At 42.5% G+C, this 72089-nt stretch overlaps 1 long non-coding RNA gene across 1 annotated transcript; it reads right to left on the bottom strand.

Annotated features, from left to right (window-relative positions):
* Window positions 1–39745: 39745 nt before the first annotated feature.
* LOC116978773 lies at window positions 39746–57153 on the bottom strand. The gene is made up of 3 exons (XR_004413545.1): window positions 57144–57153; window positions 43872–43874; window positions 39746–39783 (listed from the first exon to the last, which is right to left on the bottom strand). It is a non-coding gene; the product is annotated as an uncharacterized LOC116978773 (long non-coding RNA).
* Between the last annotated feature and the right edge of the window lie 14936 nt (window positions 57154–72089).

The raw sequence follows: 72089 nt of genomic DNA on the forward strand, positions 1-72089 counted from the left end.
ATGAGGTGTTCTATACTAGGACATCCAAGAGGTCTTCATTGTTCAGGAAATGTGGGGTTTCCACCTTCTGTCATAGATAATGACCTTACATGTGTCTCTTCTGTGTCTTGTAGTTCTGCTCTTGCTCCCCTCCCCCAGGTATTTTCCTCTACAACCGCAGGCGATGCAGCACGTGTCCTTATATCACTTCCCTCAACATCAACCAGGAACAACTGATAGTCTTTTCAACTTAGAGAGAGGATCACATGTACCTCCTCTAATCGCATCTACTGCACCTGCTGTTTCCAATGTGGGCTCCTGTACATTGGCGAGAGCAAATGTAGATTCGGTGACCATTTTGATGAATACTCAGTCCGTCTAGGCCTATGCTATCACTCGGTTGCCAACCATTTCAACTCCGTTTTCGTTACTGACTTTCTGTCCTGGGCCTCCTGCATTGCCAGAATGAGATCACTCACAAATTGGAGTAACAGCACCTCGTATTTCATTTTTGTAGCTTACGACTCAGCGATATGGACATTGAATGATCTAATTTTAAGTAATTTCTACTTACACTCCCCCCTCCCCCCTCCCCCCTTCCACCCTTGCCCCCTTCCTCCAACTAGTCAGTGTACCAGTTCCACAGCTCTCCATGTTGTTTCCCTCTTGAGATCACACCATCTCAAGTCAACAATGGACCTCCCAGGCACTACCCTGCTTGAGGTCATTTTGGGCCGGCCTTGATTGGTCCTGGTCTTTTCTTGCCTTCAGCTCTTCACTGTCATCCTTCTCCACCTCCTACTTACAGTCTGAAGAAGGGTCCCGACCTAAAATGTCACACATCCTTTTTCTCCAGAGATGCTGCCCGACCCGCTGGGTTACTCCAGCACTTTATGTCTATACACAAAGATAATAATCTTTGATTGTTACACAAACCTATGCAAGTTTATGCAGGATCAAGGAAGCCAGTTTGTAAAGTGTGTGGGAGAAACAGATTTATATTCACTGGTTAGAGGATTGACACAGTAGAAATAGGATTTTTTCCATTGGGCTCGGCATCACTTAAGACAGGGCTTGGACCTGTGCCCAAACAAATTGAATGACTGGGGCACTAGAAAGTGTTTTAACTTGTGTCTGCTAGACTAGTAGCCTGAGGTGCCAGTTTATCCATCTGCCATCTTGCCTTGTTCATCCTCAGTTGTGTCTTTTTCCCTTCCTGTTTTTGATCAGGTATTGCTCAAAAGCCTTTCATACGGCCACCTTTAGTCAGCAATTTTTTTTCCAATAATTTTTATTTTAGATTTCCAGCATCTTTAGTTTTGATTGATTTTTGCTCAATGCTTTTTTTAAATTGATTTATTGATGTTGACTCAGAAAATAGATTTTTTTTTCTCTGGAGATAAGGAATAACAAGGAGCAGAAAACATTAATTGTTGCAATCTATAAACTCTTTTGAGCTAGCCCCACAATTTAAAAGGCAAAAAGGAAGATGCAGCAAAACGTTTTGTTTCAGTTTAATGTTTGAAATTACTTTTAAGAGCTTTCTAATATAATGTTTTATTTTGACTTCAATTTTCAGAGACATTTAGATATGAATAAAATCTATTGTGAATGCTGATAGATAATGGTCCCCCAGATGCATTTGTTGTCAACTTCCAAGGTCTTTGGAAAAGTACCAGATGATTGGAAAAGCACATGTAGAACACCACCATTCAAGAACCATTGGAGACAACAAGTGGAAAACTATCCGATGGTTAGACTAACATCATGTAAATGTTGGAATCAGCTATTGGGAAAGTGGCCAACGGATATTTAGAAATTGAGAATTACAATTAAGAATAGTCCACCTGATCTTTTAAAAAGTAAATCGTATCTGACAAATTTGTTGGAATTTGTCAATGTGGTAATGAGCAAAGTTGATTAAAGTTGTAGTGTATTTGGAATTTTAAAACCCATTCTAAAATGTACCATATAAAATATTACTGTTTTAACCAACAAATATATGACACTTCATGTAATCTACTAGTAAAGATTGGTTAATTTTCAGAAAGCAATTGGAATAAAAGGCTTAATTTTATGTTGGCAAGCTAAATCTTATTGCTGGTACATTTACTGCTTACAATCCCTGTTAATGATTTAAGCAAAAGGACTGCGTATTTGACGGTATATTTGTTGATTGTTCAAAGATAGATGGGTCCGCAAGTTGTTAGGAAAACACAAAGTTTGTAAAGGAGTTTAAGTGTATTAAGTGAATGGATAGAAACTTGGCCAAGGGTTTTTAATAAATATGGAGAAATAGAAGGTTTTATACTGTGGGAAAAAAAGGAAGACAGAGCATCATTTAAATGCTCCGTGCTGTGGTGTGGTGTGAACCGGGTGTCATCATTTGGGAAAAACAGAAAGTTAGCATGCAAGTAATTTGGAAGACAAATGGACATTTGGCCTTTATTACAAGAGGAATGGAAAACAGAAGCATGGAAATCTTACTTCAACTGTGATGGGTATTGGTGGTATTTGAGTACTGCTTTCAATTTTGAATTCCCTGCATGAGAAAACTTTGTAGCATAGGTAGAGTACCGGAGGTTCACTGGGTTGAAATCTGGAGGTTATATTGTGAGGAGATATTGCGCTCAATGGGCATATACTATCTATTCTGAGCTTCTGATCTTGAAATATATTCTAAGGTTTTCTTGGAGGGTGGGGGACAATTTTTATTTCCTTTAGGGCATTCTCCAATCTTATAGACTATAGTGTATGGAGAAAGGGTTTCACATTTAAGACCTTTCAAAAGTTGTGAATCTTTGGAATTCTTTCATCCAGAGTTTTGAATGCTGGGTTATTAAACACATTAAAGACTGTGATGGATGTTTGTTTTGGATGACAGGGGAATCAAGGATAAGAGGATTGAGAAGAGGAATTTACGTCAACATTTATATCATCCATGATAAATGATGGTAAATCAGATTCAAGGACCAATGTAATCTACTCCTGCTATCAGTTCTCATGTTCTTAATTAGCCTTGTGTGATCTGAACTAGCGGCAGACCAGCCAGAAGGGCAACAGGCTCACTGTTGACTGGAAAAACAGGGTCATCAAGTGGTCACCTTCAAGGTTCAAATGTTGTGATAAATATCAATAAATTTGCCTGATTGAAAAGAAAGGACAGTCACAATCACAGAAAGATAATATTGCTTCCTATTAATTGCAGTATTTTGCAAAGGTCAGTGGGGAGGGAGGCTAGAAATCCCGAGAGTGGATGAAAGGCAAGTGAGAGACCGTGGGAGCAAGGCACCTAATAACCTTTTGAAACACATGGTCAAGGGGTTGGAACATCTGCTTGATTTCATCAGCGGGCTGAAATTGCAATTTCTACAATTTCCGTAATCTTACATTATAATGAAAGCCATAGGCATATGCTCATGTTAAAATATAACTGCGTTTCAAACCTACCTAGCATGTGATTAAGTTTTTAAGGATTTCCTAAGAATGTGAGATGAACTCCAGGAATCCAAGTTCTTTCAGTCTTTCCCTAATAGATTGGTGTTTTGGTTGGAGCAGCAATAAAATAATAAAAGGTCCTCAGGCTGCCTCCTCTGCAGGCAGTAAATTACATTTTTCAGATAAATTATATTGTGTGTGAATACGGAGCAGAAATACCCGTGGGAGAAAAAAACTTCCTTTGTTGCATCCAATAGGAACTTATAGCTTGTTAATTGAGATATAGAACTTTCAATCCGTAAAAATACATTCCAAGCTGTTTCCATCCAGATAGGGAAAATAAACTTATTCTTAATAATAATAATTATTATTATTGTCACGCAGCATTATTTCAAAAGGTGAACTGACTATCTCCTTGACAAAATATAATCTACCAGGTAAGCGATTAATTTGAAAGCAGCAGACAATTTTAACTCAAAATTTAAAAAAAATAGAAGGTCAGGCAGGAAGTAAGAAGAAAGTAGGAAGAAAAACAGTGAACATTTCAGTTCTGGTATCTTTCATCAATGAATTTTAATTTACTCACTCCTTGGTCTGAAAAATATATAATGCAGCATCACGTGTCTGTGATGCTATTTAAATGACATTTAAAATATTATTAAATATCAATGAATTTGGTCAGTTTATGAAGGACACAATTTTCCTTCCAAGGTCCATGAATGATGACCTTGGAATTATTCATTGACATGCCTGGAATTTTTTTTCATGATTTCTCACTGTACATGTCTGACCTTCACAATCTCTGGACTAATGACGCAGAAGTAGATATTTACAGCATTTTCTGCACCAGCTCCTTGCCCCTGCATGACTATCCTGTCATTGAATACCAAATAATTTGCTAATTAGCAATCCTCCCCACATGATTCTTATCCAAAGTATCCAAAGCCTTGCCACATCTTGACATCCTTCCAATTGATAGGCACAAATCCCTGGCCTCATCCCCAGACTTAACTGGACTTCTTGGTTTTGCCGACCTAATTTCTCAATCACACCTTGGATTACTACTCATTTTCCAAAACGACGACCCACAAATAAAATATTTGTTAGTTTGCTGTGAATTTGCAAGTCTTTAAAACTGCCAACCAATTATTAAAATCTTATGAAAGACTAGCAGCAAGTAATTAAAAACTAGTTGGCACAATGCCGTAGGGGATGGGTCGTGTAGAACTTTAGAGCACTTACACAGTAAGATTGCTGCTTTTTAGCTTCCTGTCCAAACTGTTGAAACTGTCTAACTAGTTCAAGGTAATTGCTTATCAAGGCAATTAGTGATTAGCCAAATATGCTGCCAATGCATCATGTGAATGAATTAAACAAAAAAATCTGTACTTTTCTTACCATGCCATCTCTACTGATCAATCTCATTGAACACAAAGGCTGTAAAAATAATAATATAAGCAATCAGGTGTTGTTTGGAATCATTCCAAGGCTCCAACCACTGGTCTTATATGGATAAAATAATTTTCTCCCTTTGTCTCAGGAAATCATTGAAATTGATTGTGTTTTGTTAAATACAGAACACAGAAATTATATTCACCAAAAATACAGTGTTATCTTAAACAAAAGGGTTTGAATAGCAAAAACATATCATTGTTATAATCATAAAGAAACATGAAAATTAGCTGCAATATCAGCTTATTTAACATAAAAGGAATGCTATGCAGTGCCTTTTCAATACTCGGTTAAAATAAGGTTAACCTAAATTTATGGTGGCACGGTGGTGCAGGGGTAGAGCTGCGTTAGAGACCTCGGCTCGATCATGACTACTGTTGCTGTCTGTGCAGAGTTTGGTGTTTTCCCTGTGACTCCGTGGATTTTCTCTGGCTGCTCTCGTTTCCTCCCACATTCCAAAGGTATGCAGGGGTTTGTAGGTTAAATGGTTTCTGAAAAATTATTCCTAGTGTGCAGGATGCAGAAGTGGGATAACATAGAACTGTGAATGGGTGATCGATAATTGCCTGGACTTCATGGGCTGAAGTGACCATTTCAACGATGTATCTCGAAACATAAACTAAATTAAACTAAATTGCTTGCTAATGATTGCAACATGAAAGGTTTCAGTGTTTACACATTGAAACTGTTAGGTGTTTAATGACCGATATTTCAGGCCTTGCACATTGCACTGTTGTGCGAGCGAGATTAAAGATATTCCTAAAGTTTGTTGGAGAGAAGAAAATGATTATATCCAGAACAAAATGTGTTATTTCCAGAACAAACGTTGTTATATCAGCACTGGTATGGTGTATTTTCAGCTGGAATTGATCATTTCATTGTACCTTATGCTGATTTATCAGAAAAAAAAAACTGGAATTATTGCAAACTGAATCAAATCCTAGATTGGAGAGGTTACACGTGTTTTATGCGTCAATCAAGTCCTCCTAAGGCCTGCGAGGGTTACTGAATGCTAACCATTCTAACTACCCTTCCCATTCCCATTCCAACTACCCTTCCCATTCCCATTCTGACATTCTGTCCTGGGTCTTCTCCGCTGCCAAAGTGAGGCCACACACAAACTGGAAGAACAGCACTGCATAGTATATTTGCGTAACTTACAACCCAATAATATGAACATTGAAACCTCCACTTTCAGGTAATACACTGCTCTCTTTTCTCTGCCCCCACACCCCGATGTGCACATGCTTCTCCCACCATCTCCCCTGACACTAGTTACCCTACTATTTCCCCCTCATCCATATGCTCATATCCCATTTCTCTGCAATATGTCACTTTGTTCCAACATTTTTCCTCTCACCCCCCCAACCTCTTCTAGCCCTATCCCTTCCTCCAGTTTTACATTTCATTCCTCCTCTTCTCCTCTTTTCTTTATCTGATACTCCTTTCGCTCCCTCTTACCTCTAGCCTTTGCCAATACCCTCTGTCACTTTCTCCACCCATCTGCCCATTACACCCTTCCATGTGTATATTTCGGTATTTCATTATCAGATGAGTTAATTGGCATTGTCTTTATCATTTCTTTTAGTATATTATGCAAATATATCTTTCAATGAGGGAAATAATTTCAAATCTTGAGGTATGGTCCAGGATGGATATAGTTAAACAAAAATATTAGTTCAACGTTCAACATCCAATTTAATCCAATTCATTTAATTCAAGTTACTGACCCAACTCCCTCTTGTGCACATCCTACAAGCTGTTTGAGTGCCTCCTGTTTGCCAGGATTTCTCCATTGGTAGAACCTGTTTTGCCCAGAGGGCAAGCTGGCTTTAGACCTGGTAGAAGCTGTGCAGATCAAGTCCTTGCCCTCACTACCAATATAGAGGCTTGCTTCCAAGGTGCCCTGAAAACAGGTGCTGCTGTAATTGATCTGTCATCAGCTTACGATACCTTGTGGAGACATAGTCTGTTGCTGAAAACTTCCAGAATCTAGAAGTCCCAAACCACCATGTGTGCCCTCTCATCCATCCTCAGCGACTGTAGATTTAGGATCTCGCTTGCGAACTAGACCAGCTCTGTCAGGACCCTGAATGATGGTCTCCCCCAGGGCTCTGTCCTAACTCCCCTACTCTTCAACATTTATGTGAGTGACATGCCAACTACCTCGTCCAGGAAGTTTGCATATGCAGATTTGCCTACCAGGGAGCTGCCATTTAGGATATCAGCAGAGTGCTAAGCCAAGACTTGAAGGGGATGGAGGAGTACTTCACCTTCTGGTGACTTCACCCTAACCCATCTAAGACAACTGTCACTGCCTTTCACCTCAGCAACTGGCTCGCCAATGCAAAGGTTTGAGTGTCTTTTTGTGGTAAGGCGGTGAAGAATGAAGAATTCCCCAAGTATCTCGGGGTCACCCTGGATTGCACCCTCACCTATTGAGAACACCTAAAGAGGGTGGCTGATAAACTGAAAGCAAGGGTCAACATCATCAGGAAACTTTCAGGCAACAGCTGGGGATCAAATGCAACACACCCTCCGTACTGCAAGCTTAGCCCTAGTCTACTCAACAGCCAAGTTTTGCTCAACAGCTTGGGCTAATAGCTGCCACAACAAAAGAGTTGACACTGTCTTTAACTCTGCAATGCAGGTCATCACAGAGACGCTTAAGTCAACACCTTTGCAGTGGCTCCCTGTCCGCTCTCATATCGCCCCTCCCAGCATAAGCAGAAGGGAGAGGATGTTGAAAGATTGGCGAACCATCGAGGCTAACCCTGACCTTCCCATCCATGCTGACTTGAACAATCTGCCCAACATGTGCCTGAAGTCACTCAAACCCTTCTGGTCTTCCATTAAATGCCTGGAAGACTTTGACTCCAAGACTGAGTGGCTCAGAGCCTGGAAAGATGCCAACACCAACAACAGAGAGGTCATCACAGACCCCACAGTGAAACCACAGGGTTTTGACTTCCATCGCAAGCAACGGCTATACCTGGACTGATTCCGCATCCTCCATGCAAGAACAGCCCATCACCTGCATAAGTGGGGATAACCGACAGCCCTGCTTGCGATTGCGGACATCCAGACCATACCATCTCACACATCGTGAATGATTGCTCACTGAGGTTTTTCCCTGGTGGCATCAGAGTCATCCACCCAGTAACTGATGCTGTCCTGGCCTGGATGTCTACCCTTGATCTATAACTTTAGTCTGTGCATGCCATTGAGCTAGATAGGGCTCTTAAAGATAGCGGAGTCAGAGGATATGGGGAGAAAGCAGGAATGGGGTGTTGATTGGGGATGATCAGCCATGATCACATTGAATGGCAGTGTTGGCTCACAGGGCCGAATGGCCTACTCCTGCACCTATTGTCTATTGTCATTGTCTATAAGAAGAATTCAAGTTGATATCTACTGTATAGAAACAACACCCACTTCTGGTTTAATTATAAATTCTGCATAGAGGTTTGATGTCTCTCATAGAGTAAGTTTAAGTGCAACTGGATTCTCAACTTCCTCATCAGCAGACCTTAATCAGCACAAATTGCACTGGACCGCTTGAACAATAAAGTTGTTTATAAGTTGTAAATAAAGTTGTAAATAAGGCTGTTGTTTATAGACTGTAGCTCAGCATTCAATGCCATCATCCACTCAAAAGTGGCCACCAAGCTCACAGAATTGGGTCTCTGCGCATCTCTCTGCAACTGGATACTCAACTTCTTTATCAACAGACCACAGTCTGTTCAAATTGTCAAAAAATCTTCTTTCTCAAGAGCAATCAGTACGGGAGCACCTCAAGGCAGTTTGCTCAGCCCCCTACTCACACTATACTCACGACTGGGTAGCCGGACACAATGCAAACACCATCTTCAAGTTCGCCGACGACACCACCGCTGTTGGACAAATTACAGATGGTGATGAGTCGATCGACTGACCAAATGGTGCCAGCACAACAAACTGGCTCTCAATGTCCCGGACCAAGGAAATGATTGTGGACTTTGGGAAAGGAAGGACGGAGGCCCACTAACCTGTTTATATCGATGGGACGATGTTGGAGAGAGTCAAAAGCTTCAAACTCCTGGGTGTGCATATTTCTTAAGATCTTTCCTGGACCCATCACACCAATGCAATTATAAAGAAAGCCCATCATGCCTCTTCGGTATGTCAGAGAGGATTCTCTTGAACTTCTACAGGTGTACAGTAGCGAGCATATTGCCTGGTTGCATCACGGCCTGGTTTGGAAACTTGAATGTCCAGGAGCGAAAAGACTGCAAAAAGTTATGAATATTGCCCAGTCCATCACGTGTTCCGACCTCCCCACCATCTAAGGGATTTACCGGAGTCACTGCCTAAAATAGGCAGCCAGCATCATCAGAAACCCACACCACCCTGGCCACACACTCATTTCACCCTGCCATCAGGAAGAAGGTACAGGGGCCTATAAACTGTAACGTTCAGGTTCAGTAACAGCTTCTTCCCTACAGACATCAGGCTATTAAACACTAAAAAGTTCTGAACTACATAGACTATTATTGCACTATCATTGTTTGTTTGTTTTTTATGTCTATGTATGTGTGTGTACATGTGTGTGTATATATATTTGTGTAAGTTCTGATTTATTATATTGTTTACAGTGTACTATGTTTACATATTCTGTTGTGCTGCTGCAAGCATGTAAGAATTTCACTGTTCCATCTGGGACATATGACAATAAAACACTTTTGACTTGAATTGGTCAGCCCTGATCACTCTCTCTACACGCATGATTGCGTAACCAGTCACCTTTAAAGTAGCCGACGATATCAGCATTGTTGGAGGAATAACAGGTTTAGATGAGTCAGAGTACAAGTTCAAGTTCAAGTGAGTTTATTGTCATGTGTCCCTGTATAGGACAATGAAATTCTTGCTTTGCTTAAGCACACAGAAAATAGATCAATAATCTGGTTGAATGGTGTCAGATCAACAACCTTGCTCTCAACATTAGCAACCACAAGGCACTGATTCTTAATTTTTTTGAAAAGGAAAGCCGAGGATCCATGAACTTGATTTCCTTGACGGGATGGTGGCGGAGAAAGTCAACAGCTTTAAGTTCCTGGACTTGTTTAAATTTGATGATGTGCCCTGGGCCCAGTACATTGATGCAATCACAAAGAAACCATCAATGACTACTTCTTTCAGAAGTTTGAGAAGTTTAGAATACTATTGAACTTTACTGGTACTGGGCATACTGACAATCAACCTTCAGGCTCTTGACCACACTGCACAACTCGAACCACAACCCTACATCAAGACCAAATTACTCTGTACTTTTGTAAGATTGCACTACGTACTGCTATGATCCGTTTATCCAGTAAAACTGATTAGTGATTTATTATTGTTTATTGGATATTTATTGATGGGTCAGATGTTGTTACTACATCTGTAAAACTGCATTAAGTAAGAATTACATTCCTGCCTGTCCTCTCTACTAAATTTGCTCACATTAACATCGGGTCAGGATCTGTTTTGCCATCTGCCATGCTATTGTTTTAGATCCCACCCTCCTGCCAGACTAGTTTAAACCATTCTGAGTAGCACCAGCAAATCTCCCCATCGGGATATTAGTGCCCCACCAATTCAATTCCCTTCTTCCTGGAAGCGAGCCCAATGATCCATTTTTGTTTCTTTTTTCATTACATTTCACTGGCAATGTATATAGGGAATGTGTGTGCAGAATAATAGATAGGTCAAAGGGTTTTATAAGACATTTATAGTATTTGGGAGATTGCCGTGCTTCACAATGTTAGACATTTTCTATTCTATTTTGCAGACGTCTGTGGATAAATTAGTGCATCTATTTTTCTCAACTAAACTCTGGTGAGAACTTTTGCATTTATGGAGATAAAGAATGCAGATTCTGGGAATGAAATATTTTATTTTTGTAACCGGCTTCGACTCCCATATCTAGATAATTTGACACAGCTATTCATTGACCTCTGCCTAACATTTCCATCCCAGGCAACAAATGAATTATTAAATAACCCTTACTGACATTCATATGTTAATGTGGAACTTAGATGGGAAAAGATATGGAAGAGAGAGGATTTTATTTTATTTCATCGGTGGATTTGTTTGACTTGCAAGATTGAGTTAAGCTGTGTCACTTACTACTTTTGGTCTATTTTTAAATTAAAATAAACTAACTGGGGATTAGGAAGGGGTTCATTCAGACTTTTGTTCAATATCTCTAAGCCTCTAAAAGACTGGGTTTAGAAAAAATATTGGCTGGAAATTGGCCATCACCTCTATGATGACAGATCATCTACCTCTCTTGTCCCATTAACTCTGTCCGATATTTGCAGTTGAACGACAACCATTTTGTTGCTGGGCCCACTGCTAGTAAATTCAGCAACAGAGGCCTAAGGTTCAGAAAATGCCTAACGAGGCCTTTCCTTTGTGAATTCCACCACAGCAGTGCCTCCAATGGAAATCAGGTTGACTTCAGGGATTGAAACCAGGTGCAGGGTTCCTAGGGGAACCTTTGGTAGGTCTTGGCCTATTCATGCAGAGGGAATCTGAGTGAGCATTATCTTTTGGTTATGAATTGGGGGCATTATTGGAATTCAAGTGATGATTAGTTGGGGGCAGTATTGGAAGTCAAGCCTTTGTAGCAGGTGCAGTATGTTTGATAGATTTGGAGTCTGGGAGACAGGATTGATACTTGGAAATTGTGAAATAGGATAGGATTGGTAATACAGATACAGATACAGATACAGATAGCCTTTATTGTCATTCAGACCGAAGTCTGAACGAAATTTCATGCCTGCAGTCATACATACAATACAATAAAAAACAACAATAAACACATATTAACATCCACCACACTGAGTCCACCTAGCACCTCCTCACTGTGATGGAGGCAAAAGTCTTAGGTCTGCAGTCTCTTCCCTCCTCTTCTCCCTCTGCGCTGAGGCGATACCCCTCCGGGCGATGTTAAAAACAGTCCCGCGGCTCGCCCACCAGTCCTGCTGACGCAGATAATTGCAGATAGTTTGGAATGCAGATAATTAGCCCAAAATGAGGGTGGTGGGGTAGATTGGGTGAGCAGATTAATGGATGGAGGAATTGTGTCTGGTTGAGCATTTGATTGTTTGAAGATATTTGGGAGGGGATGTAGGTGAGAGAGGAAAAGCTTGTTGTAGCTATTCTGGAACTGAGTTGAAAGAAAAAATGGGTATATTAAAGGGGACCTATCTGAGTCTGAAACTCAGCAAGGGAAAGACATATGCACAGCCAGCCTTCCTTGAAGTAACACAGACGCATACTTGGCAGGGGCTTGATGCTGTGTGGTCGGCCTTGAAATGATATGATCTAAGGATACACCATTAAAAGCTATGTAATTGGGTATCTGCTTCACGCACTTAAGGGCCTGTCCCACGAGCATGCGACCTGCATGCGGCAAGCACGACCAAACCGGAAGCGTGGGCCGCGCGGAGGTTGAGTGAGTGGCGTGAAGTTCGAGCGAAGTCCGCGGGAAGTTCACGCGTGACGTGCGGCGTCAAGACGCTGTGTACGCCGTCAAGATGCTGCGCACGCCCGTTGAGGTGGTGCGCATGGCGTCAAGGCGGTGTGTACGGCGTTGAGGCGGCTGCGGGCCGGTAGGCCGTTGCCGCGCGGAATCTTTTAACACAGTCAGTTTTTCGGTGCCCCACGCGATGTCGGGACCAGCTCCGCACAATTCCATACGGCTTTGGCGATCGAAGTGGGACCGGCCCCGCGAGGCCATACGGCTCAAGCGACCACGTTAGATCGCGCTTGCCGCATGGAGTCGCATGCTCGTGGAACAGGCCCTTTATGGTTCTCCATGCAGCAACCACTCAGACACATGGAGGACCTACAATGAAAATTGCTGACTACACTCAACTTGCAAGAAGTTCATGATGCTCAATTATATTTTATTTTTCAATAAAATTAATTTGTGCTCATACAATGATGTACAGTATCTCTGCACGATCCAATTCCCAGGCCTTACTTGGGAGAATGGAAAATTCTGCCAAGTAATATTTTCAGTTCCTTTTAACTCATAACTCAATTGACTTCACCTGCTGCCAATGGCTTAAGATTTTTTTTTAAATGGTAAGGCCAAAAAGTACACATTTAATGCTATAATCAGGATAATGATTTGAAAGCACTGATTTTAGAATAGGATCTGTACTAGGAAGAAAGGATACATATTTGTGATGTCTTATGATCTCAAACCATTTTGTATTAGTGTGCATATCTCAAAATCATTATTCAAATATTCCTTATTTTAAACATATAATTACTTATGAGAAATGTTGAGAGGCTGAATGAGTTTCTGATATTTGTATCAAGATCAAGCAAAGATCAAGTGTTTCCATGCAGAGAGAGCGAACCTCCTGGGTCTCGCTTGCATGGCATTAATAAGACTTGAAAATAAGTTGCTCCTAGGATGGGCATGGAGAGAAGATACCCTGAAACAGACTTCCTCATAAAAAGACAGAATCTTACTGCCAGTAACAAGAACATAATATGTTCTTCAACACTTCCTTTTGAATTTCTTGTAAATGTGTTTGCTATACATTAAAGTGGATATTCGGGGAAAATAAAAAGTTGATGTGATGGTTGCAGTTTATTAAAGAGCAGAATAAGGTGAATGAGTGAAAGCAACGTATAGTTCACAGAGCTTGGACAATTTTTTAAATATTTGAATGATTACCATTGTAATTGAAAAGATTAACCAATTCCTGAAATTCACTAATCCTGTTTCTGAGAATGTTTTTGCAGATTTTTGGAAATCAATACAGTAAGTTCCAGTGAGAACCTGATTGACATTTTGCCTCTCCCATGATACCTTTCATTGATTGAAGGTTTTTCTCCTCCAACAATACTAGTTATCATTTCAATATGATTTAATGAAAAAATGCTATTTTAATATGATTTTATCACCCTATTGCATTGAGGAATGAGAACCAAATTAGGCTCTCAGTTAAAAGATAATTAGATTTTGGAGATATTTAGAATAAGGAATGGAAATATTGTATTGACTATATTTTAAAATCAAACATACTGTTATTTATATCGAGCAACAACTTCACAAATCTCTTTTAAAAGACTGGTTAGAGCATGAATATCTCCAGAGGATTCAAAACTAATACCCCTGTGTTACTTAGGTGATTTTTTAGGCGACCACAGGCGACTAGGTTGTCGCCACATGGTCGCCGGGGGGTCGCCTGTATGGTCTCCTCAGTCGCCCAAAGAATCGTAGTGTTTTTCTGGTCACTACTGAATTTTCAAATGTCAAAACTTTTCGGCGACTGTCTGCGACAGTTGGCTTGGCGCCAATGAGCGTAGCCCGACGTAGGTGTTGTCATAGGTTGTCGCCAGGATGACGTAGGTTGTCGCTGATGCTGACCGGTGAATTCCTTTGGCGACTACCTACGTCAACCTACATCAACCGGCGACAGGTACTGGCGACTGAATTGTCTTACCTTATCATAGCTTGTCGCGGGTGGACGTAGGTTGTCGTGGGTGTGGTTGTTGGTGGACGTACTAATGGGTCGCTGGTTGTCAGTAGCTTGCCGTAGCTTGACGTCAACTAGGTGGTAGGTTGTCATAGACTTTGCCCCGAGGGAGGTCCAGTCACCGTCTTTTCGGTGACCTGCTACGACTATGACAGATGCAGGCAGTTGGGACCAGCCCATTAGTGTGATATTTTACATAAGGTGTTTCTAAACGGATCAAGTCAAGTCAAGAGTCAAGTGTGTTACAGGTACATTATGATATGTACCGAAATGGAACAATGAAATTCTTACATTCTTAAATTCTTTTTTTTTTAATTATTTAAAAAAATATATATTTATTAGAAGCAAGTGTACAAAAATATAACCAACGGCATATGAAATAATACAGTTATTGTTCAATTTTAACTTTTAACTATAATTAGGAGAAAAGAAAGGAGAAAAAGCAAGAAAGAGAAAAAGTGATATGTGCAAAGATAGAACCCCTAGACTACCAAAGTGATGCAGCCAAAGAGTGAAGAAATGAAAGAACGAAGAAAGGAACAGAAAAAATAAGAAAAATAAAAAGACAAAAAGAGAAAGAAAGAAAAAAGTGGTGATTTACCTGCCTCGCATCCCTATCCATCCATCTCACATAACCCTAATTAGATTTAACTTCAAAGTTGTGTTGTACCATACTACCCTTGTATTAAGTCAATGAATGGTGTCCATGTCTTCGAAAAGTGATCTGGTTTTTCTGTTAAGACAAGTCTAATATTTTCAAGATGTAGCATCTCAGACATGTTTGTAATCCACATCTTAAGGGTAGGGACGGACAGATGTATGTTTCCAAAATTTAATTATTAGTTTTTTTGCCATTATCATGCCATAATTAAGGAAATAATGATAGCTCAGAGCAGGCTTCTGATGTACCTAGAATAATCAATTCCGTGTCGGGGTCCAATTTTGATTTTAGTGTTTTTGAAAATATTTCAAAAATTCCTCTCCAAATATTATGTGACTTTATACAAGAGGCAAAGGAATATATTATAGTTGCTTCCTGAAGAAGACATTTATCACATATAGGAGATACATTTGGAAAGATCCTATTCTGTTTAGATTTTGAATAGTAGAGTCTGTGCAGTATTTTACATTATATTTACGAATGACTAACGTTAATCGAGCAATTGTGTATATATAGAAGGTTTCCTTCCCATCTGTCTTTTAGAATTTTTAGGCCAAGTTTGTCTTCCCAGGCTCTTCTAATTACTTCTGATGATGGAATTTCTATATTTAAAAGGGTGTTATACAGATATGATATTAACTTGTTTGAGTCCGAGTTTCTATTCATACATTCGTCTAGTATGTCTGGCAACAAAGATTGGTAGTCTTGGGTATATGGTTTCAGATAGTCTCTAATTTGAAGGTATCTGAAATATTGATTACCTTTCAGGTGATATTTCGACTGTAATTCTTGAAATGAGAGAAGAGTTCCCATCCCATAAAGATCTCCAAGTTTTTTGATTCCTGATCTTTCCCAATATGTGAACGTTTTGTCTAAAATAGATGGCTTGAACAAATGATTATTGGCAATTGGTGAAAGAAGAGATAAATTTCTCAGTTTAAGGGTTGATTTCACTTTTCTCCAGATTCGTAAAGTACTGTGGATAATCGGATTTTTCTCATTTAGTGTGTTCTTCAAATTTATTGGAGAGAGAAGGATCGCGCCTATATTAAAAGGCAAACAATCCTCTCTCCCATTATTAACCAATTTACCTGTCGGCCTGTATTGTCCAACCAATAGATTACATTTTTAATATTCGTTGCCCAATAATAGTATAAGAATGGTTGAAAGGGTCAAGAGCTTCAAATTCCTGGGCGTGCACATCTCTGAAGATCTTTCCTGGTCCGAGAACACTGATGCAATTATCAAGAAAGCACATCAGCGCCTCTACTTCCTGAGAAGATTATGGAGAGTCGGTTTGTCAAGGAGGACTCTCTCTAACTTCTACAGGTGCACAGTAGAGAGCATGCTGACCGGTTGCATCGTGGCTTGGTTCGGCAACTTGAGCGCCCTGGAGAGGAAGAGACTACAAAAAGTAGTAAACACTGCCCAGTCCATCATCGGCTCTGACCTTCCTTCCATCGAGGGGATTTATCGAAGTCGCTGCCTCAAAAAGGCTGGCAGTATCATCAAAGACCACACCATCCTGGCCACACACTCATCTCCCTGCTACCTTCAGGTAGAAGGTACAGGAGCCTGAAGACTGCAACAACCAGGTTCAGGAACAGCTACTTCCCCACAGCCATCAGCCTATTAAACCTGGCTCGGCCAAACTCTGAACATTAATAACCCATTATTTGTTATTTGCACTTTATCAGTTTATTTATTCATGTGTTTTGTCGTAAATGCCTATTATGTTCTGTGTGCTGAAGCAAAGCAAGAATGTCATTGTCCTATCAGGGACACATGACAATAAACTTGAAATTGAACTTGAACTTGAACTTGAACTTGAACTTGAGAAGTTGGGGAGAGCCAATCCAGTTTTTTTGGGTTTACATAGGTGCCGTTTATGAATTCTATGTGTTTTATAATCCCAAATAAAGTTTGTAATCAGAGAATCAAGTATTTTGAAAACATTTTTAGGAAGGTATATTGGTATTGATTGAAATAAGTACAGGATTTGTGGGAGGAAGATCATCTTTATGGCATTTATTCTGCCTATTAGAGACATCGGAAGTGTTTTCCAAAAATTGAGTAAGAGCATTTAATTTAGTAACTAAAGGAGGAAAGTTTGCGTTAAATAGAGAAGTATATTTTCTGGTTACCTGAACACCCAGATATTTAAATTTTTCCATAATAATTCTGAAAGGGAATTTTAGGAGGTGTGTCGGCTCTTGAGGTTTTATTGACATAATTTCACTTTTGTTCCAGTTTATTCTATATCCTGAAAAGGAACCAAATTCCTCTATAAGATTTAAAATACTTGGAATGCTAACTTGGGAATTGGTGATATATAATATACCTCATCTGCATTTAATGATATTTTATTATTGGAGTATTTAGTGTTATAGCCGTGAATGTTCGGATGTACTCTTATACTTTCGGCTAGAGGTTCAATCGCAAGGGTAAATAACAGGGGTGATAATGCACATCCCTGTCTATTGCCCCTGGATAACTGAAATTTAGGTGAGAGTATATGATTAGTCAGTATTCTGGCAGTTGGCTTATCATATAACAGTTTTATCCATGAGATAAACATTTCTCCCAACCGAAATTTTTGCAATACTGTAAAAAGATATTTCCATTCTACTTGATCAAATGCTTTTTCTGCATTCTGTGTGAGTACATTATGTTAAACAGGTGTCTCAAATTGTTAAACGAGTTTCTTTTGGGTATAAACCCAGTTTGATCCGAGTGTATTAATTTATTAATGTATTTACTTAATCTTCTTGCCAGAGTTTTAGCTAATATTTTCTGATCTGTATTTAACAGGGCAATTGCTCTATATAACCATATAACCATATAACAATTACAGCACGGAAACAGGCCATCTCGACCCTTCTAGTCCGTGCCGAACACATAATCTCCCCTAGTCCCATATACCTGCGCTCAGACCATAACCCTCCATTCCTTTCCCATCCATATAACTATCCAATTTATTTTTAAATGATAAAAACGAACCTGCCTCCACCACCTTCACTGGAAGCTCTTTCCACACAGCTACCACTCTCTGAGTAAAGAAGTTCCCCCTCATGTTACCCCTAAACTTCAGTCCCTTAATTCTCAAGTCATGTCCCCTTGTTTGAATCTTCCCTACTCTCAGTGGGAAAAGCTTTTCCACGTCAACTCTGTCTATCCCTCTCATCATTTTAAAAACCTCTATCAAGTCCCCCCTTAACCTTCTGCGCTCCAAAGAATAAAGCCCTAACTTGTTCAACCTTTCTCTGTAACTTAGTTGCTGAAACCCAGGCAACATTCTAGTAAATCTCCTCTGTACTCTCTCTATTTTGTTGACATCCTTCCTATAATTAGGTGACCAAAATTGTACCCCATACTCCAGAATTGGCCTCACCAATGCCTTGTACAATTTTAACATTACATCCCAACTTCTATACTCAATGCTCTGATTTATAAAGGCCAGCACACCAAAAGCTTTCTTTACCACCCTATCTACATGAGATTCCACTTTCAGGGAACTGTGCACAGTTATTCCCAGATCCCTCTGTTCACCTGCATTCTTCAATTCCCTACCATTTACCATGTACGTCCTATTTTGATTTGTCCTGCCAAGATGTAGCACCTCACACTTATCAGCATTAAACTCCATCTGCCATCTTTCAGCCCACTCTTCCAACTGGCATAAATCTCTCTGTAGACTTTGAAACTCTACTTCATTACCCGCAACCCCACCTATCTTAGTATCATCTGCATACTTACTAATCCAATTTACCACGCCATCGTCCAGATCATTGATGTACATGACAAACAACAGTGGACCCAACACAGATCCCTGTGGCACCCCACTCGTCACTGGCCTCCAACCTGACAAACAACCATCCACCATTGAGAGGACAGATGTGGCTGTGGTATCGAGTCTGGGTAAGGGTATGGTCGTACAGTTGGAGGGCAGGGGGGATCACAGAAGGTGTGCAGTTAGAGAGGAGGTTGTGAAACTATCTCCGGAGAGAGGAACCATCCACCATTACTCTCTGGCATCTCCCATTCAGCCACTGTTGAATCCATCTTGCTCCTCCACCATTAATACCCAACCATGGAACCTTCTTAACCAACCCTCCATGAGGAACCTTGTCAAAGGCCTTACTGAAGTCCATATACACAACATCCACTGCTTTACCCTCATCAATTTCCCGAGTAACATCTTCAAAAAATTCAAGAAGATTAGTTAAACATGACCTTCCAGGCACAAATCCATGTTGACTGTTCCTAATCAGACCCTGTTTATCCAGATGCTTATATATATTATCTCTAAGTATTCTTTCCATTAATTTGCCCACCACTGACGTCAAACTAACAGGCCTATAATTGCTAGGTTTACTCTTTGACCCCTTTTTAAACAATGGAACAACATGTGCAGTACGCCAATCCTCCGGCACTATTCCCGTTTCTATATGATCCCGGATCTTCCAGATCTTTATCTTTTTTGGGTATAAGTGTAATAGTTGATTCAGCTAGGGTTTGTGGTAATGTCTGTTCTTTAAATGCATATATATATATATAAAGGTTGTGTAACCACGGGGAAATTACCTCGTAAAATCTTTTATAATATTCGTTACTAAACCCGTCTGGTCCTGGTGTTTTGCCATTCTTCAATGAATTAATTGTCTCTTCTATTTCTTTAATTGAAATCTGTGCTCCTAATTCATCTCGTTCCACCGGATTAAGTGTCGGAAGATTACAGTTGTCAAGAAAGTTTATAATTTTTCTCATTTCTGTTGATGTTTTGGATGTATATAAATTAATACGTTAATGTCTTTCGTTAATGTCTTTTGGAAGTGTCAACAATTCACCTTTATCTGATTTGATTTTTTGAGTAGTATGGTTCTTTTCAACCTTTCTCAACTGGCGTGCTAGAAGTTTGTGTGGTTTGTCACCAAATTCAAAATTTTCCTGTTTAGTAATTTGAAATAATCTGATAACTCTTGCAGAGAGAATTTGATTTAGCTTAAATTTTAATACTGCTATCTTATTATGTTTATGCATAGACGGATCTATCGCGTTTTCTAAGTCCAGTTGTCTGATCTGTTCTTCTAGTTGCAATTGTTCCATCCTATTCTTTTTGTTTTGATATGCTTGGTATGAAATGATAGAACCTCTGATAAAAGCTTTAAAAGATTCCCATAATAACGACGGTGAAATACCTGGAGTATCATTGGTCTCAAAAAAGAGTTCCATCTGTTGTTTTAAAAAATATACAGCATGCTGGGTTATTTAGTATTTGAGGATTAAACCTCCAGAACGATTTCTTATTAAACATTCCTTCTAGTTTTAAGGAGAATGTTAGCAGGGAATGGTCATAAATAGTACTATTATGGTATTTGGGATTAGTTGAGAAAGGTATTAGTTTAGTGTCCACTAGAAAATAGTCAATGCGTGTTTAAGTTTGATGTACTGATGGGTAAAAGGAGTATTCTCTACAGGATGGATATGCAATCCTCCATACGTCTGTTATATTTGTATTTTTTATATACTTATTTAGAGGTTTGCTGGAAATATCTCTTTTGTTGTGAGGATTTATCCAAGTATTGATCCATAACACAGTTGAAATCTTCCCAAATAATCTGGTTTTGCTGGGTTGAGTCTGAAATTATATTCAAAATTTTATTTAAAAATTGTGCGTTATCAAAGTTAGGAGTGTAGATATTTACCATAGTAATTGGGGTAGAATATATCTCCCCAGATACTATGACGTACCTACCATCTTTGTCTGCTATGGTGTTTTCATGTTTAAATTGTATGCCCTCATGGATTATAATTGCAGTACCTCTAGATTTGGAGAGATAAGAGGAGTGATATATTTGACCGATCCAGTTAGCCTTCAGCCTGGTCTGAGCGTGATCTTTAAGGTACATCTCCTGTAAAAATATTATATCAGCTTTAGTTGATTTTAATTGAACCTTACCCCTATTAATTGGCTTATTAGCGCCCCTAATGTTCCAGCTACAAAAAGTAATTCCTCCAGTTTTCTTTAGAAACATAGAAACATAGAAAATAGGTGCAGGAGTAGGCCATTCGGCCCTTCGAGCCTGCACCGTCATTCAATATGATCATGGCTGATCATCCAACTCAGTATCCCATCCCTGCCTTCTCTCCATACCCCCTGATCCCTTTAGCCACAAGGGCCACATCTAACTCCCTCTTAAATATAGCCAATGAACTGGCCTCAACTACCTTCTGTGGCAGAGAATTCCACAGATTCACCACTCTCTGTGTAAAAAATGTTTTTCTCATCTCAGTCCTAAAAGATTTCCCCCTTATCCTTAAACTGTGACCCCTTGTTCTGGACTTCCCCAACATCGGGAACAATCTTCCTGCATCTAGCCTGTCCAACCCCTTAAGAATTTTGTAAGTTTCTATAAGATCCCCCCTCAATCTTCTAAATTCTAGCGAGTACAAGTCGAGTCTATCCAGTCTTTCTTCATATGAAAGTCCTGACATCCTAGGAATCAGTCTGGTGAACCTTCTCTGCACTCCCTCTATGGCAAGAATGTCTTTCCTCAGATTAGGAGACCAAAACTGTACGCAATACTCCAGGTGTGGTCTCACCAAGACCCTGTACAACTGCAGTAGAACCTCCCTGCTCTTATACTCAAATCCTTTTGCTATGAATGCTAACATACCATTTGCTTTCTTCACTGCCTGCTGCACCTGCATTCCTACTTTCAATGACTGGTGTACCATGACACCCAGGTCTCGTTGCATCTCCCCTTTTCCTAATCGGCCACCATTCAGATAATAGTCTACTTTCCTGTTTTTGCCACCAAAGTGGATAACCTCACATTTATCCACATTATACTGCATCTGCCATGCATTTGCCCACTCACCCAACCTATCCAAGTCACCTTGCAGCCTCCTAGCATCCTCCTCACAGCTAACACTGCCCCCCAGCTTCGTGTCATCCGCAAACTTGGAGATGTTGCATTCAATTCCCTCATCCAGATCATTAATATATATTGTAAATAACTGGGGTCCCAGCACTGAGCCTTGCGGTACCCCACTCGTCACTGCCTGCCATTCTGAAAAGGACCAGTTTACTCCTACTCTTTGCTTCCTGTCTGCCAGCCAGTTCTCTATCCACATCAATACTGAACCCCCAATACCATGTGCTTTAAGTTTGTTAGAGGGTCATCTTGCAATATAGCTTAATGGAATTCCTTGTTTCAGATGGTGCAACACAATAAATCAACCTTCTGGGTGTTGGTTGGGTGATCCCAACTTCAAAACTCTGCTGGTATATCACAAAAAAAAGTGCCATATGAAGAAAAAGCTAAAAAAAGTGCTAAATTACATACATAATACAAAAAAGACAGTATTTACGGATACTGTGTGTGTCCACCCCCTGGTGGGAAATTTCAGGTGAGCTTCCGTAGGTGTTAATTACATTTAGCTCTGCCCCTTACAAAGTGATATTACAGAGAAGAAAAAACGGACAAAACTGAATATTATGTGAACAGAAAGAAAACAGAACAAGTACTGTAAGTAATTCATCTTATAGCTTGGTCTAAGTAGGTATTTACTATTTGAATACCGTATTTAAATTAACAAAAATTTTGCTTATAGATATTCATATGTTAAACAAAATCAAAGACTGTGAATAATTTCCTCTAAGAGGGTTACATTTCTTCTTATAACTAGGTCTTAAGTGGGTATTTACTATTTAAATATCCTATTTTACTTCGGAGTCACGTGAGTGACTACGTGAAGAACCCGCTCAGTGCGCAGGCGCGGCATTACGCCAGCAGTGCAACAGCGGCTTGCAACGGGAGTTAGGCTGTCCCGTTACAGGATGAACCGGACCGTCAGGTGAGTACCCTGAGGTCGGGTTTTCTTTTACAGGTGAGCCTTTTTCTGCTTGTGTTTTTTACAGGCAGAGAAAAAGGCTCTGGAACAAAACTGTCCCCCGTTTTCCCGTTGGGGAGGGGGGCAGCAACAGGCGGTAGGAGCGACCCGGTGTTCCGTAATTCCCCGACACCGTGCCGAGGCCAGCCCGCTAGTACCTGAAGCAGCGGGCTGGACGCATAGCCACTCGAGAGGCATCCGGCAGGTGTTCCCGATGTCGGAAGGGACGTCTCTCCACCCGCACGGGGGGAGAGAGAGCCGCCTGAGCCGCTGGAGCGGCTCACGGAGCAGGTGCCTGCGAGACGCGCTGCTTGAGGGGCGCTCTCGCATCTACAAGGCACAAAAGCTCCAGAAGAACCTGTCCCCCGCTCGACTCCAGCGGAGGAGCGTTCCATTACAGGGGGGGGCAGCAACAGGCGGTAGGAACAATTACCGGTCGCCCCGCTATCCCCATCACCGCGCCGAGCCCAGTCCCGCTAGTGCCTGAACTGCGGGCTGGATGTCTAGCCATCCGAACAGGCATCCGGCCGGTGGCGTCCGATTCGTCGGACGGGGACATGTCTCCACCTAAATGGAGGAGAGACAGCCGCCTGAGCTGCATCCAACAGCAATTGGAGCAGCTCCAGCGAGATGCGCAGAAAGAGCGCTCTCGCGGAGGGAGGTCAGGCACCCCCTCCACAGTGCCTCATGCACTGCCCTCTGCTCCCTCATTACTGGAGGCTAGCATTGGTGACCAGGGCTGGGCTGGTCTGGAACAGGGGCAGGCGGACGAATTCGGGAGTATGCCAGGGGTGCAGGAACATGAAGAGCTGTTGGGTGTAATGGACCGCTTGTAGCAACCCCACGGGCTGGAGCACCGCTGGAACCAAGAATGGCGGCCAGCATCAACCATTACTGGAAAAGGTGCTCGCTGAGATGCTGAAACAACACAGCACCAGAAAACGGTGAGGCCCTCAAAGTAAAAAGTGTCAACAGCCAAATCTGGAGGCATGTGGGTCACACATCCAGACCCAAGAACTCAAGCTACAGCGGATCCTAAGGCTCCTGACGTCAGCCATCACAGCCTTTGCTCGTTCCGTGGAGACCACGGAGATGGATACCTGCCAGCAGGATGTGCTGGCATTAATGTGTACCACACAATTTGAGATCAACAATCTCCAGAGGGAAACATAAGACCTGCCCTCAATCCCAAATTTGCTGGCTTGTGTAAAGCCCCAGCTGCGGAGACGGACGCGCTGCCATTTGGGAAAGATTTCAATAAAAACTGAAGGAGATGCAGGAAGCATCAAAAACCTTCGGCCTAATGAGGGCAGGCCCCGGGACGAGCAAACCAAGACCTCCGATACCCAAGTGGCAGCACCCCACGGCATCCACCAGTCGACGTCCGCAATATGGGACTGGTGAACGCTTGGGGTCCGCACATTATCCCCAAAGATCTTTCAGATCAGGGCCCGCAGCGGACCCTCTGGAAAATGCGCCTCCCCCCAACATCGCCAGCACGTCAGAACAAAATCTTCAGGAAAATGAAGAAACAGAATCGCCAATAACCATGGAGGTAGGTGGGTCTGGTCCCTACCAGCATATAGAGAATAAGGGTGCTTTATTAACAGGGGGGAGATTACACTTGTTTAAAGAAGCATGGGGTATGGTCACGAGTGACAAGTATATACTCAACAACATTACAGGATATAAAATACAATTCATGTCAGAAAAAACGCCGCCAGTTCAACAATGGCCTCAAAGGGTATTTCTCCCTCCGTCAAAGAGAAACGTGAGGGACAAGCTGAACTGGTGAGACTTATCACAAAGGGGGTCATCGAAAAGACCAAACATGAACCTTTGGAAATTGTATCGAATATATTCACTAAAACCAAAAAAGATGGTGTCTGTCGCATCATCATTGACTTAACATCACTAAACAAATTTGTTAAGTATATACATTTCAAAATGGAGACATATGTTACTGCCAAACAACTGAATTCCAAAGGACACTTCATGGCAAGCATTTATCTTAAAGATGCTTACTATCTAGTACCCATATACAAGGATCATCACAGATACCTAAAATTTATCTGGATGGTACAAAGCATTGCCCTATGGGCGAACTTCAGCCCAAGATTATTCACCAAAATATTGAACCCAGCCATGGCAATACTAAGAAAACAAAACATATTGTCATGGCATATCTGGAGGATATTCTCATAGTAGGGAAAACGATGGAATTGGCTGTGGCAGCAGTATCAGCTACAAAACAGCTCCTCGAAACTCTGGGGTTCGTCCTACATCCAGATAAATCTAAGTTGAAGCCATCCACTATCATGGACTACCTGGGCTTCACAATTAACTCAGTCCATATGACTGTTACCTTGCCAAAGGCAAAAATGGTTGAATTAGCACAATCATGCAACAAATTAATGGTCAACGAGCGACCAACTATTCGACAAGTAGCAAGAGTAATTGGGGAAATGGTAGCAGCATTTCCGACTACACAATTCGGACCTTTGCACTATCAAAATTTTTTTACAGAGAGCAAAGGTACGGGCAATAAAACGACATACAGGTCACTATGATCGTGTCATGAACTTACCCACTGAAGCAATATCAGAGCTACAGTGGTGGGCAGAAAACGTTTGGCATAGTTTCAGCCCTATCTTTATCACTAACCCTACTTTAGTTATTCAAACAGATGCCAGTGCTCAAGGCTGGGGAGCGACTAACTCCATATCCAGCACAAGTGGTAGATGGACTAAACTAGAGTCATCATTACTACTTACACTGGGCATTAACTATCTAGAGATGTTGGGTGCCTTTTATGGTTTAAAAGCATATGTATCTAATATGCAGCACTTGCATTTCGGTTACAAATTGATAAATACTACGGTGATGGCTTATATTAACCATATGGGTGGCATAAAATTATTATCATGCGACAAATTGGTCAACATGATTTGGCAATGGTATGTCGAAAGACATATTTGGCTATCAGCTACTTACCTACCAGGTAAGCTAAACACCCATGCCATGAGAAAATTAAACGCCAGGGTTGCAAGTTTGAACAGACCTTACCTGGAACTGGGATTGTCCAAACAAACCATCACCACCATGTCGGCATCCCTTCGAACATCCACCAAGAGGCAGTACTTAACCAGCATCAAAAAAGGGAGAAGTACTGCCAGGAAACATGGACAACATACGCAACAGCTACAGCCACCAACATACTGGAGTTCCTGGCCATCTACACCACGATGTAGGGATCAGCTACAGTGCCATCAACACAGCGCAGAGTGCTCTTTCTGCTTATCTCAAACCAGCGGCAGGACAACAGGCGATGGGATCCCATCCACTGGTGGTAAAACTGATGAAGGGCATTTACAATATCAAGCCCTAAGCCCAGGTATACCCATATTTGGGATATCAGTGTGGTCCTGACATATCTCAGGGAATGGCCACCAGCCAGATCCCCCGGCCTCGAGCAAGCTACACTAAAGACGCTTAGGTTGATGGCACTTGTATCCGCTCAGAGGGTCCAGTCACTACACCTATTGCGACTGGACAACATGATCACAGCTCCAGACCAGATCTGTCGTTATCCAGCGACTGGTCAAACAGAGCAGACCAGGAACACCTAATCCAGTCGTGGCTTACCCACCAGAACCACGGTTATGTGCCATGACCTACCTACTATCCTACATAGACACAACCAGAATATTCGAGGGAGATGAAAAGCCTTGTGGGTCAGTCACAAAAACCTTATGGTGGGGTACGAGCCAAACCATTGCGAGATGGCTCAAGCAGGTGCTAGAAACTGCTGGGATAAACACTAACATGTACAAATTTTATTCCACCAGGGCAGCATCCATGTCGACGGCTAAAGAATGGACATGCCTATACACCACATCCTGGCTACAGCAGGATGGTGGGAAGGGAAAAGACCGTTCAGAAATTTTATAATAAGGCGTTGGCAAAACCTGGTTTATTTGCAGTAAAGATTTACGAACTGCAAATATTTAATTTAAGCCCAGGGGAGCAACTTAATTCTTTGTTGTTATTGTTTAAAATATACCATTGTGTTTTTCTACAAATAGACTCATTGGTTGATTACGATAACACTTCCTCCCTCAAGAACTTCGGCAGTGAGTGAAATGAAACTGTTACACGGTTTGAAATCACAGAGCTTTGAAATCTTCACGTAGTCACTCACGTGACTCCGAAGTAAAATAGTAAGATTAAACGAGAACTTACCAGTTTGAAGTTTGATCTGTATTTTATGAGGAGTTACGATGAGGGATTACGTGCCCTCCGCTCCCACCCTCATTATATGGATCAAACTAATAAATTGATGTCTCCTTATCTTTACTATGTTTACTTCAAAATAACTGTGTCTATCTGTGATTCCACACCGCTGCTTGGAAGTATGCCGCGCCTGCGCACTGAGCGGGTTCTTCACGTAATCCCTCATCGTAACTCCTCATAAAATACAGATCAAACTTCAAACTGGTAAGTTCTCGTTTAATCTTACTATTTTAATTAACAAAATTTCTTACTTATTGAATTTCGTATATTTAACACATAATCGGTTGGAAACCGTCTGGCTTGAAGGGGTTAATTAGAATCACCAGCATGCCGGCCAAACGAGGGCTCTCTCTCTCTCTCACTCACTCCTCCCCTCTCCAAGCGCCGTCGCCTCCATTTTGGCCTGGCAGTTGCTGGAAACTTCAACCCCCCCCCATCGGATAGATATTAAACATATTTTAAATATAAATCGATACATTGACCGTTACCTAGAGGTCGTAAATCTAGTAACTGTTAGGTATTATTTTATTTTTTTTAATGGATTAGTATTAGGTGTTAGGTATTAGGTATTAGGTTAAAGTGAATGGTTTAGTACGTTTGTTAGTTTTTTATGTATTAATGATAGATTTAGTTATATAATTTGTTACTATGTTATAACGTTACCATAGGTTTAAATTGTCTACAGTGCTGCAAAATTCAAGGATCTTAAACATTATCATGATAAACACGAGGACCTTGAGCAATCTATCCGCTTACATTCCAATCTATCTCTGATAAGTGTGTCTAGACATGAACGCATGTGAATGTGTTACGACTCCCGAATGCAAGTACTTCAGAGCCACGTAACACAAGTCAAAAACCAGGTTCAGGTTCAAAAAACAGTTTTAATTATTCATTGGAACACAAAACTCAAACCTGATTTAAACAACCCAGTCAGGGATATGGATAAACCGACAAACAATTTAACAATGCTCCAGCCAGCCACACCATGGGCCGTCGAACCGGAGATTCCAAAACCTGCCCAAAGAGATACAACCCTGAAACCAAAATACACGAAAACTCTAAGGTCAGCCCTTATCCGTCCCAATACAATATCTGATAACAAGGAATGGTGAAAATACACAAAGTTCTATGCCATGTGGTCAGGCTGCCTCAGCCCCCACCAACAGTCTGCTCATCAGTCAGAGTCTACGACGAAGAGAAGGATCCTGGGAAGCTCTCGTATTTATACTTCAGATGAGTCACCCGTCACCTGACGCAGCTGGGCCAATCGGGTACAGGAGCCTTTAACCCCTCGATTCCAGACTCACAGCCACGAGGCCTGTGCTTGGGAGAGAAACAGAGAGGTAAGTACATAGCATTCACCAGGGGGGGGAGCGCCTAACACCCCCACCCAAAGATACTGAATAAGTTTCTGAAAATGAACAAAAAAAACACCACCAAATTTCAGCAACTATTCAGTAGCAGACATCACTGGCGCGACAATGCATCAGCCAATACATTATCTTTGCCACGGATATGTCTGATCTCCAAGTTGTAATCTTGCAGCTGCAAACTCCAGCTCATTAACCGCCGGTTCTTATTCCGCATATTCTGTAAGAATACCAAAGGATTATGATCCGTGAGTACGATGACAGGGACATTCGAGGAGCCAACATAAACCTCGAAATGAGTCCGAGACATTACAACCGCAAGGGTTTCTTTCTCAATGGTGGAGTACCACTTCTGATGACGATTAAACTTCTTAGAGAAGTACGAAACTGGATGCTCCACCCCATCTGGATCATCCTGTAGAAGAACTCCACCAACCCCACGATCACTAGCATCTACTGCCAGCTTAAATGGACGCTCAAAATCAGGTGCCGCAAGCACAGGTGCGCGCACCAGAAGACTTTTGGTCTGATCAAAGGCTTGTTGACACTCTGCGGACCACACAAAAGCTACCTTCGGACTCAGCAAATCCGTCAAAGGGGCAGCCACCGCAGAGAAGTTTGGACAGAATCCTCTATAGTACCCAACCATAGCCAGATACCTACGGAGTTCAGTCCTAGAGGTTGGAGCAGGAAATGCGACGATATGCCCCACCTTTTCCTTGAGAGTGCGAACCTGACCCCGGCCCACTACTTTACCCAGATACGTTACCGTGGCCTGGCCAAACTCACACTTCCCCAGATTGATCGTTAGGTTTGCCTCCGCTAGACGATGAAATACCTCCTTCAGATGACCGATGTGTTCGATCCACGACCTGGAGCACACAACCAAATCATCAAGATATGCCTCACAGAAGGACAAACCAGACAATACAATGTTCACCAACCGTTGGAAGGTTGCCGGCGCATTGCGCATCCCAAATGCCATTACCGTGTACTGAAGAAAGTCATCAGGCGTAACGAACGCAGAGATCTCCCTCGCCCGCCTAGTCAAAGGGACTTGCCAATAGCCTTTTAACAAGTCCAACTTAGACACAAAAGATGCACTTCCCACACGATCCACGCAATCCTCCATCCGTGGAAGAGGATAGCAATCCGGCTTAGTTACACTATTTAATTTCCGATAGTCCGTGCAAAACCTGTCCTCCCCATTAGCCTTCGTCGCCAGTAGACACGGAGAACTCCACGGGCTACAGCTAGGTTCAGCAATGCCATGCCGCCGCATATAGTCAACCTGACTTCTTAGACGATTACGCTTGTCAGGGTTGACCCGATACGGATGCTGTTTAATTGGCGTAGCACCGGCCACGTCAATGTCATGCTGCAGCACAGACGTCTGAGAAGGCACATCCGAGAACAGTGACACATTTGACTTCACCAAAGCAAGCAGGTCACCCCGCTGACTTCCAGTCAAATGAGCCAACCGCAAGGGAAGCGTCTCCAAAGCCTCAGAGTTACACAGCTTTCCCTGCGTCACTGCCACAGACAACCGTGCCTCCCCCACATCACCACCCGTGTCAGGGGGCAGCACCACTGCAGCCAAAACAGGCTTAGAAGGACATAGCTCCGACCCATCAACCTCCACAGGCTCCTGCTCATGGTACTGTTTCATCATGTTAACATGACAGAGCTGAGTCTTACGCCTCCGATCAGGGGTACCAATAACGTAATCCCTCTCACCAACCTTCTTAACCACCTGATAGGGACCGCTATACCGAGCCTGCAGACTGGAACCAGGAATAGGCAACAACACCAGGACCTTGTCACCTGGAGAAAAATTCCTACTAGAAGCCTTCCTGTCGAACCAGTCCTTCATCCTAGACTGAGCAGAGGCAAGATTACCCATTGCCAGTTCGCATGCCCTCCTCAGTCTAGAGCGAAAAGTACAGACGTGGTCTAAAATACTTCGTTTTGTATCCTCCTGCAACCATTTCTCCTTCAGGACTCTCAACGGACCACGTACAGTATGCGCGAACACCAGGTCAGCAGGACTGAACCCTAAAGACTCCTGCACGACCTCACGCACCGCAAACATAACTAGATGAACCCCCTCATCCCAGTCTTTTTCAAACTCCAGGCAGTAAGTCCTCAACATAGATTTCAAAGTCTGGTGAAACCTCTCGAGAGCTCCCTGGCTCTCAGGATGATACGCACTGGAGTAACAATGCTTAATATCTAACAACTTCATTACCTGACTAAAAACCTTCGACATGAAGTTGGTACCTTGGTCACTTTGCACAACCTTGGGCAAACCGAACAACGAAAAAAACTTAGTGAGAGACTTAACAATTGCAGGGGCAGTAATTCTACGCAAAGGGACCACCTCCGGAAAGCGGGTAGTCGCACACATAATTGTTAATAAAAACTTGTTGCCCATCCTTGTCCGAGGTAGAGGGCCCACACAATCAACTAGAATCCGCTCAAACGGCTCACCGACCACAGGGATTGGATATAAAGGCGCAGGAACAATCGATTGGTTCGGCTTTCCTGCCACCTGGCAAATGTGACAACACCTGCAGTGCTGTTTCACGTCCTTTTTCAACCCTGGCCAAAAAAAATTCCGTAAGATGCGGTCATACGTCTTATTGACCCCCAAATGTCCACCCAGAGGACCATCATGAGCCAAACAGAGTATCTCGTCCCTATACCGACGAGGCATCACAATCTAATCAACCACGCTCCAATCATCATGCCCAGATATATCCAAGGGAGACCACTTTCGCATCAGCAAGCCATCCCTTAGAAAATACCCCTTTGCTGTGGAATCCATATCCCCCTCAGGCACTGCGCAGTCGCACAGATCAGATAAACCTGGATCACTCTTTTGCTCCTCAACCAGCCGGTCACGTGACAGTGACACCGGCACATTTCCAGACACTACCCCATCTTGAGATGGAGAAACACCCTTCACAACACAGGATCTATCATCCTGATCCCCAAAAATGCTCTCACTCAGGTCCACCACATCCTCAAACTTCGCCTGGCTCTTAGCCATAGCCCTCGTGACAGCACAAGCTGCGAAGACCTTTGGATGCTGCATAGCCAATCTATCAGGACTCTGCACCATCGGAACAGCCGTCACCTCAGGAGTGACTAAAACTCTACCTCCTGCCAAGTCATTCCCCAAAATCACAGAAACTCCCCCAACGGGAAAACACGGCCGTAACCCAACAGTTACCCGGCCTGAAACCAACTCGGACTCGAGACGCACGGTATGCAAAGGCACTACCATGTCATCCATCCCGAATCCTACCACTGGGACACTTGACCCAACCGATGATTCCCCAGAAAACGGCAGTACACCATCCAATATAAAGGACTGAGTAGCACCAGTATCACGCAAGATGGATACTGGAACTTTATCACCCCCATCCTCTAGAGAAACAAAACCATTCATGATGAACGCAGAATAATTCCTACACTCATCAGACTCAGGCACCTCAGGTACGACAGGTGCCTTCTGTGCACCCACCAAAGCCACAGGCTTTGCATTTTTCTGCTTCAGAACGGGACACGACTTTAACATGTGCCCTCTCCTTCTACAATAGTAGCACACAGGACCTTCATCAGTCCTTACATTTCCGTCAACCTTATCAGCTCGGACCTCCATCGTGCTGCCATTTGCAGGCACAGAAACAGCTTTGACACTGCCACCGGTGACACCACCACGATCAACCGGCCGTGCACCAATACTATAGGATCGCCCAACAAAATCAGATTTATGAGTCAATACATACTCATCTGCCAACACCGCAGCCTTAGACACCTCATTCACCTTCTGCTCATTAAGGTAAGTAGTAACCCTCTCAGGGAGACAGTTCTTAAAGTCTTCCATAATTATCAAGGCCCGCAGTAGCTCAAAATCCTTCACTCCTTGAGAAGCGCACCACCTGTCAAAAAGTGCCTCCTTCTCCCTAGCAAACTCCACATAAGTCTGACTATCAAACTTCCTAAAGCGCCGGAACTTCTGCCGGTACGCCTCTGGAACTAATTCATAAGCCCTTAATACTGTAGACTTCACACACTCATAGTCCAGACTGCTTTCAACAGATAAAGACGAGTACACCTCCCGTGCTTTACCCACAAGGACACACTGCAATAGCAAGGTCCACACGTCCCTAGGCCACTTCAAGGACAAAGCCACCCGTTCAAACACTGTGAAATACTTGTCCACATCCTCCTCACGAAATGGGGGAACCAGGCGGATGTTCTTGCTCATATCAAACTCCCGTTCCCTAGAAGAAACCCGGGAATTATCTATTTCTTTTTTCCGCAGCTGAAATTCAGCCCTTTTGGTTTCCTCCTCAAGCCGTTTCATTTCAAGAACATGCATGAGCTCTTTCTCTTTTAACAAAGAGGCAATTCTCTGTGACTCAAGCTCCATTTCCTTCAGTTTAATGATGGCCTCCATGTTCTGAACTGGCTGAACAGAAGGTGGGGGACTGTCTGCACCACCAGGCAAAACCCCAGCCTCCACCAACGCAGCCCACAACTCCGATTTAATGGAGTGTTTCTTTGAATGCTTGTCAATAGTCACGGCATAGTTCTCAGCCAGCAAAATCAAATGCTCCTTCGTACATCTATCAAACAACTCCCGACTAGGAGCCTCAACAAATTCTTTCACCTTAAATTCCATTGCTAATGTAGCCCCAAACCACCAGCTAAAACCTGGGCACTAATGCTACCACAAACAGGGAAGAAAAAATTCCTTCACAACATACAGACTTCCTCAGTCCAGAAGCCTACCAAAAATACCCCCTAAAAACGTCTAGGGTCCTCAAAACTTAGGACGAGCCCCCATTTTGTTACGACTCCCGAATGCAAGTACTTCAGAGCCACGTAACACAAGTCAAAAACCAGGTTCAGGTTCAAAAAACAGTTTTAATTATTCATTGGAACACAAAACTCAAACCTGATTTAAACAACCCAGTCAGGGATATGGATAAACCGACAAACAATTTAACAATGCTCCAGCCAGCCACACCATGGGCCGTCGAACCGGAGATTCCAAAACCTGCCCAAAGAGATACAACCCTGAAACCAAAATACACGAAAACTCTAAGGTCAGCCCTTATCCGTCCCAATACAATATCTGATAACAAGGAATGGTGAAAATACACAAAGTTCTATGCCATGTGGTCAGGCTGCCTCAGCCCCCACCAACAGTCTGCTCATCAGTCAGAGTCTACGACGAAGAGAAGGATCCTGGGAAGCTCTCGTATTTATACTTCAGATGAGTCACCCGTCACCTGACGCAGCTGGGCCAATCGGGTACAGGAGCCTTTAACCCCTCGATTCCAGACTCACAGCCACGAGGCCTGTGCTTGGGAGAGAAACAGAGAGGTAAGTACATAGCATTCAACAGGGGGGGGAGCGCCTAACAGTCGGCCATCTTATTTGCAGCTTTTATATATATTTTTATGGAAAGAAACATATTATATCAGTCTACCCCTTATAAATACATATAAAAGGTGTACATTAAACATGCGGTTTAGCAAACGGGTTCAGTGAGAATTCAGTAACCCTGCTAATCAAACAGAGCCATGGCATTCTACTTAATAGAGAGAGTACAGAGGAGATTTACTAGAATGTTGCCTGGGTTTCAGCAACTAAGTTACAGAGAAAGGTTGAACAAGTTAGGGCTTTATTCTTTGGAGTGCAGAAGGTTAAGGGGGGACTTGATAGAGGTCTTTAAAATGATGAGAGGGATAGACAGAGTTGACGTGGATAAGCTTTTCCCACTGAGAGTAGGGAAGATTCAAACAAGGGGACATGACTTGAGAATTAAGGGACTGAAGTTTAGGGGTAACATGAGGGGGAACTTCTTTACTCAGAGAGTGGTGGCTGTGTGGAATGAGCTTCCAGTGAAGGTGGTGGAGGCAGGTTCGTTTTTATCATTTAAAAATAAATTGGATAGTTATATGGACGGGAAAGGAATGGAGGGTTATGGTCTGAGCGCAGGTATATGGGACTAGGGGAGAATACGTGTTCGGCACGGACTAGAAGGGTCGAGATGGCCTGTTTCCGTGCTGTAATTGTTATATGGTTTATATGGTTATCCTTTACGGTCTTTTTAAAATATCTTGCGCATATTTAAATGCATCTTCTGGGTCAATAAAGAAACGCTCCGATCCTTCATATGTGACCCTTAATTTGGCAGGATACATTATTCCATATCTCAGGCCTGGAATGTCTTTAAGAATGAGACGTATCTTCGTGAAAAGGGCTCGCTTCTTGACCACCTCTGCTGGATAATCTCTGAAGAATCTTATGTTTTCTCCTTCAAACATCGGGGTTCACTTTCTTCATAATGTCTTCAAGAACTGCTATGTTATGTAGTTTCAGAAACATTCTTAAATTCTTACCACCTTTTTGTAATTTCCTTAATTCCTGTATGTTCAAGTTGCCAAATAAGACTGTGATGTAGCCAGTCAATATGATTTCAACTGTACACCTTTTAAATGAAGTTCAATAGAGTATTCATCAACATTATCTCCTCAATTTTCTAATGAAGTAGATGTGTTCTTGGGTTTGATGGATTTTCTTTATGATTGCATCAACATGCTGGGTCCAGGACAGATTTTCAGCAATATGCAGGCTCAGGAACGTGAAGTTGGTGTTTCTCTCCACCACTGACCCGTTGATGAAGACAGGTTCATGGATCCCTCTTCTTCCTCATCAAGAGTGAATAAGCAGTTCCTTTGTTTTACTGGCGTTGAGAGCAAGATTGTTGTTCTGGACCCATTCAATCAGCCAATCGATCTCCCTCCTATACTCTGAATCATCATTAGCTATAATTCATCCTCCAATGGTGGTGTCATCAGCAAATTTATAGATGGAGTGGAAACTGTGTCCAGCTACACAGTCATGGATATAGAATGAGTTCATCGGACGTTGAATGGGAGAGTTTCAAAATTTACACATGAAAAGATTGTGAATATATTATTAACACTTTGAAAAAAAATATTTATTGAGGTGCTATTTATAAACTTAACATGTATTTCTTTAAACAAGATAGATTAGACAGTACTTCATGAATTTTGATAAAATGGATGTTAAAAACAATGTTATTAGAAATTAACAGTGCATGATTTATGTTCATCTCTGCATCCTTCTAACATTAAAATGGCAAGGAAAATCTTTGAATATAAGTTACATGTTCTTATTAATTATTGGAAAACTAAAGAACATTTTAACTAATGCAGAATAAGAATGATTTAGAATTTGTTTTACACCGAGTTAAACCTGGAGTCACTTGTAGATTCTGTAAAATTGTGAGGCCTCATTTGGAATATAAATTTGGGAACTGGTGCAGAAAATAATGTTTTAGCAGCTTCCACCACCACTTCCAAGATATTCAGAAAACCTTCCGCACTGCACTAGGATGATTTTGCTGACAGTGAAATTAACCACTCAAAAGGCAACCATTTTAACTCGACTGAAACACATTCTGCATTAAAAATTAAAGTGTGCAACATCAGTCAAAGAAAACTGGCATACTGACATGATGATTAGATTTTATGACAAATATCAGAAATGTATCAAAGAGTTAGTAATATTAAATATTTTGCATAAAATATTAATAATAATCATATGATTAAAATATTAGACAAACATTTTTGAATGAATGGAGTGTTATGCACTACTCAAAGTACATTTCCTCGCAACCTGGCATTAAAATAAAGGCCACAATACTTAAAGACAATTTTAGTGAATATCTAATTGAAACAAATTAATGAGGCTGTAAGAGCTGATGATGCCTGAGTTACATGATGGGACATATCACATTGTAATTTTGGGGAGTTAATAAAGGTGATTTTTTTGGTAATTATGTTACCGTCTGTGAACAGGTATTCTAAAAGAACATAATGCCAAGACCATCACTTATCTACCTGCAGATAACCAATACCCTTCCATTCCATTCAAAATCCATATGCTCATCCAAAGATCTTTGAAAATGCCACTTACGTACCTGCTTCAACCAATACTCATAGAAGCAATTTCCTGGCACTCACCACCATCTGTGAAAAAAGAACTTCTTAAAAATGTCTTCTTAAAAATGTATCCATCTCACCTCAAATCTATGCCCACTTGTATTTGATTTTTTCCATCTTGGGATATAGATTCTGACTGTCTACACTATCTATGCCTCTCACATTTTCTATCAGGTCTCCCCTCAAGTTCGGTGTTCCAGAGAAAACAATCCTAGTCTGTCCAATCTCTTCATGCAATTAATACCATCAAATCCAGGCATCATCCTGGTAAAATGACTAGAAACAAGGAACTGCAGATGCTGCTTTACAAAAAAAGAACAAAGAAGGGTCTGAAGAAGGGTCCCAACCCAAAACATCACTTATCCACATTCTCCACCGATGCTGCCTGACCCACTGAATTACTCCAGCACTTTGTGCCCTTTTTTTTATCATCCTGGTAAACCTCCTCTGCACTCAGATGTAAAGTACTTGTTTAGTAACTCACCGACATTCCCAGACTCCAAGCACAAATTCTCTCCTTTATTCGGGAACTGTCCTACCTTCTCACTGGTTATCCTCATGTTTGTAATACAGTAAACCCTTATTTTAATGGACCTCTTTATAAAGGATTTTGGTTACAACAGATAGACCTACCAACCTTCACCGCCAGGCTGCTGACGTCATCCCCTGATGCGGGCCGCACTGTCTCTCCAGCCACTTCCAGGCCACACCTGACGCCGCCGCCGCCACCGCCACCGCCATCCCTTAACTGCACTCCAGCCACCCATGGGCTGCGACCAATGACTCTGCCAATCCTCACTTCCACCCCAGCTGCCAGCCGGTCGGGGCCATCAACTCCCCCTGGATTTCAGGCCCCGTTCCGGACAAAGAGTCTGAAGAAGGGTCTCCACCCAAAACGTCATCAACCCATATTCTTCAAAGATGCAACCTGTCCTGCTGACTTCCTCCAGCATTTTGTGTCCTTTTGTGTATTAACCAGCTACTGCGTTTGTTTGTTTCTGCTGATTAGATAATGATAATCCCTTGCTCGGTAATAGCGGAGTAACAACAATAACGGAAACCATTCTTCTCCTTATGGTCCGTTATAATGAGGGTATACTATATAGGTATAAAAAGCTTTGGAATTTATGATATTCTGTTTGCTAAAGCTATTTCCTGGCCCTTTTTGGCCTTTCTAATTGCCCTCTTTAGTTCTTTCCTCCTTTCCTTATTTTCCTCAAAGGCGCTGCCTGATTCCATCTTTTTAAACCTTGCATGTGCTTCCTTTTTATTATTAGATGTACAACCTGTTTTGTCATTCAAAGCTCCCTGTGGAAACAGCTGCACTGTATAAGAGGCATTTGGACAAATGCATTAACAGGCTGTGAATAGAGGGATATGGAGCATGTGCAAGCAGTTAGATTGGCATCATGGTTTGCACAGACATACGGACCGAAGGACTTGTTCCTGTGCTGTAATGTTGTACTGTTATATGTCATTCTGGAAATTGGCTTTGGATGAGGATGCTTAAAATGTGCTTGTTTTGGCATGACTAATCTTATGAATGCCTAATAAAAAATGTGTTTGAAACAGTTTGATATTGTTAATATCATTTGAGCAGAAAGCTTCCTGGAAAATTAGTTTTTAAACAAGTGTATGAAACATCAATCTTGACAAGATGATACTTGCCATCTTAGTGAGTGCAAACATGTTTACTGGTGGTGGCACATAGTGCTGGAGTCCCTCCACTCTTCCAGCTTTCTTCCCCCCCCCCCCCACATAATCAGTCTGAAGAAGGATCCTAAACTAAAACGTCACTTATCTAAATTCCCCAGTGATGCTGTCTGACCCGTTGAGTTACTCCAGTACTTTCTGACCTTTCTTGTAAACTAGCATCTGCAGTTCCTTGCTTCTAGATGTTTACTGGCAAATTGGAATTAAATGTAGACAAATGCAACCTGATTTGAGAAGTTTTTGCTATTAGATTAAAATAACATCTGTAATCACTGATAATCTCACCTGTTCGCACAACTTCTTCTTCCTAATAGTCGCTGGCAGTTGAAGATGACTTGCATCAGCTCTGGTTTTGTGGGTTCCGTGTTAAGGCCAATGTGAGAAGCAAATGGCAGGATAAGGGTCGCTGCAAAGGAGTTTGGGAGTACTGGTGCAGGATTCCTAAAAGGTTAATTTGCAGGTTGAATCAGAAGTAAGGAAAGCAAATGCAATGTTAGCCTTCAATGTTAATTTCAAGAAGACTAAAATATAAAAACTGGGATGCAATTCTGAGGCTTTACAGGGCACTAGTTAGACTGCATTTGGAGTATTGTGAGTAGTTTTGGACCACATATCTGAGGAGGGATATGCTAGTGTTGGAGGGGATCCAGAGAAGGTTCACAAGAATGATCCTGGGGATGTTTGGGTTAACATACAATGAGCATTTCATGGCTCTGAGCATTTCATTGCTCGCTGGAGTTTAGAAGGATGAGGGAAGAAGTCTCATTAAAACTTACCGAATAATGAAAGGCCTGAATAGAGTGAATGTTTCCAGTAGTGGGAGAGTCTAGGACCAGAAGGCACAGCCTCAGAATAAAAGGATGTAACTTTGGAACATGAGAGGATGGGGATAAATTTATTTAGTTAGAGAGTGGTGAATCTGTGGAATTCACTGCTGTCAAATGGCTTTCACAAATGGAATTCACAAATGGCTGTGAAAGCCAAGTCTTTGGGTATTTGTAAAGCAGATTAATAGGTTCTTGATTAATAAGAGTGGCAAATGTTACAGAGAGAAGGCAGAAGAATGGGGTTGAAAGGAAGAGATCGGTCAGCTATGATTGAACAGCATAATAGGCTTGATGGGCCAAATTGCCTAATTCTGTTCCTATGTCTTATTATGAATTTATAAGCTAAGCTAAATCACCCGTACACACTAATTATATGTTACCCCACTTTCTCATCCACTCACTACACAACAGAGACCAATTAACCTACAAACCCGCGTGTCCTTGAGATGCAGGAGGAAATCAGAGAACTGAGGAAACTCTTGGGGTTCAGGGAGAATGTGCATATTCCTCACAGACAACATTGGGGATCAGGATCGAACCTGGATTTCCAGCACTATGAGGCAGTAGGTCTACCAGCTCGACTCTTTGCCAACTGCAACATGTAAAAAAAATACAATATGACTTCCTAATTTTATACTCAATGCCCTACCTGATAATGGCAAGCAAGACTATCTACTTGTTCACCATTCTATCTACTTGTGCTGCTACTGTTCTATGTTGTACATACTGTAGTATAAAGTATAAAGTATCCTTTAATGTCATTCAAACTTTTGGTTTGAACGAAATTACGATAAAATAACAGAACACACAATGAACACAGTTTAACATCCACCACAGTGAGTCTCCCAGGCACCTCCTTCTTCTTCTTCTTCTTGCATACGGCGTGCACAGCCTAAAGTTGTAGGACAACTTGTTCTATTTGATCTTATTTGATTGTGCACACTGGGTTTATTGCATTTTTCAAAACAGGAAGGTTGCAATCGTTGCACGTGAAGGTTGCAATCGCCCACCCCAGGCACCTCCTCACTGTGATGGAAGGCAAAAGTCTTAAAGTCCTTGTCTCTTCCTTCCTTGTTCTCCCTCTGCATTGAGGCGATCCAGGCTTTCGATGTTGGGCCCCCCGCCGGGTGATGGTAAGTCCCGCGGCCGAATTCGAGCTCTGCGAACGGGCCGGTTCAAACTCCGCGGCCCAGGGTGGACGAACTGTGTACTGTGTACTTGGACCTCAAGATTCCTCTGTTCATCAATGCTGTTAAAGTTCCTGCCATTAATTGCAAGTTTTCCCTTTACATTTGACCTTCTGAAGAGCAACACCTCATACTTGCGTGAGTTAAAATCTATCTTCCATTTCTTTGCCCATATCAGTACTGATATATACTCTCCAGTTTCCTTTGACAGCCTTTTTCACCTTCCATAACACCACCAATTTTTGAGTCACCTGCAAACTTACTAACCAGCTCATCTACATTTTGTCTGAGTAATGAATACATATCATAAACAACAGAGGTCCCAATACAAATTCCTGTGGAACACCACTGGTAACAAGCCTCCAGCCAGAATATCCCTCAGTCTACTATGGGTAAGCCAGTTCTGAAACCAAACTACCAAGTCACCTTATATAGACATTAAAAAACTGGAGTAAATCAGCGTGACAGGCAGCATCTCTGGAGAGAAAGAATGAGCGACGTTTCGGGTCCACCTGAAACATCACCCATTCATTCTCTCCAGGAATGCTGCCTGTCCCGCTGAGTTACTCCAGCTTTTTATGTCTACCTATGGTTTAAACCAGCATTTGCAGTTCCTTATTACATATACCAAGTCACCTTGGATCCCATGCATCTTAATCTTCCGAATCAGTTCAGCATGAGGGACCTTGTCAATTGATATAACAAATCCACAAACTATTTCAAAAGGAACAGAGGAGTTATTCTGGGAATCTTGCTCGATATTTACTGTATTCCTTAAGTATCATCACAAGATGGAGCAGTTTATTTGGCCATTGCCATATGATGGTTTATACGAGTTCTCCATTGGGAAATTATTTGCTGTGCTCTCTGCACTGCAGCTGTAGCAACATGTCAATAGTACTTCATTTGGCTGCAAAGTGCTTTTGGGACATCAGGCTCTCAGAGGAATAAAATGTGGGCTTTACACATTGTGTAAGAAGGAACTGCAGATGCTGGTTTAAACTGAAGATCGACACAAAAAGCTGGAGTAACTCAACGGGACAGTGAGCATCTCTGGAGAGAAGGAATGGGTGACGTTTTGGGTCGAGACTCTCGACCTGAAATGTCACCCATTCCTTCTATCCAGAGATGCTGCCTGTCTAGCTGAGTTACTCCAGCTTTTTGTGTCTTTCTTAGGCTTTACACATTGTATGCTTGAGTATTCATTTCGCACATTTCATCTTATTAACTGAACATAATTTTGGGAGTGATGAGTGAACTGTGAAGTGTGAACCACAATCCAATAATGAAACTCACAAAGCAGCCACTCAAACCTCTAGCCACTATTGAAAGCACTAAGGACACAAAAGACGTAGGACTCGGAACATCATCTATCCATTTCTCCAGAGATGTGGCTTGTACCTTTGAGTTACTTCAGCACCTTGTGTCCTTTTGTGTTAACCAGCATCTGCATTTCCTTGTTTTAACATTGAAACTAGAAAGCCAGCTTGAGATGAATTGATGTGAAAAATTCAAAGGGCTAATGTGAGAACAGTTACAATACTTCCCCAATTCAGTATTAGACATTGTGGGCACCCCAGGAAAGTAGCGAAAAACCACTCCAAACTCCACTGAGCTGCAAAATGCTGGTAAATTTGCTTAACTGAAGCCAGGAAGTCGAATCCATTGTGATCTTCTGCCATGAACCATCTCATCCATAGGTAAGATCTGTCCATTTAAGGGACCACCTAGCAGGCTTGTTTTATTTGGTACAGTGAAGCTTTGGTATCTGCTGTCCACATTGTTTTTTTAGATATAGATTTGACGTCAAAACTTATATCATATGCTTTGAAGTATGCATTTCAATGTTACATTAAATGCAATGTGCAACAGGAAATCCCTTTTATTTTAATTGATTGATTTTCCATCTTAATTCATACATGTAATGCAGTAAAGAGACACGTATCGTACAATTGCACTTCTAGGCTACTGACAAATTGGTCATTGGGGTTAATGGACAGAGTCTGATTTTCAATACAAAATACCCTTCACCATTTCACACATACAAAATATGTTCAAGGTTGATTGGTTGATTATTTGTGTCATTGTCTACAGGCAATGTCCTACAGTTTCTAAAATTGACCAAAAGGGAGAATTATTTTTCTGAAGCAGTTTGCAATTACATAAAAAAAGGTTTGAAATTAGTAGTTGAAATGGATGGTATAATTTAACTCTTCCAATTTCCTTGTATGACATTTGTAATAGATTTTCTGAAGGATTCTGGACTCAATATTAGTTGCTTGTTTTCAAGTGGGAAATCTGGTTAAAGCTCCAGATTTCCCCAAGGCTTCCAAGACCAGTTCAGCCGCATCAAACAACTCGATCAAAACTTGCCGTTTATAGCATGAACAAAGTAAATAAAATATTTGAATATTCTATCTGTTGTGCAGCTGTTAAATGTGCATATATTTGGAATATGATTTATACAGAAAAACATTATTTACAAACTCATGAAAATCAAAAAAGTTGCAGATGCTGGAAATCTAAAGTCAAATTAGAAAATGTTGGATATACTCAACAAGTGTGGTTGCAACTGTGGGAAGAGAAACAGAGTTAATGTTTTAGGTTTAAGACCTTTCATCAGACTGGGAAAGAGAGATTCAAGCTCATTAAGTTGCAGAGAAGGTGGGAGATAAAAATATTTCTGAAAGAGTAAAAACTAGGGTGACCATGTAAATAGTTGTAAACAAAATTATGAATGAATGAATGAATAAATGAATGAATGAATGAATAAGTTTATTGGCCAAGTATTCACATACAAGGAGTTTGCTTTGGTGCTCTGCCCGCAAGTGACAACATGACATGCAGCAGTGATAGTTAGGAATGACACATAAAACATTAAACATTAATAATAAAACATTATCGATTAAATATGTGAATCAAATAAAATACCTGAGCAAAAGGAGGCTACAGATTTATGGTTATTGAGTGGAGCTACTACTCGTGGAAAAAAGCTGTTTTTATGTCTGGCTGTTTTGACAAGCCGGAGTCGCCTTTCTGAGGGAAGTGATTCAAAGAGTTTGTGGCCAGGGTGGGAGGGGTCAGATATGATCTTACCCGTTCACTTCCCGGCCCTTGCAGTGTGAGTTCGTCAATGGAGGGAAGGTTGCAGCCAATAACCTTTTCAGCTGATTGGACGATTCGCTAAAGCCTCTGGATGTCTTGCTTGGTGGCTGAGCCAAACCAGATCAAGATAGGGAAGGTGAGCACAGACTCTATGATGGCCGTATAGAATTGGACCATCATTGCCTGTGGCAGATTGTGCTTCCTCAGCTGTGCCTTTTTGACTGTGGAGTCGATGGTGGCCCCCCTTTTAAGGTCCTTGGAGATGATAGTTCCCAGGAACTTAAAAGACTCCACAGATGTGACATTGGTGTTGTTGATGGTGAATGGGGTGAGGGGAGGGGGAGCTCTCCTAAAGTCTACAATCAATTCCACTGTCTTAAGAGCATTGATCTCCAGTTTGTTGCGATGGCACCAGGACGCCAGTTGTGTCACTTCCTGTCTGTAAGCAGATTCCTCCCCCTCCTGGTTCAATCCAATCAAGGTTGTGTCGTCCACAAACTTGAGAAATTTGACAGAGGAGTGCAGTTATTGGTGTAGAGAGAGTAGAGGAGAGGAGAGAGTACGCAACCTTGCGGTGCTCCTATGCTGAGGGTCTGCGGGTCTGAGATGTGCTTTCCCAGCCTCATATGCTGCTTCCTGTCTGTCAGGAAGCTGGTGATCTACTGACAGAGGGGTTCAGGCACAGTCAACTTGAAAGGTTTGGAGTGTAATAGCTCTGGCACAATGGTGTTGAATGCAGAGCTAAAATCAACAAACAAAATCCTTGCATTGGTCCCCTGGCTGTCTAGTTGCTGGAGGATGAAATGCAGGCCCAGGTTGATTGCGTCATCCAGAGATCTATTGGCCCGAAATGCAAACTGCAGAGTGTCCAGCAGGGGGTTCATGATATTTTTCAGCTTGACCAGCACAAGCCTTTCAAGGGTCTCATGACTACAGAGGTCAGTGCGACAGGCCTGTAGTAATTAAGACCAGTAATCCTTACCTTTTTAGGTACAGGGACAATAGTGGAGACTTTAAAGCAGGCAGGGACAGTACCGGTTTGCAGGGACTGGTTGAGGGGGGGGGGGGGGGAGAGGAGAGGAGAGGGGGGGGAGAGGAGAGGAGAGGGGGGGGGAGAGGAGAGGAGAGGGGGGGAGAGGAGAGGAGAGGGGGGGAGAGGAGAGGAGAGGAGAGGGGGGAGAGGAGAGGAAAGGGGGGGGAGAGGAGAGGAGAGGGGGGGGGGAGAGGAGAGGAGAGGAGAGGAGAGGAGAGGAGGGGAGAGGAGAGGAGAGAGGGGGAGGGGAGGGGAGAGGGGGGGGGAGGAGAGGAGAGGGGGGGAAAGGGGAGGGGGGAGAGGAGAGGAGGGGAGAGGAGAGGGGGGGAGAGGAGAGGAGGGGGGAGAGGAGAGGAGAGGGGGGGAGAGGAGAGGAGGGGGGGAGAGGAGAGGAGAGGGGGGGAGAGGAGAGGAGAGGGGTGGAGAGGAGAGGGGGGGAGAGGAGAGGGGGGGAGAGGAGAGGGGGAGGGGAGTGGGGAGGGGAGAGGAGAGGGGGAGGGGAGGGGAGCGGGGGTAGGGGAGAGGAGAGGGGGAGGGGAGAGGAGAGGGGGCAGAGGAGAGGGGGGCAGAGGAGAGGGGGGCAGAGGAGAGGGGGGCAGAGGAGAGGGGGGCAGAGGAGAGGGGGGAGAGGAGGGGGGGGAGGAGAGGAGGGGGGGGAGGAGAGGAAGGGGGGAGGAGAGGAAGGGGGGAGGGGGAGAGAGGAGGGAGAGAGAGAGAGAAAGGGAAAGAGACAGGGGGGGAGAGAGAGAGAAAGAGAGAGGGATAGGGAGAGAGAGAGAGAGGTGGGGAGAGAGAGGAACCCAAACCCCCCAAACAACCATTTGCAGGTAGTGCTTTTTTATTTCAAACTAACCATATTTTATTTTCAAACCACATTAAGGGTACTTACTCACAGGTGTGAAGAAATTTGTTCAGTGCTCAGAGTGTCCTCCATGTTGCAGAGTGATTGAGGCACACCGCTTGCAGAGACTGATTGAGGCACACCACTTGCAGAGACTGATTGAGGCACTCCACTTCCTGGTTTTATAGTCCCTCCCCCTCCCTCCAGCAGGGGCAGCAGAGAGAATGGGGAATTGTGTAAAAACATTAAGATCTCTGTCATTTTTCATTGACGGGAAAAATCCTCAGCACACATGCTGCGGAGGGGGGCTCTGAGCAAGGTGACCAAAAATTACGGTCATAGGTGGCGGCGTTCTCTTGGAAATCGCAGCAAAGAAGGCCAAAAGCGGTCAAGAACAGAGATTTAGTAATATAGATAACCTGACTCAAAAAATAGGAAGGTAGAAAGGAACAGCAGAATATTAAAATCCCTCTGATATTTGATGAAATCATGTTTGACCTGCACCTCAGATCTACTCAGATATAGATCTTGTGACATTGTCATCTACTGTAATAATGATGAACTCCAAGTTGCCTAATGGTCCTTCAGACTGTAGATAATTTCCTCTCCAAGGAATAAGCAGGTCAGAAAGATTGCTTCGTAAAGTTTGAAAATATTTTTGAGATAGTTGATTTCATTTGATGACAACAGCATTACTTGTACAAAGTTAAAACTTGTACTAAACTTGTACAAAGTTAAATATAAAAGGATTTGATGCCTGAACATCCATGCAAATGGGTTCCTTCTCACCATTTGGCAATATTCTCTTGTCAGTTTAAACTGTAAAATCAAGCTATTGAGTGTTAACTTTAGATAAACAGACCCATACTTGCACACACCCACTCACTTTTATCTCTGTTTACTTCCCAAATATTTATTGCAGATATAAAGCACTCTTCTTCTGAATCTGAGATGGACCATTTTTAGAGCTTAGGACTCGCAGCAATAATATTTTAATATTTCCTAGACCCAGCCTATGTTTTTTTTCTCCCCACACCCAGCATGAACCAACAGGAGACATTTGAACAACGGTCTTCTGTAGATAAGATTCCTATTCCTCCATTTCCTTCAAAGTATAGAGTTCATTGTTTTCAGCAACAACCTGATTTTGGAAGACAATGTTTATTCTTCCTAATTGCCCCTTAATTGGTGAATTTCAATTTTCCTTCCTGACATCCTCTGCGTCTCGACACATTAATTCCCATGCTAACTCGTAAGAGGAAATAAAAAGAGATGCTGGCAGAAGCCTGTTACTATTTATATCATATGGGATTTTCTGACAATTCTAATTAATGTTTTTGCCCACTAAATTGTTCTGATAGAAGTACTGTTCCTAGGTTTATATTTAGATATTTTATATGTTTAGGCTGTGTAAAGGCATGCATGAGAAATACTAAGCTGTGCAAATGATATTTTTCAATGCGTTAAGTGTAAGACGGAAAAAGGGCCACTGAACAGTGACCACGGCACATTAAGGGGTTCACTGGATAGCCCTGTGGCGAGTCTGTTTTGGCCTGTTTAAGATGGTCTCAGGCCGATTTGACTGGTTGTGTCAATCACAGAGCACTTCAAAATCTTTGCAGACATAAAAAACATTCTCCAGGGCAAGAAATAAGGAAGAAATTCATGCACTTGGCAAGGAACTATAATCTGCGAGATGGGAAAGGGAAGCAAAAATAATAGTTCTACTTGGTAAACTAAGTATTCAGCAAGGCAGAAACTCGTGGAAGAAAATGGCTAAGATTACTAATTTATATTTACATTCACATATCCTGATATGAAACAATATTCATAGTTTTGCAAACTTTTTCATGATATGAACCTTTAGTAGATTTCCAGCTCATTGCCTTCTCTCCAGACTGTTGGGTTTGGTTCTCTATTATTTACTCCTGCCTCACGCAGTTTACACAGGGATCTCTGCTGTTGATTTTCTCGTGCCCTCTCTGCATTCTTGTACCATTGTAAGCAAAATGGATCATAGAAATGCAAATGTTATCTTCCTGTGCCCCCACTATCTGAAGCTCTCATTTTTTTTCTTGATTATTATGTTTAGCTATAAACAGAATATAGTTCCTTAAGTTTTGAGTGAATAAGTTTGAATGTTAGCAGAATGCGTGTTATAACACCATGTTTAGGTTATTTAGGTTAACTCTTCAGTGGTTAGATCATGCTAAATTACAGTCAGGAACTTCATACTTATAGAAACATTCAAAATAAATCTAAATGCTATGGCATTTCAATATTTGACAAGGCTCTGCACGATAAATCTACAACTGGAGTAGAGTCACGACCACTGCCAATTATAGACAATCAAATACATTTGGATCATGTCGGCAATCACGGATATCAAAACAGGAAACACAAAGATAGAAAAAAATGTATAAAGCAAATATATAGACACAATTAAAATATATAGTTTATAAGCCAGAAAATGCAGTAAATAGATTTTAATAGGAAACTTTCCAAGAGAATGTAATACATTAAAAAAACACTCCTGCATAATTGAAAGAGCATTGCTTGTGTTAATAAACACAAAGTACTGGAGTAACTCAGCAGGTCAAGCAGCATCACTGGAGAAAAAGAATGGGTGATGTTTTTGGTCAGGGCCCTTCTTCAGACTGAAAGTAGAGGGGAGAGAACTGGAGGTAAGAAAAGGACAGAATAAAGCAGGGCTGGCAGCAGATGACCAAGAAAGGGTGTAGCCCATTATGGCACATAGTTGGCTGGGGAAGTAAGTGCTGAGAAAACACACATGGCTGTGATATTTTCCTTCAAGAGTGGTGCGAAAACATGGTACCTCCTGTGTTGCATTGTAATAAATGTGATAAAATGCAACAGGGAAAAGAAGGAAACATACATTAGATTAAGGCAGTCGGGATCAAGTGTTGCAGTACACTTAAGAATGCAATCAGTAGGGCAAAAATACATGAAATGGAACTGGTAGGCAAGGTAGAGGAAAATCCTGAGACTCTATAGGTATATTAAGTGGAAATGGGTGGCTAGGGAAAGACCCTGTTTGAAGGAATTGTGTGTTTAATCTGCATCATGAATTTGGGTTTCACGTGGGGCCCAGTTGTCCTATTAATTGTGGCTCAAATAGGAACAAAGAACATCTCACAGAACAGTGATGAATCTCCAGCAGGCCGGTTTATTCAATGCCTTAACAGTACATACTGGGAAATACTCTGAGGGAACCCAAAGTGTTTCAAAGATTTGCAGCACCCACAACATTTTAATGTTTTCACGACACAATGGTTACATGTGGATATTACACCTTTGAAAAAAATTCACCATTGATCAATGTTTCCGTAGCCTTTCATCTATGGACAATATTTCCCCAACATATCTTTAACCTCTTGTTACTGTTCTTGTTACTTCCTGTTACTTGTGGATTTAACACCTTTGAAACAATTCACCATTAATCAAGCTTTAACCTGTTTCCTATTACTACAATACATGTCTTCAATTTATCTAACAAATCAGTGCAATAAGGGGCACCTCTATTTCCTATTATGCAGTATGTGGATTTTACACCTGATAAATCTATTTATCACGTCTCCTAACATCCTTAGGTTCCCTTATGTTGGCATATTTTCCCATCATGCTTTCCCAGTATTACAAGGTATTCTTTTTTTCTAATAATATTCAGAATTTCCTACACCAGACCCGGATGGCTGTTTTTGTGTAGAAACACTAGAGATAAGGGACATACTTTTCATCTGTTTTTTTTCTGAGGAGGGTGGATAATGTTGTATCATTATTTAAGAAGGGTAGCTTGACAAGCCAGGAAACTACAGGCTGGTGAGCTTAACAACAATGGCAAAGTTGTTGGACGGGATATTTTGGGGACAGGAATTACCAACATTTAGATAAGCATGGATTGATTAGGGACAATCGACATGGCTTTGTGCATGGAAAATCATGTCCCACAAACCCGATCAAGTTTTTTGAAGAGGTCACAATAAAGACTGATGAGGGCAGTGCAGTAGACATTGTCTATATGGACTCTATCAAGGCCTTTGACAAGGTTGCACGATAGGCTAGTCTGGAAAGTTAGATCACATAGAATCCCAGGAGAGCTAGCCCAATTAGATTCAACACTGACAGAGGAAGAAGTCAAATGGTAGTTATAGAGGGTTGTTTTACTGATTGGAGAACTGTGACCAGTGGTATGACACAGATGTTGGTGCTGGCTCCAATACTGTTTGCCACTGGATCCCGATAAGCCGGTACAAGAGAGTGAGGCTGACGATTTGCGCAACTCTCCCTCGCTTTAATCCAAGTCAAGTGCAAGTTATGACTTCAGGACCCGTACTAAACACATGGTCTTCTTCGACTACGAAGGGCGAACAACAACACTGTTTGTTATTAACATTTAACGATTTGGAAGGCAATATAGTTAACAGTGAGTTTAAATTTGAAGATTACGCTAGAATTAGTGGTATAGTAGACAACGAGGAATGATATCTAGATTTACAACAGGAGATCCAGATCAGTTGAGAAGATGGGCCAAGGAATAGCAAATGGAATTTATCTCTGACAAATATAAGTTGTTGAAATTTGCTATGTCAAACTAGGGCAGGACTTACACAGTAAATGTAGATTCCTGGAGAATGTTGCAGAACAGAGAGATTTGAGAGTAGAGGTGTATGTTCTCCTGAAAGTGCTAAGTCAGGTGGATAACATAAGGAAGAAGGCATTTGAAACAGTTGCCTTCATTGGGAAGGGTATTGAGTACACATGCTGGGACGTCATGATGTGACTGTACATTTAGAGTACAGTGTATATTCTACTCGCTCATTAAGTCATTAAGTTGGAGAGAGTGCAGAAGAGATCCACCCGAATGTTGCCTGGGCTTATGGGCTTGAGTATAGTGAGATGTTGGATATGCTGGGAAGTTTTCCTGGAATGTAGGAGGCTGAGGGTGACCTTAATGAGGCATATGCTTGTGAAATGCATGAATAAAGTGAACGCTCACAGTCTTTTTCCAAGGGTAGATGCTTTTAAATCTAGGAGGCATATGCTTAAGGTGAGAGGGAAGAGATTTAAGAGACCTCAAGACCATCTTTTTCACTCAGAGGGTCGACCTTATGTGGAATGAGTTGAAAGTGTTGAATGAGTTCCTCATGGTAGGCTGCTCTAGAAGGTTAGATTGCATGAGATCCTGGGGGAAGATAGCTGGCAGGATAAAGAACTGGCTTCACAAAAAGATGCAGAGCATAATTGTGGAAGGTTATTTTTTGGACTGGAGGCTTGTGACTAATGGTGTACTCCAGGGATCACAGCTGGATCCATTGCCTTTTGTGGTTAATATCAACAATTTGGATGAAAATATGAAAGGCATGATAAGTAAGTTTGAAGATGACACTAAAGTGGATGGTATCAGAGATAGCAAAGATGATTATCAAAAATTACTGCAGGATTTTGATTAGTTGGGCAAGTGGCCTGAGGAATGTTCAATGGAGTTTAATGCAGATAAGTGTGAGGTATTACCTCACCTGGAGGCGAGGGGACGGTTGCTGACCTCAGTGTCAATGTGGCATTTGATCTTCTTTTATTTTGGGAAAACTCAATAAATTTGGTAAAAGAAAGCAAGGCTTCCAGTGGTTGGAGTGGTATATGGAACAGACAGATACCTGTTGATGAGTTATTGCTGTTGGAGTTTGCTTTACTTACTTGCTTTTTAGATATAGAATGAGGCCATTTGTGCCATTGCTTCTATGCTGGCTGGCAGGTAACGAATATCCTGCCTGGTCCTTCAATGGCATCATATAAAGGTTCTTTAGTAACTTGTCAGTAACTTGTAACTTGTCATCATATTTGTAGAGTTTCATGTACAGGCATCATCATATTGGGTGGGTGGGGGGGGGGGGGGGGGGGGGGAGCGGGTTGTTGTAGTACCATGGCAATGTCTGGTCTCCAAGTTATGTTTAATTCATTTTCTGAATTCCTCAAAACTTCTTCCAGGCTTATATTGCAGGCTGCTACAGAAACACTCCATGTGCCTGTTCATGCTATGCCCTCTACCTATATCTGATTTCATATCTCACCTCCAAACCAACACCATCCTAACCCATCTCCCTCCCTTCATTCCTCTGTGCCCTGTTTCCCACCCACCAACCGCCCCCCCCCCTTCCGACACATCACTAAGTTGAGTCTCCCTCCGATTACCCCTTTCTGAACCTCAATTTGGCCTCAACACCAATCCCTTTAGTTTTCACTGTCCCCTTTGATCTCTGCCTTTCTGATTGAGGTGGTCTGTTCTTTATACCCTGTGCTGACAAATCAACGAGTTCCAAGCCTGTCACAATGTTAATCTCTTCATCCATCATGTTTACCTCTGAATTTGCAGTATTTCTTCGATGAGGAGTACTTATCCGCCGTGGATGACTCTATCTCCTGTCCTCAACACTTCTCTTCTCCTTGGACAACTCATTTGGACCTTTTACCCTCTCTTGACATTTTCATTTCCAATTTTTAATGGGACATCAACTGCCTTGACTCCCCACTCTCCTCACCCACTTTAACCTCACCCCATCGCTCACACTGCACACCAATCCCAATTTCATCATCAAACCTGCAGATATGGACAGTGATGTCCTGGTCTGGCAAGATGACCTCTACATTGTAGAGGCTAGATAGCATCTCCCAGATACATCCTCATACCTACCCCACAACCATGACACCACCGATAATATGAAGCTACGGTTTCACTTACCATTACAGATTTTGTCACATCAGGAGAAATCTACAGTCTCTCAAGTCCAGATAAAGGGCTTCCATCCAAAACATCAACTATTCACTTCCCTCCACAGTTGCAGTCTGATCTGTTGAGTTTCTCGAAGAGCTCGTTTTCTACAACACCCCTTTGAATCTATGATTATTAGTCTGCGCGGGTGAATTTCTCACTTAATAACTTAGGTGCACCATACAGGATGGAGTCATTTAAGATGCAGGGCCGCCACTTTCTCAAAAGATCAAAAGCTGAGCCACAAATCTCAGCTATATCCAGAGAACAAACCATAAGATGCAAATTATTGTTCAAGTCTCTTATTCCTCTAGTTTGACAGAAGCCTGAGGGAAAATATGTATGTAGTCTGGGGTTATGCTTTAAAGTTATTTTTCTGAATTATTTTACTTATTTCCAGTTAAAATCTCAAAACTTGCTATATAATATTTGTTTCATTAACTTATGGATGACTTCAACTGCAAATGCTGTCCTGTGAGAGTAGACTGGATCTGAACTGAGATTTGGAGGGATTATTTTCTCATTTGAACAGCATGAACTAAAGCTCCAGGCTAATTTAAAGAATCAAGCATAAGAGAGAGAGCAGGCAGTGTGAGGCTGAGGAAGTGAGTATTACCCAGTACAACATATTAACTGAAATAAAACATGATCATTGGAAGATGACAAAGAAAAAGTTGGCTTTGGCCAAAATCAAAATACAAATGAATAACATTAGTATGGTTTGGGGGCTATAAGAATTTAAAATTAAAACAAAAGACTCTTAAATATGAAACAAATATCTGTGAATAAGGGGAAATGGAGCAATATCCAAGGAGAGTGATTTTAGTTTCGAGATACAGCATGCAAACAGTCCTTTTGGCCCACCAAGTCCGCGCCGATCAGTGATCCCTATACACTAGTTCTATCCTACATCCTAGGGACAATTTACTAAAGCCATTAACCTACAAACCTGCACATCTTTGGGATGTGGGAAGAAACCTGAGTACCCGGAGAAAACCCATGTGGTCACAAGGGGAACGTGCAAACTCCGTACTGCCAACATCCTTAGTCAGGATCGAACCTGGGTCCCTGGCGCTGTAAGGCAGCATCTCTACTGCTGCGCCACTGTGATGCCCCATCACAGATAATGTCAGGAATAAATTAAAGGCGAGGCTGAAGTAGCGAAGAGTAGAGAGGCTGTGTATCATAGAAAAGATAATTAAGATTCATAAATTGGTGTATTAGAATATGTAAACAAGAAGCAAAAGGTGATTAGAAAGAGGAAATAATGTTATTTTTAATTTCTTAACATCACAAACTTTGAAGAAGTACATTGGTATGGTCTACAGATATGAATGGATATTCAACATCAGGAATTGAAATTGAATAAATATGAACATTGAAGCAACTCTTTCACAACTGCGATGGTGCAATTCCTACATCCCGTTTAAGCCCTACTTGTGCCCTTATGCTTGGTGCAGAGTTGCTAATGGAGCAAGCACATGAGCTGACCCTGTGCTCTAGCAGGATTTTAGATAAATGAAAGCAAACATTCAGAAGGTTCCTAGGGATGAAGAGAACAAGGATGGAAAATATTACACTTTTTAAAAGAGTCTTTCTGCCTTTCCCTAATTTCACAGAATTATGGAATCCCAAAAAGTTGTGTTATGGAACTGACCAGTTGGGCACTTGAATCCAGACTGGCTCTATCCAAATTTAAGCCAGCTAATTCCTTTTCACATAACCTCATAATTTTATTTCCTATGAAGTAATTGTCCAGTTTCCTTTGGATACCATAATTAATCCAGCCTTGCTCACCAGCTCCCTTTCCCCAGGCAGAGCATTTCAGATCTTAACCATTCACTGCATAAAAAAGATTTTCTCTATATAATTCTTCAATCTTTTGCCAATCACACCATCATTCAATGATATATGATTCGTGTCCTTCAGCTGAAAGAACAATTTATTTCTATACCTTACGTGATGTTAAATACCACTCTCAGCTCCTGTAATCTTCTCGCTTCTAAAGAAGAACAATCATATTTTTCCAGCCTATCTAAATCATTTAAGTCTATCGTTCCTAGAATAATTTTAGTAAATCTTTGCTACACCATGCTTTGCTACACTTCTACACCTTTCCTAATCTATGGTACCCAGAAGTAGACATTATGTTCCATTGCTGACCTGCCTTAGCTTTGTCGAAATGCTGATGCAGTTTTCCTGACATGGAGAACAATTAAATTACACTGGGTGTAATGAAGTCATAAAACCAACTGCCATGTATTGAAAGGTTCTTGCTTGATTCTGCTTGGCTTCTCATCTTCCACCAAAACCAAGGGGTTTACATTAAAGATCGATGAAAGAGCAGAGTCATTTAACCAGTTATCCTCTTAATTTACACTACGCAGAGAACAGTTAAAAGTTCCCTAAATATTGGTTACACTATTTCTTTTTCAGGAATATACAGTAGATACAAAACACAATAACTCATAGCTCAACCTGCTCATAGTAATTTGCACATTTATCAATTGCTTTAATGGGGTGTGGGGTAGGAGGTATGAAAAATAATTATTTGCAAATTGGTGTATTAACCCATTATATTTAATGCAGCTAGCGCAAGGATGAAGGGGAGAGTTAAGGTGTGGAGGGTGGGAGGAGGGCAACCAATTTTCAATGAGGTCAAGCTGCAAACATGCAATGTAATGAAATGGGATGCTTCACTAGTCAGGGTCATGACAACGCTGTTCCTGGGTTAAAGGCAGAGCAATACATGTTTTTAAAATTTGACAAGGGAATTGATTATATAAAATTAATGTAATGAATGTGTGCAACCTCCTACCATTTTCAAAGGCACAAAATAATAACAATAATAACAGCATATTTTACAAAACATTAATCAAGGTGAGGCAATTTTGTAATTGCTGCAGCCTGAGCCCAAAAAATGACAGTTTGTAGTGAAGGACAATATATAATGTTGAAGTAAGGGTAATCATTTATTTCCCTATGACCTCCTCTCAACCATCTCCCAACCTTACATCTTATGTGTGATTCTTCTGATTTCTTCTCTGCTCAAACACTTGGGGTCTATTGTATACATACCACAGTAATAATTTGGGATAACATCTGTAAGAGGTGAGCTCAGAAGTAAACAGTAAATTGTCTTCAGAAGGGTTCTGAATCTTAACATCGCCTATTCCCTCCACAAATGCTGCCACTCCAGCACATTGTGTTTTACCCAGGTAATAGTTTTGTTTGACTGGTGTGTTATGAAGTTTTTTTTTGATCACCTACCAACATTACATAAATATCAGGAAGAAAGAATATGAGAGACAGTTTAAGAATGCAATTAAGACACAGAGAGAAAATATGTCAGCCAATGAATGAGGGATAAGAAAAAACAGGATTAAGAAAGAAACACATCAGTGATGTACTAACATTTGCAAACTAAACACCGCACATTATATTGAAAGGTACACTTGCAGTTGCATAGAGAATATCAATGTGTATATTTATACAATAGAAATAAACTTCCTTGGTGTACAGCATAATTTCCTGTTTTCTTTGTCATGGAATGTTGGCCATCTTTGAACCACATTAAAGATGTTTTGCCCACCATCGGAATATTTCATCTCCTTCCTTATCGAGAATCTTCCCAATTCTTCCATAAAAATAATTAAACTGTGCTTCTGCTGCACTTTGAGGAATAGAGTTCCAAAAAGTCAGGACCTTCAAGAGAAAACAAAATTCCCTCATCTCTGTCTCTAATGGGCAACTTAAGATCTTAAACTCGGTGTTTAATTTCCATAGGAGGGACAATCCTTTTGGCATCCACCTGGCCAATCCCCCTGAAGATTATACATGATTTAATCAAATCCTCTCCCACTCTTCCATACTTTAATGTATACAAGCCTAATTCTCCAACCTTTCTTCATAAGATAACCTGCCATTTCAGATATCAGTCCAGTAAATTGACTAATGCCTGGAATGTGCAGGTAAGTTCATTCTCATAGGGAAACTCCAACTTATCAGAATTGTTTCCAACATTTTTTCATCCTCAAATAAGGGACCAACACTGTGCCAAAGACGCTAAATGTGATCCCCCAAAGTATTTTTTACTGAAGCATAAGATTTAGTTTTGTATCCAATTTCCCCAGCAATAAACAATAATCTTATTTTAGCATTCCTCATTACTTTTCCACCTGCCTTATGAGAAACATGAAAGTTAAACTAAACTAAATTTGAAGGAAATTGCGACAAAGAGTTGATGTGCAGTTTGGGAGAATTACATCCATATATCAAAGGATAAATAAGTCAAGTCAAGTCAAGTCAAGTCAAGTTTATTTGTCACATACACATACGAGATGTGCAGTGAAATGAAAGTGGCAATGCTCGCGGACATTTGTGCAAAAGACAAACAACCAAACAACCAAACAAACTATAAACACAATCACAACACACATATTCTTTTACATAATAAATAATGGAAGGAAAAACGTTCAGTAGAGTTAGTCCCTGGTGAGATAGGCGTTTACAGTCCGAATGGCCTCTGGGAAGAAACTCCTTCTCAACCTCTCCGTTCTCACCGCATGGCAACTGAGGCGTTTGCATGACCGTAGCAGCTGGAAAAGTCCGTTGCAGGGGTGGAAGGGGTCTCTCATGATATTGTTGGCTCTGGAGTTGCACCTCCTGATGTATAGTTCCTGCAGGGGGGCAAGTGAAGTTCCCATAGTGCGTTCGGCCGAACGCACTGCTCTCTGCAGAGCCTTCTTGGTCGAGCAGACAGGAGCATTATAAAGCATAGAAGGGGAACGGAAGGCTCTAATTTATTTAATTTAAGGCATCTATTTTAATGCAAGGAACCAGCAGGTGAACAGAGCATTGAACTTATATGGCATAGTAATACTGTTGCTATCACTGAGACAGTTGAAAGAGGGCCAGGATGAGCAACACAACATTATTGGGTACAGAATCTTTATGCATGATAGAAGGGATGTAAATGTGTACGACACCATTGTAGTGGGCCGGATATCAATGAATGATTAGACGGCGTACAGGAAAAAGATTGAGAACCTAAAACCTGGTGTTAACAACCTTTCCCTCAATATCAGCAAGACACAGGAGATTGTGATCAACTTCACGAAATTAAGTGGTATACATACACTGACATACACACGGAATAAATATCACCAGCAATTTGTCCTGAACCAGCCATGTCGAAGCAATGCCCAAGATAAACACACTAATGCCTTTGTTTCCTCTTGAGGGTTAGGACATTTGACATGCCCCCAACAACCCTCACTAATTTCTACAGATGCGCCGTAGAAAGGATTTTATCGGTCTGAAAGAGTCTGAAGAAGTATCTCGACCCGAAACGTCGCCCATTCCTTTTCTCTAGAGATGCTGCCTCACCCACTGAGTTACTCCAGCGTTTTGTGTCTACCAAGTATTTTATCGGGATCCATCACAGCATGATTTAGAATCAGCTCCAGCCTAGACCATATCAGCACAGATATTGTGGGTTGAAGGGCCTGTTTTTGTGCTGTACTTTTCTATATTGCATGTTCTGTGGTTAGGAATAAAAAGGGATGATCACTTTGGCACATTACTCATTACATCTTGCCACCCACATATTAAATATTCATGCCTCTTATCTGTTTCTTTTTGCCATCCAATTTTCCATCCATTCCGAAGATGTTATCTCCTACACTGAGAGTTTTTACTGTCCTTGACTTCTTGTATGGTGTTAAAAACCTCAAGATAAGTTCTCAATACTAAATAAGTTTAAAAATAAAGGGTTTGGCTGTGAATGATACACACTGAAAACCTAAGTGTGTAATTTGTCTGAGGCAGTTAATACCTTTTTATATATATACTTCAAAATGGTAGCTGGTGGACATATCTGAATGGGGGGTTTTCTGCTTAATTCAGCAAATGCTAATTATTTTTGTGGGCTTTTCATGTTCTCGCTTCTGACTTAAATTACCTTAAATTTGTTCATATCAGCCATCAACAGCTGTTCAATATTCTGTTCATTTATTTAATGCCACCAACCTCTCTTGTTCGAGCAAAAAATTCACACAATTTGTGACCACTTTTGCGGTCGAATTTTTAGATCACTGGAAATATCTTAACTATGCAAGTTAGAGTGATGTGAATGATAAAGAATACAGAAATGTCTATTGAACCTTGTGCAGTCAATGGCATTAAAAGCCATTTGATGAAGTGCCCCACATCAGGCTGTTCGATAAGGAGAGTGTCCATGGTATTAGAAGAATTATACTAGCATGGATAGAAGATTATCAAAATATCAGAAGGCAACATGTGGGAATAAAGGGGGGCTTTTCAGGTTGGCTGCTGGTGACTTGTGGAGTTCTGCAGGGTTTGGTGTTGGGTCTGCTACTTTTCACATTGTATATTAATGATTTGGATTGTGGAATTGATGACTTTGTGGCCATGCTTGCGGATGATACAAAGATAGGTGGAGGGGCAGATAGTGTAGAGGAAGCAGGGAGTTTGCAGAAGGACTTGAACAGGTTGGGCAAGTGGGCAAAGAAGAGGCAGATGGAATACAGCATGGCAAAGTGTGTAGTCATGTACTTTGGTAGTGGGAATAAAGGCATAGCCTTTTTGTTTGAATGAGGAGAGGATTCAGAAATTGGAGGTGCAAAGGAACTTGGGATTGCACATGCAGGATTTCCAAAAGGTTATTTTGCAGGTTGAATTGGTAGTAAGGAAGGCAAATACATTCATTTCAAGAGGACTAGAGTATAAAACAGTGATGTAATGCTGATGCTTAATAAGGCACTGGTCTGATCCCACGGAGTATTTGTGAGCAGTAATGGGACTCATGTCTGAGGAGAGATGTGCTAGTATAGGAGAAGGTCTAGAGGAGATTTAATCATAATTAATAAATGTAGGTCCCTTGCAGTCAGAAACAGGTGAGTTGATCATGGGGAACAAGGATATGGCGGACCAATTGAATAACTACTTTGGTTCCGTCTTAACATAGAAACATAGAAAGTAGGTGCGAGAGTAGACCTCCAGGTCCGTCGAGCCCGCACCGCCATTCGCTCATGGCTGAACACTAAACAGACACACTTACCCACAAACAGTAGACACAAGACACAGAACACAAGACACTACCCTCCCCTTTATACCGCTATCACCCCTCTCCACCCCAAGAACCTCGTGATCTCCTGGGGGAGGCAAAAAACCGGATAAAAACCCAGGTCCAATTCGGGAAAAAAATCCGGGAAATTCCTCTCCGACCCCAATCCAGGCGATCGACACTTGTCCAGGAGATTACTCAGGTCTTACTATACTAACCATACCTAGGTCCATATCCCTGCCCTCTCCCCGTAGCCCCTTATCCCCTTGGCAGCTAAAAAAACATCTATTTTAGTCTTAAATATATTTAAAGTTTCTGCTTCCACTGCTCCCTGGGGCAGTGAATTCCATAAATTAACCACCCTCTGGGTGAAGAAGTTCTTCCTCATCTCAGTTTTAAAAGAGCCCCCCCTTATTCTGCAACTATGTCCCCTAGTTCTAGTTTCCCCGATCATTGGGAACATCCTCGGTGCATCCACCCGATCAAGGCCCCTCACGATCTTATATGTTTCAATGAGATCGCCTCTCATTCTTCTAAACTCCAAAGAGTAGAGTTCCAGCCTACTTAACCTTTCCTCATATGTCAATCCCCTCATTGCAGGAATTAATCTTGTAAACCTTCGCTGCACTGCCTCCAGGGCTAGTACATCCTTTCTTAAGTATGGACCCCAGAACTGTACACAGTATTCCAAATGTGGTCTCACTAATACTGTGTACAGCTGCAGCAAGACCTCCGTGTTTTTATACTCAATCCCCCTAGCAATAAAGGCCAAAACTCCATTGGCCTTCCTGATTGCTTGCTGCACCTGCATACTAACTTTTAGTGATTCATGTACTAATACCCCTAGATCCCTTTGCGTTGCATTACAACGCAGCTCCTCCTCATTTAGAAAATAACTTGCCCTATCATTTTTTTTCCCAAAGTGAATGACTTCACATTTATTAGTATTAAATTTCATCTGCCAAGTTGTTGCCCACTCACCTAGCTTATCTATATCCTTTTGCAGACTCTTCCTATCCTCCTCATCCCCTACTTTTCCTCCCATTTTTGTATCGTCCGCAAATTTTGATATATTACACTTGGTTCCCTCCTCCAAATCATTTATATAAATTGTGAACAACTGGGGTCCCAGCACCGACCCTTGCGGAACCCCGCTAGTTACCGGTTGCCATCCCGAGTATGAACCATTTATCCCCACTCTCTGCTTCCTATTTGTTAGCCAATCCTCTACCCATGCTAATATATTACCCCCAATCCCATAATTTTTTATTTTTAGCAATAGTCTCTTATGTGGCACCTTGTCAAAAGCCTTTTGGAAGTCCAAGTATACCACATCCACCGGTTCCCCTTTATCCACCCGGGTTGTTACTTCCTCAAAGAATTCGAGCAGATTCGTTAAACAGGACTTCCCCTTCACAAAACCATGCTGGTTCTGTCCGATGAAGTCATGTTTATCCAAGTGCCCCGTTAGTGTTTCTTTAATAATTGTCTCTAACATTTTACCCACCACCGATGTTAGACTAACCGGTCTATAGTTACCCGCCTTCTGTTTACTTCCTTTTTTAAATATAGGTGTTACATTGGCCATTTTCCAATCCACTGGGACCGTTCCTGCCTCCAGGGAGTTTTGGAAAATTATCACCAATGCATCCACAATCCCCACCGCTATCTCCCTCAAGACCCTTGGATGTAATCCATCAGGCCCAGGGGATTTATCCTCCTTCAGTCTCATTAAGTTCCCTAATACCACCTCCTTGGTGATCTTAATAGTATTTAGCTCCTCCATTCCTACCGCCCCCTGTTTATCCAGCGTTGGAATATTTTTTGTGTCTTCTATGGTGAAGACTGATACAAAATACTCGTTTAATGCCTTTGCCATTTCCATGTTCCCCACCAACAACTCTCCAGTCTCACCCTCCAATGGACCAACGTTCACCTTAGCCACCCTTTTTCTTTTTATATAGCTATAAAAGCTCTTACTATTAGTTTTTATGTTGTTCGCTAAATTCCTTTCATAGTCTATTTTCCCCGTCTTAATTAATCTCTTAGTTATTTTTTGCTGACCTTTAAATGCTTCCCAATCCTCTACCCTCCCACTATCTCTGGCTACCTTATATGCCCTTGCCTTCAGCCGAATACTATCCTTTATAGTTTTACTGAGCCATGGCTGACTGTTCTTACCCTTACCCCTTTTTTTCTTCATAGGAATAAATTTTTCTTGAAGGTTATACAGTATACCCTTAAACGTACACCACTGCTCATGTACCGTCTTATTCTTGAGTCTGCTATCCCAGTCAACTTTGATCAGCTCAGTCCTCATACCTTCATAATCCCCCTTATTTAGACTAAGCACCCTAGCCTGAGTTTCAACCTGCTCCCCTTCTATTTGAATATGGAATTCGACCATATTGTGGTCACTTGTTCCCAACGAGTCCCTAACTATGACATTTTTAATTAATCCTGCTTCATTACACAGGACCAGATCCAAGATTGCCTCCCCCCTTGTCGGTTCTGTGACATACTGTTCTAGGAACCCGTCTCTAATACATTCTACAAACTCTTCCTCTAGTCTACCCTGCCCAGTTTGGTTTGCCCAATTAATATGAAAATTGAAGTCCCCCATGATTACAGCAGTTCCCTTTTTACATGCGTCAACTATTTGCAGATTTATGTTCTGACTAACAGCGTCACAGCTATTTGGAGGTCTATAAATTACACCCACTAGTGTTTTTTTCCCCTTATTATTCTCTATCTGTACCCAAGCTGTTTCACTATCCTGATCCTTCAACGCAATATCCTTCCTCTCTATTGCCGTTATTCCCTCCCTTATTAAAAGGGCCACCCCTCCTCCCTTTCTTTCCTGTCTATCTTTCCTAATTGTCGAGTACCCCTCTATATTTAACTCCCAGTCCTGATCCCCTTGCAGCCATGTCTCCGTAATGGCCACGATATCATAACTATATATACTTAATTGCACCGTTAATTCATTTATCTTATTACGAATACTCCGTGCATTTAGATAAAGCACTTTCAGATGATTTTTACTACCCTTCCTTTCCGTTTTTGCCCCTTTTACATCTAGAGCTTTATCTTCACACATTCTGTCTCCTGTCACATTTTGACTTTCCGCTTCCCCACTGATACCCTGCTCTATTTCCTCTACCCCTGCCGTTATTACCCCCCTTGATACCTCCCCCCCGCTACTTAGTTTAAAGACCTCTCTACTGCCCTAGTTATATGATTTGCCAGGACCCCAGTCCCAGCACCGTTCAGGTGAAGTCCGTCCTTACAGAACAGATCCCCCCTGTCCCAGTACTGGTGCCAGTGGCCCAAGAAACCAAACCCATTATTCCCACACCAGTCTTTGAGCCACGCATTTAGCTTTTTAATTTTACGTACCCTCGCCGATTTGGCCCGTGGCTCAGGTAGCAATCCGGAGATCAGTACCCTCGAGGTTCTGCTTTTTAATTTATTCCCTAACTGCTCAAACTCCTTCAGCAGATCCTCCTTGCTCGTCCTTCCTATGTCATTGGTCCCCACATGGACCACGACCACTGGATCCTCCCCCTCCCACTGCAAATTTCTCTCCAGCATCACTAAGGAAGACATAAATAATCTGCCGGAAATAGCAGGGGACCGCGGGTCAAAGGAGTTGGAGGAATTGAGTGAAATCCAGGTTAGCCGGGAAGTGGTGTTGGGTAAATTAAATGGATTAAAGGCCGATAAATCCCCAGGGCCAGATAGGCTGCATCCCAGAGTACTTAAGGAAGTAGCTCCAGAAATAGTGGATGCATTAGTAATAATCTTTCAAAACTCTTTAGATTCTGGAGTAGTTCCTGAGGATTGGCGGGTAGCAAACGTAACCCCACTTTTTAAGAAGGGAGGGAGAGAGAAAACGGGGAATTACAGACCAGTTAGTCTAACATCGGTAGTGGGGAAACTGCTAGAGTCAGTTATTAAAGATGGGATAGCAGCACATTTGGAAAGTGGTGAAATCATTGGACAAAGTCAGCATGGATTTACAAAAGGTAAATCATGTCTGACGAATCTTATAGAATTTTTCGAGGATGTAACTAGTAGCGTGGATAGGGGAGAACCAGTGGATGTGGTGTATCTGGACTTCCAGAAGGCTTTCGACAAGGTCCCACATAAGAGATTAGTTTACAAACTTAAAGCACACGGCATTGGGGGTTCAGTATTGATGTGGATAGAGAACTGGCTGGCAAACAGGAAGCAAAGAGTAGGAGTAAACGGGTCCTTTTCACAATGGCAGGCAGTGACTAGTGGGGTACCGCAAGGCTCAGTGCTGGGACCCCAGCTATTTACAATATATATTAATGATCTGGATGAGGGAATTGAAGGCAATATCTCCAAGTTTGCGGATGACACTAAGCTGGGGGGCAGTGTTAGCTGTGAGGAGCATGCTAGGAGACTGCAAGGTGACTTGGATAGGCTGGGTGAGTGGGCAAATGTTTGGCAGATGCAGTATAATGTGGATAAATGTGAGGTTATCCATTTTGGTGGCAAAAACAGGAAAGCAGACTATTATCTAAATGGTGGCCGACTAGGAAAAGGGGAGATGCAGCGAGACCTGGGTGTCATGGTACACCAGTCATTGAAAGTGGGCATGCAGGTGCAGCAGGCAGTGAAGAAAGCGAATGGTATGTTAGCTTTCATAGCAAAAGGATTTGAGTATAGGAGCAGAGAGGTTGTACAGGGTCTTGGTGAGACCACACCTGGAGTATTGCGTACAGTTTTGGTCTCCAAATCTGAGGAAGGACATTATTGCCATAGAGGGAGTTCAGAGAAGGTTCACCAGACTGATTCTTGGGATGTCAGGACTGTCTTATGAAGAAAGACTGGATAGACTTGGTTTATACTCTCTAGAATTTAGGAGATTGAGAGGGGATCTTATAGAAACTTACAAAATTCTTAAGGGGTTGGACAGGCTAGATGCAGGAAGATTGCTCCCGATGTTGGGGAAGTCCAGGACAAGGGGTCACAGCTTAAGGATAAGGGGGAAATCCTTTAAAACCGAGATGAGAAGAACTTTTTTCACACAGAGAGTGGTGAATCTCTGGAACTACCTGCCACAGAGGGTAGTCGAGGCCAGTTCATTAGCTATATTTAAGAGGGAGTTAGATGTGGCCCTTGTGGCTAAGGGGATCAGAGGGTATGGAGAGAAGGCAGGTACGGGATACTGAGTTGGATGATCAGCCATGATCATATTGAATGGCGGTGCAGGCTCGAAGGGCCGAATGGCCTACTCCTGCACCTAATTTCTATGTTTCTATGTTTCTATAATAATTATAATCATAATCATAATTACTTTATTAGCCAAGTTTGTTTTGCAACACACAAGGAATTTGATTTGGTGTACAGTCAAACCAATTAAAAAAAACACACAAAATAAATTTTAACATAAACATCCACCACAGTGACTCCTCCACATTCCTCACCGTGATGGAAGGCAAAAAAAAGGTTCAATCTCTTCCTTTCTTTGTTCTCCTCGGGACGATCTTGGCTCACGTAGATGGCGGCGGGCCCTCCGTGTTGGGGAGATCAAGCTCCTGCATCAGGGCGGAATCTCAGCTCCCACGTGCCAGTCGATCTACCCCAGGTTGGGGGGGCTGGTCGTAACCTTCTGCGAGTGGAGCTTGCCGGCATCAGCCTCTACACGAGACTTCGAGCTCCTCGATGTTGGAATCCGCAGGCCACAGTTGGAGCGTTGATCCCAGGCAAAGGACCACAGGCTCTGATGGTAGGTCCACTGCCCCACGGTGGGACTCAAAGTCAATCTCGAGCAAGGCTGCCAACTCCATGATGTTGGGCTGCAGAGAGACCGGAGATTACATCCGGAAAACAATCGCATCTCCGGCAAGGTAAGAGATTTAAAAAAAAGTTTTCCCTGGCCCCCTCCCGCACTACCCACATAAAACAAACCAGAGAACATTAACACATACTTTTAAAACACACTAAAAATAACAAAATGAAAAAAACAGACAGACTCTTGACGAGGCTGCCATCGCTGACGGTGCCACCGGGTGGAATGATCCTGGGGATGATCGGTTAACATATGATAAATCTGGCACTGTGAGCAGTAATGGGACCCATGTCTGAGGAGAGATGTGCTGGCATTGGAGAAGGTCTAGAGGAGGTTTATGAGAATGATCCTGGGGATGATAGGTTTACATATGATGAACATTTGAAGGCTCTCAGTCTATATTCACTGGAGGAAGATCAGGGGCCACAGCCTCAAGAATAAAAAGATGTACCTTTAGAAAGGAGATGAGGAGGAATTTCATCAGCCATAGTGTGGTGAATCTATGGAATTCATTGCCATGGACAGCTGTAGAGGCCAAGGCTTTAGGTATTTTCAATGAGGAAGTTGACATATTCTTGACGAGTAAGGGTGTCAAAGGTTGTGGGGAGAAGGAGGGAGAATGGTTTGAGAGGGAAAGATAGATCAGCCAAGATTGAATGGCAGAGTATACTCGATGGGCTGAATGGGCTAATTTTGCTCCCGTGACTTATGAACATGAAAATGACACTTCCTATATTAATCATCTTCTTTAGTTTTTCACAGATTGGACAGGTTTCAATCTGGCAGTTTAATTTATAGTTAATTCTGTGCCTCGTTGCCTTCTTTAAAAGCATCACCTATAGAAAAAAATTAAACGTCTTCTGTATATACAGGTAAATTAAATCCCTCTTCCGCTAATTTAGCTACCTCCTTAAAGAATTATTGTAGATTCATGAGGCATGGCTTATTGCGACTGCCAAGTTGACTACTTTGTATGGGTCTTTATGTTCCTTTATTGAGTATTGATAGTGGCCTATAAAGTGCTATCAAGCATTTCTTCATGATCAGTCTTAAACTAAATGGCCTTTAATTCCATGATTCATACCTTACTTCCTTAAATAATGAAAATGTATTATCCACTCTTACATGTATAGTATGGCTTAAAGTACTTTCTGAAATGATTAATTTTGCCTAAAAGGAAAAGCAGGACTGATATTTACATAACACTTCTAATGACCTTGGGACAGTGAGATACCTTTTAAATGTTGGCACTGTGGTGTGATGGGGAATTATAATATGAAGAAAGTGATGTTTCTTTACTCTCGTGTTTCATCTAGGATCCAGAAATTTCTGGTTTGATCGAAATGCACGAGGAGCACATAAAACCATAATTATATTTAACTAGACCAAGTGCAGACCCGTTGGGTCTGTTTCCCCAACGGCGTTTGCGGGGGGGGGGGGGGGGGTGAGAAGAGGGGAGGGAGGTGAGAGGAGGAGGAGGAGGAGGAAACGGGATAGATTTGGGAGGGAAAGGAGAGCGGGGTAGGGGGTGAGTGATGGGGAGAGAGATGTGGGGGAGGGGAGATGGAGAAGATGGGGAGGAGGGAGGAAGGGGGAGAGGGTTGGGGGAGAGAGGGGAAAGAGTGGGGAGGGAGAGTGGAGGGGAACGGGGAGAGAAGTGGTATGAGTGGGGAGGGAGGAGGAGAGGGGTAGGAGGAATGATGGAAGAGGGACAGAGGATAGGGGGAAGGGGGTGGGGGGGAGAGGGAAGGGGGTGGGGGTAGAGAGGGAAGGGGGTGGGGGAGAGAGAGGGATTGGAGAGGGAGAGGGGTGAGGAGAGGGAGAGGGGGATGAGAGAAGGGGGAGAGAAGTGGAAGAGTGGGGAGGGAGGGAGGGGTAGAGGGGTAGCAGGAGTGGAGGAAGAGAGACGGGGGAGTGGTGGAAGAGGGACAGAGGGGTAGAGGAAGGGGTGGGGGAGAGAGGGGAAGAGAGGGGAAGAGAGAGGGATGGGGGTGGGAGAGGATTGGGGTAAGGGGATAGAAGTGGAAGAGTGGGGAGGGAGGGGTAGGGGTAGTGGTGAAAGAGGGACAGAGGGGTAGGGGGAAGGGGAGAGAGGGATGGGTGGGAGAGGGAGAGGGGTGGAGAGAGGGAAACATAGAAGCATAGAAATTAAGTGCAGGAGTAGGCCATTCGGCCCTTCGAGCCTGCACCACCATTCAATATGATCATGGCTGATCATCCAACTCAGTATCCTGTACCTGCCTTCTCTCCATACCCCCTGATCCCTTTAGCCACAAGGGCCACATCTAACTCCCTCTTAAATACAGCCAATGAACTGGCCTCAACTACCTTCTGTGGCAGAGAGTTCCAGAGACTCACCACTATCTGTGTGAAAAATGTTTTCCTCATCTCAGTATTAAATGATTTCCCCTTTATCCTTAAACTGTGAACCGCTTGTCCTGGACTTCCCCAACATCGCGAACAATCTTCCTGCATCAGACAAATGCAATTCAGGACTTTTCTCTTCACAAGCAAAGTCAGAATGACGTTTAGTGAAGAATCCAAATAATCGCTGTGCGTTCAGATGATGCGCGCGCCTCCTGCACCAAAGTGGGGGGGGGGGAGCGTGTGTCGTCACACACAAAGATCTTGTAGCGGAGACCTCCACTCTAAGATCTTTGGTCACATACTAAGCACGCGCCTCCACAAACAGATGAGCGTCTTCTTGAATGGAGAGCGCGTGGCCGCTTCCACAAACATTCACACACACTGAGGACCCGCCCCCACAAAAAATATTTTGTGAGGAAGGGGAGGAGGAGGGTGGAGAGGGAGAGGGGGAGGGGAAGGGGGGGGGGGGAAGTGGATGGGGGAGAGAGGTGAAGGGGGGGGAGGGGTTGGAGCGGGCGTGCATGAATCGAGAGAAGAGAAAAGGGCAGAGAGAGAGAGAGGCTGGTACAACATCAAAAAGGCTGGATAAACTCAGCGGGTGCAGCAGCATCTATGGACCGAAGGAAAAGGGCAACGTTTTTGGCCGAAACCCTTCTTCTGGGTTTCGGCCAAAAACGTTGACCATTCAATTCGCTCCATAGATGCTGCCGCACTCGCTGAGTTTATCCAGCTTTTTTTATGTCGACCTTCGATTTTCCAGCATCTGTAGTTCCTTCTTAAAGACAGAGACTGTGCACGGTAAGGGAATGAGGAAGGAGAGGGGGAAGAGTGTGGAGGGAGGGGGAGAGTGGGATGGGAGGGGGAGAGGGGTGGGGGGAGAGAGGGGAAAGAGTGTGGGGGGGAAGGGGGGTAGAGAAGTGGCAGGGGAGGGAGGGAGGGAGGGAGGGAGGGAGGGAGGGAGGGAGGGAGGGAGGGGGTAGCAGGAGTGGTGGAAGAGGGACAGGGGGAGTGGTGGAAGAGGGACAGAGGGGTAGGGGAAGGGGTGGGGGAGAGAGGGGAAGGGAGGGGGAGACAGGGGTGGAGGGGGGGGATAAGGGGAGAGAAGTGGGAGAGGGAGGGGTAGGGGGAGTGGTGGAAGAGGGACAGAGGGGAAGGGGGCGGGGAGAGAGGGAAGGGGGTGGGGTAGAGAGGGAAGGGGTGGGGGAGAGAGGGATGGAAGAGGGGTGAAGAGAGGGAGAGGGGGAGGAGGGAGGGGGGAGAGAAGTGGGAGAGTGGCGAGGGAGGGATGGGCAGCGGGAGTGGTGGAAGAGGGACGGGGGAGTGGTGGAAGAGGGACAGAGAGGTAGGGGAAGGGGGCGGGGGGGGAGAGAGGGAAGGGGGTGGGTAGAGCGGGAAGGGAGTTGGGGAGAGAGTGATGGGTGGGAGAGGGAGAGGGGTGATGAGAGGGAAACATAGAAACATAGAAATTAAGTGCAGGAGTAGGCTATTTGTCCCTTCGAGCCTGCACCACCATTCAATATGATCATGGCTGATCATCCAACTCAGTATCATGTACCTGCCTTATCTCCATACCCCCTGATCCCTTTAGCCACATGGGCCACATCTAACTCCCTCTTAAATACAGCCAATGAACAGGCATCAACTACCTTCTGTGCCAGTGAATTCCAGAGATTCACTACTCTCTGTGTGAAAAATGTTTTTCTCATCTCGGTTGGAAAAGATTTACCCCTTATTCTTAAACTGTGACCCCTTGTTCTGGACTTCCCCAACATCTGGAACAATCTTCCTGCATCTAGCCTGTCCAACCCCTTAAGAATTTTGTAAGTTTCTATAAGATACCCCCTCAATCTTCTAAAATCTTGCGAGTACAAACTGAGTCTGGGGCTGATTCTATGGGTGAGATGCCAGTTTTTTTTTTAATACTTGGTGGGTGGGGGGGGGAGGATTTGATTAAAAATGTGTACATAAACACGACAAAATGTAATCAGGAGTTTCTATAAGATCCCCCCCCAATCTTCTAAAATCTAGCGAGTACAAGCCGAATCTATCCAGTCTTTATTCATATGAAAGTCCTGACATCCCAGGAATCAGTCTGGTGAACCTTCTCTGTACTCCCTCTATGGCAACAATGTATTTGAGCATTGGGCATTGTGACATCACACGATGGAACGTTCACCAGGGGCTGGGGCTGGTGCTGCTTCTATGGGTGAGAAGCCAGTTTAGTTTTGAAATATTGGGGGGGGGGGGGGGGGGAAGGATTTGATTAAAAACGTGTACTTAAACACGACGAAATGTAATGAGGTGCGGATACTTAGAAAGAAAAGTGAAATCTCTACCGAAATGGAAAAGATGTCGGCGATTCTGCGTCTGGTTTCGGAGTTGCAGTGAATCAAAGGAAGAAATGCAGTCGGAAGCCGTACATGTAAATGGATCCATTCCGATTAGACATCTGCGAGCATTTGGCATTGCGATTGGACATCTGCAAGCATCGGGCATTGTGACATCGCACGGCGGGAACGAATCGAAAGGCAGAAAGGGATCCGGACGCCAGCCGGACGGATGGGACGAGAGTTTTATATATTAATAGATAGATAGATAGATAGATAGATAGATAGATAGATAGATAGATAGATAGATAGATAGATAGATAGATAGATAGATAGATAGATAGATAGATAGATAGATAGATAGATAGATAGATAGATAGATATCTTTATCATATTGTAGTAATGGAAATTTACTTTCTGAATTACAATGTGTACACAAAAAGGATGCAACCATTTACTGCTTATTTTGTGGGGAATTTCTTAAACATAAATTATATTTAAACATTTCTGTTATGTAGACTTATCAAATCTGATCAATGCTATTTTTCAGATTACCTCTATTTATTAAACGCCTTTTATCTGGGCTAAATTGGAAGAGAAAACAAAATACAAGTACAGGTAGTATTATGCAGTAAATGGCAGGGTTGAAGAGAACTATTTTTGAGCTTTCTTTAAAACACTTAAAACTTTAAAACATTAAGGTGAAAGGGAAACCTGCAGGGAAAATGCTGGGAACTGTCGGCCGGTGAGCTTAACATCTGTAGTTAGAAAGTACTAGAGTGTATTCTGAGGGATAGGTTATACAGGCATTCGGATGGGCAAGGGCTGATTAGGGATAGTCAGCATGGCTTTGTACATGGGATGTCGTGTCTCACAAGTCTGATTGAGTATTTTGAGGACGTGACGGACATGACCAAAAGGGTCGATGAGGGCAGAGCTGTAGATGTTGTGTACATGGATTTCAGCAAGACATTCGACAAAGTTCCGTATTTTAGACTGCTCTGGAAGGTTAGATCGCATGGAACAAGGAGAGATAGCTGAATGGGAAGCAAATTGGCTTCATGGAAGGAAGCAGACGGTGATAGTAGAAGGTTGCTTCTCGAACTGGAGGCCTGTGGCTAGTGGTGTGCCTCAGGGTTCGGTGCTGGGCCCGTTATTGTTTGTCCTTCACATTAACGATTTTGATGAGAACATGCAGGGCAAGGTTAGCAAGTGTGCTGATGATGCAAAAGAGGGTGGTTTTGCAAATACTGAAGATGATTGAAAAATTGCAGCAGGGTCTTGATCAATTGGCCAGGTGGGCTGAGGAATGGTTGATGGAATCCTCCAATAATCTGTTCATCGATTCCAGCATCTGCAGTTTCTTATGTTTCAATGTTACAGCATTTCAGTGACAAAGATAGATGTGTTACTACTTTCCACATCTAAACAAGAACAAGTTAATTTAATTTAATATCTGAGGGATAAATATTGTCAAAGGTCCCAGAAAGAGCCTTCCTGCTGTTCATCAAAATAGACCACTGGAAATCTCCAACGCTTACCCAAGAGTGCACAACAGAGAAATTTGGTTTAAAGTTTCTTCTGAAAGGTGAAACCTTCAATAGGGCAGTCAGCCTGGATTTTTACATTTAACTCCCCAGAGCTGAACTTGACTAGGATTATCTGATTCAGAGGTGCGAATGCTACTAACCTTCCCACCAAGATGTGCACTGATCCGTTTGGGAATTCAATGGGGTAATCTTAAATTATTTCACTGAATTATTACCCATGTCCAAAAGCTCCCACTTCTAATTGTGGAACTCAGGGCCTCACCAGACCATTTCAGAGGGGTTAAGAATCAACCACAATTGTGTGAAAACCAAAACAAAACAAACTTCTGAAGGAACACAGTGGGGTGAGCAACATTTATTGGGGTAAAGGAAAAGGAATAAAAGGAATAGGAGTAAAAGTTTAAAAAAGGGGCAGATGATTGAGGTTGAGCTCCTGCTTCAGGACTGAGTGTAGAGAGGTAAGGTACCTTACAAGGAGGAGAGGCTGAGAGGTGAGACAGGGGCCATTAGGCGGATTGTAGAGATGAGAGGGATGATTGGCAGTTGGAGGCAAGTGGGGGAGGGGGAAGGGTGGTGATGGGATACAGAGGAAGGTGCTTGAAGCAGGCAAGGGAAAAAAGGCAAATGGAGCCAGGTGAGGTTAGGGGAGGTGGAAAGTGAGGACAGCTGCTGGAGGGCGACAAGCAGGGTCACAAATGCTATCGGTCCTGTAAGGTAAGTTATAATAGAAACTATTTGGGTATGGTTGAAGGATATATGGAACCAGATGGGGGA

This window comes from Amblyraja radiata, chromosome 11, assembly GCF_010909765.2.
Source record: "Amblyraja radiata isolate CabotCenter1 chromosome 11, sAmbRad1.1.pri, whole genome shotgun sequence".
In the NCBI taxonomy this organism is placed as follows: Eukaryota; Metazoa; Chordata; class Chondrichthyes; order Rajiformes; family Rajidae; genus Amblyraja; species Amblyraja radiata.